The sequence below is a fragment of the Ruditapes philippinarum genome, unplaced genomic scaffold (assembly GCF_026571515.1).
Source record: "Ruditapes philippinarum isolate M1 unplaced genomic scaffold, ASM2657151v2 ctg517_1_1_1_1, whole genome shotgun sequence".
Lineage (NCBI taxonomy): Eukaryota > Metazoa > Mollusca > Bivalvia > Venerida > Veneridae > Ruditapes > Ruditapes philippinarum.
The window spans coordinates 78,174-131,927 of NW_026862442.1; the positions used below are offsets into that span (position 1 = coordinate 78,174).

General features: G+C 32.5%; 2 protein-coding genes across 2 annotated transcripts; one reads left to right on the forward strand and one right to left on the reverse strand.

Annotated features, from left to right (window-relative positions):
• Positions 1 to 4,418: 4,418 nt before the first annotated feature.
• Positions 4,419 to 30,211, forward strand: LOC132719098 (uncharacterized). The gene is made up of 5 exons (XM_060702842.1): positions 4,419 to 4,781; positions 4,984 to 5,598; positions 11,834 to 11,972; positions 23,216 to 23,388; positions 30,038 to 30,211. Exons 1-5 carry the CDS (start codon positions 4,574 to 4,576, stop codon positions 30,175 to 30,177), a joined length of 1,275 nt encoding a protein of 424 aa, XP_060558825.1. The 5' UTR covers positions 4,419 to 4,573; the 3' UTR covers positions 30,178 to 30,211.
• On the reverse strand, positions 24,953 to 26,498 carry LOC132719099 (uncharacterized). The gene is made up of 3 exons (XM_060702843.1): positions 26,405 to 26,498; positions 25,972 to 26,127; positions 24,953 to 25,678 (listed from the first exon to the last, which is right to left on the reverse strand). Exons 1-3 carry the CDS (start codon positions 26,425 to 26,427, stop codon positions 25,375 to 25,377), a joined length of 483 nt encoding a protein of 160 aa, XP_060558826.1. The 5' UTR covers positions 26,428 to 26,498; the 3' UTR covers positions 24,953 to 25,374.
• Positions 30,212 to 53,754: the final 23,543 nt, after the last annotated feature.

Below are 53,754 nucleotides of genomic sequence, written 5' to 3' on the forward strand. Positions count from 1 at the left end.
AAAAATGTAAAATATTGACAAAATAAAATAAACGATTCATAGATTAAAAAATAGTCAAATATGTAAACGTTATTGGCAAATTATGCCATAAAAATGCTTTTATTTCTCAAAGTTTTTCCGCAGAAAGCCGGTCTGTTTTCAGCTTGATTTACTGTAAATTTACAATTTGAAGGGTTTTCACTGGTCATTTTAAAAATACAAAATGAAATCTGGGAATCTCACTTGCCATTCCCAAACAAAATGTTAGGGATAGTTCTTGTCATTCTTATCTATGTATGTGTGTTTAGACTGACCAACAGAATTATGCCGCAGAAATCAATGGTACTTGATCCTTATGAAATGTTAGATATTTGTTTAAATAAATGATATTTTGATAAATGGATTTAAAGCATCTTAAATGCCAAAAGATGGAAGAAAGTAGCAATAAATGTACTGTAATGCAGTGTGAAGGTAGTAAAATGTAAACAAAGTAATAATATGATTAATATTTCAAAAAGTACAAAACATAATAACATTTCAGGGGCTCATGGGCCTTTAAAGATTTTTGTTTGAACAATAGCACTTAGATGAAGTCTACGCATTGACTACGTTAACACTTTGATAACATACTGCCGTCGTTAATTTAAAAATAAATTACGTTTCTAATTTCCATATTCAGATCAAATGAACGCGCTAAAACGAGTTTTAATTGGGACAGTGGACTTATATTCTTATATGATGTCATTTTATTTTGGTATAGTCCTTACGTGACAACATAACACACAGTGAAGGATAAAAACTATTGCAGTCGTGCAGAGGGTTTTGACAGCATTTTTACTAAGATCATGAAAATATAAATATAGTTATAAACCTATACAGGAATGATCCTCGGAAAATCCCCGTGTAAAAACGTTCATTTGTTAATGTCCGCTGTACAAAGACGGCTGGCATAGCTAAAAGTAGAAAACATTTTAAACGATATCTTCTCATGAATCATTAAGTAGATTTTGATGAAGCTATAGAAATGATCAATAGGAAACCTTGAACAAACAGTTCTCAAATTGTTTTGGTCTATTGATGAATATTGCCGCCAGAGCTGAAAATTGAAAAAGGTGTGTCAAACATCCAACATATTTTGATGAAACTATTTGACAAAATCATTTGACTATAAACGTAGGAGTCTATAAGTCCTACAAAGGACTTCATAGGTCCTACATAGGAGTTAAAAAAAACCTAATTAGGAGTTTATAACTCCTACGTAGAACTTTAAGAAAAGCTTGCTCGACAACAAGCATTGAAGTGTCTAAAATATATATATTATCATAATTTTAAAAAGCTTTAAATATTACATTTTCCATACGAACTAGCTAAACAAAACGAGCATTTATCCATTTTTGCCTATTTTGAATGATTAAGTCCTTAAAGGGGGCAGGGGGAGGAGGTTGAAGTGTCTTGTTCAAGCTCTGGCAAAGTGCGATTTGTGAAGTATTATGCATGCATCAGTTTAAAAATGAGTAACATCCTAATTTGAAAAAAGTTTAACCCGTACATTTTTGTAAAATCAATATAACTAAAAGTACATAATACAGAATCATCGTTTAATATATATAGAGAATGACATCTTTGGTGAGTTCAATTTTCGGAACTAGTTGTATGGCTCACAATAATTCAGATTATTGAATTCTGGTTATTTTGCTCAAATCATCTCTGGCTTAAGAATAAGGGTATTCAATAAAGCGGTTGCAAAAAATAAAATGTGGCACATATAATTCATTTGCCTACATAATATGCTATCCTATTAAGTTATACTCTAGCATACATGTCCGTCGCACTCTGTGCTTTCAGCACTTTGATATGTATCCTACGAAGAAGTTCTAAAGTCCTAATAAGGCTTTTTTATTTCCTACGTAGGAGTTATAGAGCCCTAATTAGGCTTTTTTTTATCTCCTACGTAGGAGTCATATAGTCCTACGTAGGACTTATAAACTCCTTATTAGGTTTTTTATCTCCTATGTAGGAGTTATGAAGTCCTACGTAGGAGTTATAAAGTCATACATAGGAGTTAGGCTTTTATATCTCCTACGAGGGAGTTATAAAGTCATACTTAGGAGTTAGAAAGTCCTATGTAGGAGATACAAAGTCCTTCTTTGGACTTATTAAGCCCTAAGTAGAAATTATAAAGTCCTACGTAGGAGTTATAAACTCCTAATTAGGCTTTTATATCTCCTACATAGGAGTTATCTTTATTTCATAGAACATGTTAAATTGGCACTAGGATGTTCCGTATTTGAAGTCTTTTATTCCAGTTGCTGGAATTGTTTTTCTTGCTATTTGCTAAACTACCGTTTGCACCAGATTACCCCCATGAAAGACAAGTCTCGTGCTTTAAATGATGTCATCCCCGTGCGCCTTTTATGAATGAATTGCATTCTTAGACTGACGTCATTTTATTGTTATAATTGAAGTTGTAAATTCATACGCTACTATAAGAAAAAAGTGCTAAATGAAATTATCAGTTTCGTAATTTCTTGCTCAAATCTCTCTTTTAGCCAGAAAAGGATTTTTATAAGAACTTTGGTGATATTGCAGAACAATTTATATTGCAACCTGTCCACTCTACAAACTCTTTAAATTAGTTAAGTATTTGAATTACTTTAAGCTCATTATTTAAGGGATTTTAATTAATCAATATACAAGAAACAAGTTGCTGTTTGATACAGACTGTACAGGATATTTACTAGTGTGACAAAGGCTAATCGCACCCAGTTTGACCAGTTTTATGATGAGTGTCAAGGTGATAAAATGCAAATTACATTAAAAGTACAGCGGAAAAATACATTATTTTTTCTTCAGAATACTTGTTCCAAATAGTTACCATCTTTAAATTTGCATTCCCCCAGATGAGCCAAGAAATTTCAAGAAAATAAACGTTGTGATAAATGTACTACATATTTAAGAAAAGTACAATTATTGAGTAAATAAGTAACATGTTATATGCAATTAATTACTAGTTTTGCAGTATTTATCAAAATATTCCTGTTGTGTCACTAAATGCTTTTTTTATATGCTGACCTTTTTTTGGTAATTTTCGTAGAATTTAAGTGAAGTTTGCATTGTGTAAATAACATTCTTAGTTCACTTGGCAATATTTACTTTTTAAAAAATCCGTGAAGTATAACATGAATCTGGAGAAATTCTGCTTTTATAAACATATAAACATGCATTATTATTCTTTTTCTTCTTCTTTTCCTCTCCTTTTTTCTTTTATTTCCTTTTTGTTGTTGCTTTATACTTATACATCCCATATTAATGCTATCAAACAATTTTTGTTTTACAATTGAAATACATTTCAAGTCACATCAAATTATACATAGCCGACGAAAAAACTTACACATGTATTAAGATAAAATATGGAATACTTGCTTTTCAATTAGACAATTAAAAAAACATCTTTTATACGAAAACTTTCTTCCGTCTACGCTACATAAGTTCAAAACCATTGACCTTCTTCCAAGGATGGTCAATAAGGTCGGATCTCCATCTGCCAATCATTGACAAATATTGTTCTTCCTGTTTCTAAATCCACTTATCCACTTATAATTGATATGTATTCGTTAATCTTCCTGTTTGAGCAATGAGATCAGATGGATTGAGCAATCAGCTTGTCAGGTTATTTTAATATCATCAAGGAACCGTGTTGAAAACAATGTCTAGCGTGTCCGATTTCTTGTCACATTTCTTCTTAAAGTCTGTTTTACTTATGCTTCTTTAAAACTGGTAAAATATTTAGTCTGATGTACTTACTAGTAATAGACGTTATAACTATATGTAGTACTTACTAGTGAAACGCGAGCAAAGGAACTACTTGTTTGATTTAACGATACATCTTTTCTTCCAAATAGTAACCGTTTTCATGACCAGTGCTGAAATGTTGATCACATTTCATTATTTGGTTTAACCAACAAAACATTTTGAGGAACAAAAGATATTGTCCTTTGACAGTTGTTGTCATGTCAATCATAACTTCTCTGCTGTTTCCGCCAAAATTCGGATAAGACCCTCGAACACAATAGTACCAATACACGGATACGGTATTTTCGGCTTATTCACGCTAAAAAAAACTAAATATGTAAACTAGTAGTAATTTAATGCTGGAAAAATTATCAGATGTGATCATGCCTCTCTTAAAACACTCCTTTCTCTTTATTTTAAAACAAATAATAAATATAAAATCATTTAGGGTATAATTTTATGTACTACTCATAATCAAACTTAAATATCATTAATTCTATCAAAATAGAACGTATAATTATAACCACTTCATTCTAAGTGATACACTTAACTTTTCTTCTTTATTCCCACTCTATCTAAACAATAACAAGTTAAGTGGAATGCGCATAAAGAAATTTAGAAGACAAAGTGACCACGATAATAAAAAATCAGAAACATAAATTTGAGATCCTTTCTTTTTGCAGGAGCGTTTAATTTTTGTCAGATGATAATAAATCTAATAAATACATTACGGGAAAAAGTTGTTTAAAGGATATTGGTGACGTTTGCATGTACTTTTTCTGGATTGGAATAGTGAAACAAAATGGCTATATTTTTGTTCATTTGTATTCTGTCTGTTACCATCGCAGTTGTTAACGGTGAAGGGGATATAATGTGTGACTGTCAAGAAGTTGGCATGTTAAAGGAAATAGTTCAAGAAGTTCTAGTAGAACAGAGATTAGAGTCTGCTAGAATTAGAAAATTAGAGGCGAGACTGAGAGTTTATGAGACAACTTGGCCAGCTCCTAGCGGTAAAATTCTTCTTCTATGTAATGTTAATATGCTAATTACGATAAGTTTTTATATCAATACAATGTCAAATTAATCCATGAATATGTGATTGAACTTTAAAACAAAACTGCATGCTTTTATAAAATGCAAACAATTCAAACAACACGAATGAAATCAAATTAATATTAACTTCATGTACTATTGTGACACTTTATATTGTAGATCGTCTGGAAAAATTAGAGCAAAACGTGAAAAATATCAATATGAAATTAAATACAACAGTCACAGGCGTCATTAATAAACAAACAGGAATTTATCGGGATATCGGTGCAATTGTGAAGAAGACGTTGATTTCAGAGAAAAATGAAAGGAACAATTTTGTTTCATACATGAATGAAAAAATAATGGAACATAAGGACATCATTGAAAATTTTAAAGATGCAATTAACAATACTATAGACAAACGCTTCCAATATATTACTGCTAAGCAAGTTGAATATAAGGACACCATAGAATCGTTCCAAATTGCAATAAACAATACTGTAGATGAACAGTTCCAGTATATTACAGCTACGCAAGTCAAATACAGGAATGAAATCAAAGATTTTTTGGATGACACAGAAAACGACACTGCTAGTTTTATCAGTACCGTATTTAGTAACATCTCTACATTTAAAAAGGAACTCATGAAGGAGATAAATGAACGATTAGATAGCATCACAGAAGTGAATGAAACTGTTCAACATTTTTCATCAGATTTAGGAAGAGTTAACAAAAGTGAAAGGGTGACCAGAGATATGGTAAATGCACTTGGTAAAGTAGTGGAAGAAGGCCAAAGTAAGCTTTATTTAATTTATTGCTTATCATCCAACTATCACAACAATTAGTATATATGTATAAAACTTTTCACATAAACGAATAAACATATAATAACGCTGAAAATCACTATATACGTCAGAAATATATAGACTAGATCTCTGTACAACCCATTTAAAAATTCATATTATCATGAGTCTTAGAAATAGAATTGTCTTTTCATGTGTCCTTGAGTTTCAACGTCATGAATGAAGATATTGTCAAGGTAGAGAGCTGGGTGACTTAAAACGGTCATAACGATTACGTATTCAATACGACCATCGTTAGACACTAATAACGTGAATTTTGTTTGACTTAGATACGACCATCCTTGTAAATTAAGTCGTAACATACAATAAAAATATTGAGCTCAAACGAAAGTTGCTATTTCTCAAGATTCATTGCATTTACGCCGAAGTACAAGAAAAATTGATAAAGAACATTGTTTCTTGCTTGAAACAATGCATCTTATAAAGGATGCTCTTTTCTGCGATAAGTTATTTTTAGATGAATAATTTATATTGCTTTGAGAATATCGTTTAAACGGATGATAAACGACAATGCGTTTTCATTAGGGACTTCCATCGCTTAGTTTAATGGTGTTTTGTAAAGTTAATATTAAATCATATTGAAGTCTGGTGCAACGTACGCTATCGATTTATACAAATTGCTAAATAATAATACTACGGTAACAAGTCGGTGGCTTTGATTTAAAAAAAAATCTAACAAAAATAAGAAAGAACTGATATTCGCAATTATTATGTCATTTTCGTCAAATATCAAGATTTTTACCTTTATCATTAAATTGCATATCAAAAACTAATATTACTTTAGTTATATAAGCAATTTTCCGCCGGCCACCGGTTCCAACTGAACTATCTAACTCGTGGGTAATTGCTTCAGGCGGTAACGAAACTAAGCTGACTGTACCGGAACTAGTGGTTGCTACTTTTTCTTGTATTATAAATGTATGTTAAAATAAGAATATTATATATCAAATATTTAGCACTTTTTCATATAGTTACGTGTGAACTTTATTCCTGCAATGACTTGCAACACGCAAGAGAAGCATTCGAAAATGCAGTTGAATAATGTCATGTAAAAGCATGCGACTCGGGGCATTGGATTTTTTTCTAGTACTGGTAAAACCACTTGCACTAGAAAATCCAGTATTTAATGTTAGATATATTAGGCAGTATCAAGAGTGTTTTAGTCTTCAATTACTAATAATAACGATGCCAAATCTTATCTTATTTAAGCATTTAAATTATTTTCTGTCTAAGTTAACATCAAAATGGCATAATCCGTAACCGATATTTGAAATTAAGGTTTTTAAAATTAAGTGAATATAACGTTGTCTTACGCCAAAACACAAATGTGCTTGGTTTAGAGGATATGCTACATACTGGCAATAGTTTCCGCATCGCTGTGGCGATGGAGCATTTGCGGTTGATAAATGTGGCTTCCAGTTCATTCTTTGCTTCCATCGGAAAGTGTGTTCATGAGTTTTACTTTAAAATCTTATGTTTACACATATGTACTCTTTCAGCTTACATCTATGTACAGTGTGACAAAGCAAGTGTCCCTACTGTATAGATCTCTTTTTAAGCAATCAACTTAGCACAACGTGGGGCCTACATTTCACACGACCCTTTTTGAATACGAATATTTCTTTACTCTAGTAAATGACATTTTACTCTTATATCATACAATGAAGGTTTTTTATTGTTTTGTTTTGTTTATTATCACATAATTTAGAAACAAGATTTCAAGTTTTTTTTTTCAATTTTTGACGATAAGTGTTTCGCGGTTTAGGGTTTAGGGTTTTGAAGTTTAAGAATTATTTTTTTCTATTTTAGGGCTGTGCGCAATCTGGTTATATAGTAAAAGCTATTGACAGGCGATTCATATTAGGAGTGAGATAATATTTTAAGATTTGAGTAATGACTGTATGTCATTTTAAAATAAGTGCATTAAAATCACGAGACAGATAATGCAATTTATATAGTTACTTTAGCCCCTTAAAATTTGATATTGATGGGACATATAACAACTGTAACGGACGGATATATCCTGTTATGAACTTCACAGCTGATAAGACATTAACATACAACAAACTTACATATAAATGAAATGTTTACTTTTTCACGGACCTTCATATAAGATAAAAATAATAACCATACTAAAATTATAGTATTCATCTTGATTATGAGACATACTGTATAAGAAACAAAGATATAAATAAAACTACAGATATGAGACGGTCTCTTTAAGAACACAAATCAAACTTGTGATTTCATGTAGAATGGCGCATTTAAGGATTGAATTGCATATATGGTTTAAATCATTGTGGTCCTTTGACCTAAAAGCTGTAAACATGCATATCTATAATAATACTAGTTTAATAATGCACATTTGTAACGGCGTTTTTCATTGGACAATATTTACGTTTATATATTCTACATACGCGACTGTTGAAAATTAATAAAGTTATTTTCATTTTTTCTCAAATATAGTACTTCTGCATAAATATTTATGCTGTTCACATACAGAAAACTCAGCTTTAATTTGTATAATCGATGAACACACATAAGTAAAACACTGCAGGAAAATGTAAACGAAATTTCATGCTAAAGTTACGTAATAGAATACACGGATCGATTGCTACATACTTAGGTAATGGAATGTTCGTATATACGCTGTCTGCGATGCAATGATATTTGTCATTTCTTTTATATACATGTACTTAGCAAACCCGAAAATTTGCATGATTGTTTTTTTAAATATCATACATACCATGCGATAATGGTCGTTTTGTACAAAATTATTCTGGTTTAAACCAATATTTGGCAAAAGCGGCGCCCTTCTTTCTTTTTAATTTAGAAAATAACGTCACGGTAAATGTCTTCATACAGCAGTTAACATTACCCATAAATCTTAATGTGTTTTAAACGCAAATCATACACATATATGCGATGACCGCTTAAAGATGAATACCCAAGTTGCAGGTGAACGGTTTCAGCAACATAATTATTATCACGTTTTAGCCGCCATGCAATCTGACTAAAAGAAGTTTTTAAAAATGATGTAAGCGAATAATAGCAAACATACTGATTTGTTGTCATTTATTACTTCTAACAATTGAGTCCTCTATTTAACAAACATTTGGCATTCCCCAGCGGTGTTAAATCAGTAGCAATAATAGGAAACAATGTATTGATATTTCAAACGTATTTTCACTGTCGTTAGAATGTGCGGTTTTGCTTTTTGTGTTGGCACTATGAATTTTATTATAGCGATCATAGCTGTTTATCAAAGTTTGTTTTACTGCATTTAATCTTATTTGAATAGCATCCGTGGATAACTTATTTTTTCAGTGGCACATACATTTTATCTACATGTTTGTCTGTCTATTTATCGGCGACGCCGGTGAGCGGCGTCGTCTCTTATGGAATGCTTTTTATTTTGGCCTATGGAAGGAGCTTTTATTATAAGCAGTTAATGTAATGTTGTGTTAATTAGTTTTATTTTGATTCGTTAAAATCAAGTAAACAAATATGTTGTTATTGGCGACGCCATCTATAAATGAATGAAAAGAATACGGCATTTATGTAGACCACAACGATATTCGAAATCCGGGTTTTAGTATTGCCAAAAAGCTAAGGGACAAGCTGTTTAACTGAGCCTGCAATTTCGTAAAAGTAATATCACAATGTACATGCTTTTTACATAAAGTTATTAAATACAAATACAAGAAAAGCATTGATGCAAAGCATCAAAGGCGACGCCAAAAATAATTAAACAAGTTTTGCACCTATATACTTAACAAAAGATGTGTACTTTGTAGCAGTACCATTACCTGTGACCTGGAGGCTTAGCCCAGTTTAAGTTGAAGAAAAGACTCAGATGCAGACAAGTGATAGTCAATTTACCAATCTTATAAGACTCATGTCACAAGAGAGAATTTCTTCAGATTCATTTTACCAGATACAAGGGTACCTGAGTCATCAGCATATAATAAAAGCTTATTGCTTAGGGTTGCAGACATGTCATTGACATATTTAAGACATGAAAGAGGACATAAAATGAACCTCAGTGGGACACCATAGGTACCCGGAGCAGTCATAGAATGATTACCAGCCACATCCACAAGCTGCTGTCAATCAACCTGGCTTGAACCATGTAAGAATGTCATTACCTATGGCAGATGCTTGAAGTTTCATGAACATATTTCACAACATATTTTCCCACTACATGTGTATATTGATTTGCGTCCTTGAATTTCTGATATTTACAGAGCATAGTGAATTAATTAAACTCAGGGTTATATGCAGTCACAGGATGAGAAAAACTTTCAGCTTGACTAGAACTCGAACCTGTGACCCACAGAATAATGTACTGCGACTTTAGCGATTGAGCTATCTGGCCGCTTACACACTTTCTCCCCTACTCCCCTAGTGTACATTTTAAACCGTGACAGATTCTTCTAACAGGTAGATTAATTCTTTGTTAAAAAATAGGGAAAAAAAACAACTTACATACTCATAATCTTAATAAAAATAATATTGTAATGGAGGGACACCAGTCTCAACCTCCAGGTCTCCAGAGTCATTCCGACCACAGACTTTTCATAGAGTAGATTGTTACTTGCCCATGAATAAAGTTGTGCACTAAATTTTATAATGGGTGATTTGTGCCACATGAAAACCAACAAAGTACACAAAGTAACCGGGCGCCAGATGAAAACAAGAAAATATAATCTACCCCAAAGTGGTTTGTTTCTTGCATTTTCATGTTTTCGCCAGGTGCCCCTGATGCAAAATACAAATCAGCCTTCATTAAATTTCTTATCATAGAAAAAAGGTTTGTTTTTATCTGTACAAAAAAATAAGTATTGTACATGTATAAGTACAGTTATGTTCACTTTCAAATTGACCTGTTATAAATAATGGCACAAACAATAACTGTCTTAAGCCCTTTTTAGTAAAAAATGATTATACAATATATAAATTGTGATTTTGATTAAGACTATGAGTATGTAAGTTGTTTCATTAAGAATTGATATACCTGTTAATTTAAAAAAGAATTAATCTACCTGTTAATTTAAAAATCTAATAGTATCTGTCACGGTTTAGAACTGTTCACTATTTAAGGGAGAAAATATGTAAGGGGCCAGATAGCTCAATTGCTACCGTCGCAGTACATTATTCTGTGGGTCATAGGTTCGAGTTCTGGTCAAGTTGAAAGTTTTTCTCATCCTGTGACTGCATATAACACTGAGTTTAATTCACTTTGCTCTGTAAACATCAGGAAATTTAAGGACACAAATCAATATAGTGGGGAAATATGTTGCGGTTTAGAAATGTTTCATTATAAAAGAGAAAATGTGTTGCAGGTCGGATAGCTAAGTTGGTCTTCTGACAGTCATTGGTTCGAGTCATGGTCAGGCAGTTTCAGTCAGGGTTTAGAAGTGGTGTTTCAACTGACACATGTTTGATTCATTTAACAGATTGTATTAAATTTGAAATGGACAAAGGCGGTATTGCATGATACTCTTAGATCTACAAAAGGCATTTGATACAGTTGATCACACTATATTGCACATGAAGAAGATCTTCTTCTTCTTTTTCTTCTTCGTGAAACTTCAAAAATCTGCCATAGGAAATGACATTCTTACATGGTTCAAGTCTTATCTCTGATAGACAGCAGCTGGTGGATGTAACTGGTAATAATTCTACTACTGCTTCAAGTACCTATGGTGTCCCCCTGAGGTTCATTTTAGATCCTCTTTTATGTATCATATATGTCAATGACATGTCTGCAACCCTAATTAATTCTCTCTTATGGCATGAGTCTTATAAGATTGGTTAATTGACTATAAATTGTCTTTGCATCTTGGCAAGACAGAGTCTATTCTTTTTGGTTTAAGTTTCAACTTAAACTGGGCCTATCCTCCAGCTCACATCTATTGGTACTGCTATAAAGTACACATCTTTTGTTAAGCATTTAGGTGCGACACTTGATCAAATTTTTTTGGCGTCGCCTTTGATGCTTTGCATCAATGCTTTTCTTGTTATAAACTTGAATAATTTAGCAGTTTTCGGTTTTTTGTAATATAAAAAGTGTTTGTAAAAAGAAAGAAAAATGGAAGTTCATCCCCTATGTAATGATACATAAAATCAAAAACATGGGCATAAAAATATTTATGTTATTGTAGTAGTTCGATTGGTTGGAGGGTCAAATCCATATGAAGGGAGACTGGAAATATGGCATGATTGGTCTTGGGGAACAGTATGCGATAATTCGTTTACTACGCTGTCAGCAAGTGTTGTTTGTAGGATGCTTGATTATCCACAGTAAGTAACGATTTAATGCATTTTTAATAACTAAAGCCAGCCAAGTGTTAAACCTTTGATTTAACTTGTTTAATGTAAGAAATCACGATTGATGCAGAAATTGACGCCCCTTGTGATTTCAAATAAAACTTATACATTTTCTACAAATGAACGGTGCCAATACGATCCAGCTATCGCACCATCTTTAGCGATTATTGCTATGGGTCACAAGGTAATATCTCCGAAAATATAGCAACCGACTCGCTCGATAATACTCTGCTAAACATATCAATATTTTCTGCCAAGCTTTTAGTGTCAGGCTTATATGTGCTGGCGGCGTAGACGGTAACTTGCAAATATCAGTACCGTTCATGAACAAGCTCAATTAATTTAGGGATATTCTATGAGGATTCTTTACACCCGAAGCAATACAATGTACATGCCAATAAGAACACAAAATCGATCCTATCAAAATGACCTGTGTCACAGTCACAACATACAGTAGATGTACATGTTGCGACCATAGATCGGACTTATTGCACTTGTAGAATTGAGCATATGTTTTCTGAAAAGTTATTTTTGAAAATGTATAAACACTTTTCAAAATTTATAAAGAAACAATTTATTCATTTAAAGCAAAGAAAACGTAGATCTAATGTACTGTTTGCCGGTGAACTGCAGTATGCATTTATAAATGCGAATTGTGAAACAGATCAGATGACATACCTATCATTTAATGGCATTGAAATGAAAGGAGCTAGATTTTTCTAAGAGTTTTTTGACACTAAGATAAACTAATGAAAACCGATTGCACTAAAGACACAATTTATAAGATTAACATGATGTTACCTCTACATACATTGAAAAAAACCCATAATTTATCTGGTCGCGCCTAAAGTCACCCTGTAACACCTCATTTTAAACTGTTATATCATTTAGTAAATAAATGTAGAAACCGATAAAATTAATGATTTATCTCTTTACAGCAACTATATAGAAGACATGTACATTAAGGACAGGTCCACATAGACAACATTCCATGTCAAATAGCTGTACTTTAGCTTTCTCCGTTTCAGTTCACATTCATTTTATGTTAAATGTATATAACGAATACTCATGGCCCCAGGGGGCGGGGCTTAATTTGACCATAAGACAATAAATTGAACTATTTCTAAAGAGATGTTCTAGCCATTGAAATTTCAGGGGATAATTTTCCTATAAGATTTTACAATGTGTACATAATGAAAATCTTTGACCTCCACTGCAGGGCCAGTTTTGACCCAGTGGTTATAGTTTAAATACTTTGCGGAGATTCACCACACAATGTTTCATGCCAAATATTTAACTACTAGCCGCATTTGTCACTTCAGAGGGGGAAAATTTGTTACGTTTTAATTATATGAAACCCGGGCAAGTGTCATTTTGTCCACAGGGCTATAATTTGGTCAAACATAAAATATGTCTACTGTACAATGTTTCATGCCAAATATCTCACCTCTAGCTTTTGCCATTTTAACAGAAGATTTTGTAACCTTTCACTTAAAACATATAAACAAAACATGACGCCCAAGGCCGGGACAAATTTTGACACTAGAGGTCCACTGAACAATATGTCATGCCAAATAGATAAGATATACGTTTCTCCGTTTCAGAAAACATTTTCTAGTTTTTTATGCTACATTCCTCCAGATGAGCCAACATGTTTGAAAACATCAAATTTGAGAAAAATGTACTAAGACTTTAAAAACGTAAAACGGTTCAAGATTCTAGTAACATTTTACATGCTATGTGTACCATATTTCTAATGCGTGACTTACGCAGTAAGCTTTCCTTGACCCCATTTTCTTGGTAATTTATGTAGATTAAAAGTGCCGTGGTAATGTGTCAATTACTTTATTTGTTCATATCACAATATTGCACAAAATTCATTTTAAATACTTTCATGACAATTAGCATAAATGTTGAAGTATGCTGCCTAATTGTATAGAAACAGTTCTCATGACCCTAGAGCCATACTTGGCCATACTTTGAGCAAATTGTGTAGAGGTCCAAAATGTTCCATGCTTAAGCACTTGTCTCTGGAGATTATGATTATAATTTTCCTTTAAGATTAAACTACATGTACATAATGACAATCTTTGACTACTGGAGCAAGGTCAAGTTTAACATCAGGACTATAATTTGAACAAGCTTGTTGAAGGTTTCATGCCAATTTTCTTATTACTAGCCTTTGTCATTTCAGAGAAGAAATTTTATTTAGCCGTTACTATATGTGTATAAGGAAAATCTATGACCACCGCAGGGACATTGCCAATTTAACCCCAGATTTATAATAAGAACACATTTGATAGAGGTCTACTAAGAATATTTTGCCAAATATCGCACAGCTAGCCCTTTGTATTTTCAAAGTCTTGTAAGGTTAACTTTACGCATATAAACAAAACATATGAACCCCGGGGATGACAAATTCTGCGATCGAGTCATAATTTGAACAATTTTGAGCTAAGCTAGACATGTTTTCAAGCCTAATACCGAACCTCTCGCCTTTGTCCTTTTTGAGAAGAAGGTTTTTATTTTTTACTAAACTATTTTATAAGAAAAAAACCATGAGGCGGATCAGATTTTGATCCTAGGTCTATGATTTGAGCAAACATGATGGAAGACTACTCCACGATGTTCATGACAAATTTCTAACCTCTAGCCTTTGTCGTTTCATAAGAGGAGGCTTTTTTAAGTTTTTACTTTATACATATGAAATATACATAAAGAAAACCTTTGATCTCCCCCGGGTGGGTCCAATTTGACACTAGAGGAAACAAAACTTTGGTAAAAGACCTATAGATGGTAACATATACTAAATATGAAAGTTCTGGGCCTTGTACTTTTACACAAGAAGGTGTTTTAAATTTGCATTTATGAAATTTCCTTACTGATCATTTCATCCACTTATGCAACAGACTGGAACAATTGAACAACTGTGAAAGGGGGTCACCCGAGGACCACTACTGTAAGGTTTGGTTAATGCTATTGGCTTCAAAGGAGTTATTGTCTTACAAAATGTTGACGAAGCACGACGCATGACGACTATCTGACGATTATCTGACTGATATAGTTTTTAAAATATCATGAAATCGCAAAGAGAGTTTCCTTACCATAATATGATCCGACTTTCGATTTTTAATCGATAATAACACGGAGAGTGAACCAAAACAAAATATTACCATGATTATGCTGTGAAATGTATGACAATTATTGAGATTATTGGATTTTGCATCTCATTAATCATAGATCCATCATCAGGTTCTCTTAGTGCAGATATACATTTTTTTCAAAAACGGCTGTACCTACTTTGCAGCAATTCTTTCAACCGTTTATGTAAATTTCTATACAATCTGTATGGTCATTTTTTAATTTTGAAAAAGAAAAGAGGAGAATTTGATGACATTTTTAAACTTGACAAACTTAATCAAATGTTATCATCTGGCCATGTGTAAGTTAAAAGAGGAATATTTTCCTCGGTATTTTGAAGAATATATTTTGGGTCTATTTTAAGGTTGTCAAAATTAGAATTAAAAGACCTTATGTTAAATTTCTTTTGGTTGTTCAAAAATGTCTTGCTACAATTTTGTTTCCTAGTTGGATTTTTACCGTTTGATGATACTCTCTCTGCATATTTAAGAGACATCTTTTATCTTGCTTAGCATATAAACTTTCTGCTGGAGATTTTTGAAATACGTCTATTGCTAAACAAAATCCTTGATGTTTGATAGTATCGAGCATTTGTAGATATGATTTGCCGAATTGTGAACGATTTTCAATCTGATGGGACTTCTTTATAATTTCAATACAACAGAAGAATTTGTTTCGCAGACGATATTATACAAAATCTTAACTACGTTTAATCCCTTTAAACATTTAGTTTTTAACCTTTTTATTTCTGGAATACACGAAACTTTATTTTTAACAATATTACTCGTTGTAATTTTGCTTCATCAACAACTTTTGGAATTTTGTAACCGGGTATGTAAACCTCAGGATCATTATAATGATGTTTCTTAATTGGCAGAAATAAAGACACTGCGTTTTTTGATTGATTTTTCAAAATTTAAAATCATTTTTTGTAACCCGTTTTTAATCTATGGTAATTTTTGTTGAAACTGACACAAACCTTTTGGACAAATTGTCTACAGATAAAGAGCAATCTCCAAAATAATTATCTTGAAGACATTTGGCAATATCGTTAATTTTTCAGGCCAGAAACTGTAACAGAAAGTTTACTTCTCTGAAGCAGACCTTGTCCTTATTGTTACTTACTTTTAGAAAAGGTTTCACCACGTCGTACTTTAAAGTTTCTGTCAGCAAGAGAGGCAGAAATAAAAACAGGATTTGTTTATTAAATCTTGAATCCTTTAAATATTTAGGTAGGATACCATATTTCCATGTTGTGTCGGATGCTTTTTCGAAATAAAAAAAATTAAAAAAACCGATACCAAGTGTTAATAATTTTCCAAAATATTCTTTAATAGCATTTTCAAGGCCAATAAGTTGATTGTACTACTTTGTTTACTGAAACATAACTTTTATATTTAATTAATAATTATTCCATGGTATTCTAAATACCAAACCAGATGATCATTTATCATTTTTTCAATTCGTTTGCATATGCAGCTATTAAAAGAACTTCAAAAGATTGATGTGACAGGTGTTTAAGAAATTGAAAGTAAATTTTATCTGGGCCTGTTGTCGTGTCTATTGTTTTTTTTTATAGAATCAACAAAATCTGCAATAGAAAAAAAAAGAATTAAACAGTTCATCATAAGCTGAAGTAAAATATAGTTTTCTACTGTCAGATTTATGCTGCAAAATGTCATACGAATAACTATTAGTAGATTTCTTTTTTAACAGATATTTTCCAAAGTGTCACAAATATCCTGTTTAAATTACTAGTGCATACTGGCCATTATTAGATTTTAGGTTTAACAGTTGGTGGGTTTGTTTTAAATTTACCGCTTATTTTTCTTACTGCATTTTACGAATTGATCTTCTAGCTTTTGCCCTGAATATTCTATAATCATCGTGATTTTGTGATGTTGGACAATGCTTAGTTCTTTTAAGAAAAGCTTGGGTTTCGAAACATGTTTCTTCTTACATTCATCGTTAAACCATATTGTTTTCTAATTCCAAGTTTTGACCCAACTAGATGACCTATATTCAAACTTGAGTTAGCAATCTTTACACAACATAGGATTTATTCGATATTTGGGTGAAAATGTTAATTCTAAAGTGGTATTTACAAGGTATTTGTCCCAAAATGACCCATATTCAAATTTGAGGTAGAAAATATTTATTGTGTTTGGAATAAATACATATCCCCTAATTTGTTAACAAAGATTTATGGGATGTGTGACCCCATTGTTGACCCCAGATGAATCATATTCTATCTTGATCATAAAATCATCTAAGCAACCTTTTTGAACAATGTAAAAGGGTTTGGGTTGAAAATTTAACAAAGTTTATTTCTATATTTGGGCATTGTTATCTTCTTTTTCACCCCAGACAAGCTACACTGGATCTTCAGCTAGAAATCATCACACTTACCAATTTCCATCATAAAAATTAACCTGTAGAGTGTAAACAAAGATTTGCAATGTTTGGACTGTGTGACCTGATTTTGACCCAAGATAACATATATATTTTTTATTTCCATTTTGGGCTACGTTTCAACCCTATATGACCCATATCTGAACTTCTGCAAGAAATAAACTAAAATTCTTTCAAATTTCAGAAATAGACTGAATATATTACCTTAAGAGTGATAACAGGGTTTTACCACATTTGGGCGTGCTTAATCCCAGGTGACCCATTGTAATACAAGACAAGAGTCAAACAATCAGCAAAACTAAGAAAGTTTAAAGGGTCATTCTGGTCATGAATGTCTTTAATCTCGCAATATTACAGGCTATAAATGCAAGAAAATTGGTAATTATGGAAAGAAATGGAGGAAAAAGTAAAGTGCGCTTTGTACGTGATAGTCAATATTTCATAAATGATAATAAGAAAGAAGAGGAATATGTGTTCAGCATAATTCAAACTTTGTACAACCATACATGCATTATAAAATAGGTAGAACATTTTACTGCTGAAGTGATCTGCAGCTAGTTGTTTTTTTTTTTTGAATCAAAACAAAACTCGAGATCGGCCAATATCCCTAAAAATGAATTACTTTTTCATGTTCATTAAACCGCATAAAATAATATGAAAACTAGAAGGGTTTTTGTCACAAAATCGTATGTCTCCCAAAACTATTTAAGGTCGCTTATGTGAAGTTTCATTGAAATCCCACCAGAAGCTTGATTTTTGAAAGCACAACAAGATGTTTTTTTATTTTTATTTCTTGCTGACATTTTATGCAGCACTGCAGAAAATGCCGGAGATAGTTGTAACACAACTGCGGATGTTAATGATCACTCTTGTGAAGTTTCGTTGAAATCCCACCAGTAGCTTTACCTGTCTATGCCGGACAAGATTTTTTCATTTTAAGCTCTGGTGGCCATTTTGTGCAGCGAAGCGGAACGTGCAAGTACTGTTCACAACAAGGGATGGTTGTGATTGATCCTGTTAAGTTTAGTTGAAATACCACCAGTAGTTTGACTTGTAAAGGCTTGACAAGATTTCATGTGTGCAGCGAAGCGGAACGTGCCGGTATTGTGCACAACTAAATATGGTACTGATCACTCCTGTAAAGTTTGGTTGAATCCAACCAGTAGTTTGACCAATGTAGGCCGGACAAAAAATTTTCTATTTTTAGCTCAGGCGGCCATTTTGTGTATCGTAGTGTAACGTGCCAGTGATGTTTACAACGAGGGATGGTAGTGATTACTCCTGTAAAGTTTGGTTGAAATCGCACCAGTAGTTTGACTTGTAAAGCCTGGACAAGATTTTTCTATTTTTAGCACTGGTGGCCATTTTTTGTAGCGAAGCGGAACGTACCATTGATGTGAACAACTAGGAATAGTAGTGATCACTCCTGTAAAATTTGGTTGAAATCCTACCAGTAGAAGTTTGACCATTGACGGCCTGACAAGATTTTTCTATTTTTAGCACTGGCGGCAATTTTTTGCAGCGAAGCGGAACGTGCCAGTGATGTGAACAACTAGGAATAGTACTGATCACTCCTGTAAATTTTGGTTGAAATCCTACCAGTGACGACCGAACAAGATTTTTCTATTTAAAGCTCTGGCAGCCATTTTGTGCAGCGAAGCGGGACATGCCGGCGATGAGCACAACTAGGGATGGTACCGATCACTCTGATTAAGTTTAGTTGAAATCCCACCGGTAGTTTAACTTGTAAAGCCCGGACAAGATTGTTCTATTTATAGCTCTGGTTGCAATTGTGTGCAGCGAAGCAAAACATGCCATTGACGTGCACAATTAGGGATACTACTGATCACTCTTGTAAAATCTGGCTGAAATCCCTTTAGTAGTTAGACATCGACAAACTTAATGCAGACATAATAAATATATAAAAACTAAAATTCTCATCCTTGATTTATACTGTACACCACTTTCAACTGCAATTGGTATAGGATAACTATAAGATAATGTAGTGTAAATAAGGTTATTACAACATAGAAAAATATTTTGTCATAGTTTGTGATTTGGAAACCTTAGAGAATTACAGCTACACATTGCCCTGCCATTTAAAATATAACAGAAAGTCAGATGTCAATTCTGGAATAATTGAAAAGTTAAACATGCGTCACTAGTGGTTTCATCCCTTGATTTTATATTAAGATAAGTTTCATACTTATTTTTGTTTGGACTTACTTTTTAAGAAGTTTCAGATCATAAACCGATAGTCCACACACACACAAACTTTCGTCGAAACTAGAACAGATGCTACTTTGGCTTACACTCAAATCATTTTAATTAGGAACATTAAACTAAGAAGACATATTTCGGTCAATAACTAGTCAACAAATATATGAGATGTGAAATACCAAAAATGGTTACATGGATCATGTATATGGAAATGAAGGAAATGACTCTGATCTTAGATCGTATTCATTAAGAGTTATATCAGAACAAAGTCATTCAAGAACTTATAAAGTGCATTTAGAAGACAACATAATTTGAATATTTTCTGCAGGACTATATACATAAGATGAATCCCCGCCAATCTATACTCTGATAGTTATTAAGGTCACAAGATGAAATAAGCAAAACACATAAATGTTTGTGTAGATACAAATACAAAGTAAGTCCAATAATCAAAGCAAAAGTAATAAATGTCTTAATGGAACACAGAGCTGCAACTACAAAGGTCTGACGAAGCAAGACAAAAGACAGAAATTGAAATGATTCAGTCCCGATCAGTTTAAAGAACTATCCATTATAGAATCGCACAGTTCGTCCTTTAGATGTAATCAAAAGAAGAAAGAATATTTTTCAACTGTAAAATGGTTTAATAAATAAGACAGAAATAGAATCTCTAAAGAAAGTTCAAAACGGCAATATTGAAAATGTTTCAGGCGTGATTTGATTAAGCATTTTCATGCACGGTACTGGAAAGTGCAAATTACCGTCTATGCCATCTAGCACCCTCTTAAGCAGATTCCATACAAAGTGCCTGCTACATATTCAAATTTGTCTTTTTTGTGTCCACCGCCCGTTTAAGCACAAATAGCAGTTTACTCTGTCGGGTACAGACCTGTCACCATTCATGCCTTTAATAAATAAAGTTTGAAGTGTCACAGATTGAAATTATATGGTAATGGCAGCCGTGGATTTCCATAGTTTTGTTTAAGCGGAAACATTGTGCACGCGCGTTTTTATTCGGTTTTGTTTAGTTTTTATCGGATAAATTTAACTTCCGGTATTGAATCGGTGAAAATCGACAATTTCCGTCGATGATGTACATTGTCGATCTCATCCGTGCAATATCGTGAACACTGGTCATTCGTTCTTTGTTGTACTTACCCAATTGTTGTGTTTGTTATATATGATTCTATGTGAGAGAGATATCCATTGGTTCTTTTAAATATTTTTTTACTTCTGCGCACTGTTTACTTTTCCTGTCCCGCTCACTCTTTACAGTCATCTCTTACGAGTCAGACATAGTAAAACTAAAGTTAATTTATATAACATTAGATCTACATTTACTTTACTTATTTCAATTTATATTGAAATAGTTTAATTCTTATAAGTAAATATAAATTACAGACGCTGTGGTTAGAAATAGTATTAAGATTAAGATATTGATTGTATATCGTATTTATGTATTTACTTATTCCGCGTCGATTATGTATATATTGTTTTTATATGTATTGTACTTGTAAGATGTATAATTTTTTTATTATATTTTTAGACCATTTTTACATGGATTCATTAAAAACATCGAACCAACGCCCAGAGTTTGTTTCTGTTCCACCAGAAATATTTTACCCTGTGACAGAAGCATAAAGTTCCGTGTAATTTCCACATAGTATACGCCAAATAAATGAATTTTGAGCCGAAATTGGTATCTTTTCCACGGTCACTGAGCTCCTTAACAAGTAATCGGTGTCAATAATGAAAGATATTATCCATGAAAAAGGCTATTTGTGCTAGCAAAGGGCTCCGCCGTTCAAGTCGTTTCTTGGTCCTGAGTGCTCGCGCACCCTAGTACCCTTTTTAGTTGTTTCTGTCACATTTAAGTGTCATGGAGGCCTGAACATTACAAACTGGTTTAATGTGAAACTGACTATTTCAGGTTACCCTGGGACACATATATATTTAGTTTGAACTTTGTGTAAGAATGTAAATAAATGTATTTTTCATATGTTTGGGGTGTCTGATTATTATACAAATTTGAAAAAGAAACCGCTTTTTGGCTAAATTTCATTTCAAATTAGTTTGTGAAAAAACTGGAAAGAATGCTCTTGCATGCGGGCCATGCATACGAGGTACCAGTCCGAATTGAATAATCTTATAAGTCAGTCAAGTCCGTTCTTGTAAGGTAGCTGATATTTCCAGAGAATAAAGATTTGGCATATTGCATTGCAAAGCATACCTTACGGAACTTACATTAAATTATGTCCCTAGTCCAGAATGGTCTCCTCTAAGGTTCACTAAGTTTACAAAGACTTGTGTCTTTAATGTTTTGTGTAAAACTACAATGTCCATAGTTTAAATATGTTACATGTTGCATTTACTTCTTATGTCCTTTAAGTGTCCTACAAAACTCATTTAAATAATGCCAGTGGGGTCAAAAAAGGACACCATCTTAGGGGTCACTTAGTTTTTGTAAACTTATATATATATTTAACATGTCTAAAAGGCTTCTCCTAAGACATTGCATTGCTCAGAACATACATATTGGCAAGCAATATTATTTATGGTCCTTGAGAAAGTGATTAAATTAATTCCAACTTTGGAAACAACTTTGGTTTAGCCACATTTATAAACACTTTATGACATACAAGGAAGCACTCTTTCTAAAAAATAATTTCGGGCAGAATACTTAAAAACATAAAATTCAATCTTATTGTTTTAAAACTTTAATTTTCATAGTTAGATATTTGCATGCATGTAGCGTTGCCCAAATGATATCTACAAAAACTTCATAGTATGTAATGCAGCTTGAATAAATAAGCACATCCAATGTGATATTTTAGCATTTTTATCAAACAAGGAAAAGAGGCATTTACTTTCATATTTTGACGTAAATGTGTATACAAAAATATCTCACCTGTGATACAGTTGTAAGGAGACCAATAATTGCAAAACATCACATTAAGTGTGTATAAAAATACTAGTATTCGACATTGTTTATCAGTGAATTTTGTCTAACTTTTTTGTTACTGGAAAAATACTTAAACATTTTTAATACTTAAAATCTAAGATTTCTGAACTTTTGATTCTCAAAAGATATGTTTTTATTTTCCGTGACAAGCACGTTGAGATATAAGAGATAGAGTGATTCCATGTATATCATGATGGAAAAAAAAGATAATTATATGTTGAAGTACTGACCCTTTGGTATTTTGTTCCGCACACTTTAGCACCGGAACATTACCAATAGACTTAGGCGCTGTTAAATGTATTGGAACTGAAACAAGCTTATCTCAATGTTCACACAGAAGTTGGGGAACAAATAATAATGGTCATGGGGAAGATGTTGGCATCATGCACACCAGGTAATCTTTATGAAGATATAAAAAGAAAACGTCACCATTTAGCGTAAACAGATACACGTTTTGTTGAAAAGATAATGTTCATTTCAGGACTGATGCTCGGGTAACCGGATCTGCACAATTTGGCACCGGAACATTACCAATACACTTAGACGATGTTAAATGTATTGGAACTGAAATAAGCCTACCTCAATGTCCACATGGAAGTTGCGGAGTAAATAATTGTGGTCTTGGTGAAGATGTTGGGATATCATGCACACCAGGTAATCTTTCTAATAATTATAAATAAAAAGTAAACAAAGACGACCTTAACCTACTTTAATCGCCTTTATTAAAATAGTCTTCGTGGTTTAAACGCATAAATAGTGTCGCTCTACCCAGGAATCTCTAATTGCATACTTTAACCACATGGTCGTTAGTTTTCATTTGCCTGTTTTTCGTTCGTTTCTTAAGTAATTAAACTTAAATTTTCTGGGATGACACCATCATAGAGGAAGTCAATCTGATTATTTTCATACACATAAACAGTTATATGAAATATACGGAATTTATTTAATCATATTCATAAAAATGCAGAAAGCTTGACGAGCACCGGGAGCTCAGACCTATGTCGTTTATATTTAGAAATATCAAGTGACTAGAGTATTTGTAAACAATTTCATGTTATGTAAAACTATAAATCTACCGGTTATATATATTTGAATTATTATGTACTTGTGTAAAAATGAACTGTCTATAATATGTGTCACGGACCTTTGGGATGCAAAAAATTGAATAAACACAATAGTCTAGATTGAAAAAAAAAAACATTTCAAAAGTTTGATATTCGAAACTGGGTAAAATTTTTTAACACGTTTAGCTCACTTAACCATATTTAGTGGTCTGGTGGCGAGTTTTTGTGAGTGTCTGTCAGTCATCGTTATCCTATTTGTTTTCAATACATGTCCTTTAAAACCACATGATGGCAATTTCACAACTCTTCAATTTCTTTAGAAATTAGTTTCGGTCTGAAGAACGAGTAAGTCACGAGAACTTTTTATGGCCTTAACAATGATATTTTCAAATATGTACGCCTTTTAAAAAATGTCTACAGCTTAAATGCTTAACTATAATACTAATGTAGTATCAACATGTATACTTATTAACTTACTAGAAAGTATTCAGAAATTCTTGATTATAAACACTGTTTTATGCTCTTCTAATAGAAATGCATCGTAATATTTTCTTTTTTTTACTTTTTAATTAATTTCAAGTTAAGGTTAACAAATAAGTAAGGAGCTATATCCTTTTCTATATCTGATTTTATCTACACATTTCTATCCTTAAGTCATGTTACTTTCATGTATTTTCATGTATTTCATGTATTCAAAATAAATTCAGCTTTACACTGTTAGTGTCATGTACTATTGTGTAAATAAGAATATTCTTCTTTTATAACATGTGACATCATTTTGACGTCGTGACGTCATCAACCGGTACTCCCTTAGTAACGTCTTGAGTATTGTATTTGTTTGAATGCATATTGTGAGGTCATACATGTAATAAAGTGTCAATAATTATCATGTGGTGTTTACGTGTAATAACTGGTGTTGGGTGTTAACACACACTTCAATAGCTGTACTATAGAATACCAGTTGTCTTGTTCCAGGATATGTCGATATATGCCAACGTAAACTGAAATTTAAAATAAATTTAAATCACTTACATGAGCTTATAACATCTGACCGCCGCCACGAGATAAGGGCACTCGGGCATTTTTTATCGATTTTTAGTTTTATGGCTAATATTTTAGGACATGCATTATTGTGCACGATGCACTTTATTTCACATTGATATTGCAAATACTTTTTGAGATATAGAGGTTTAAAAGAGGACATTAATGAAACGTCAATGACAGATTTACGTAACGTCATAATAATTATGACGACGTCAAATGTAGTTTAGCAGATAACAAATGAAGTCAAGTGTTTCAAAAGTTTTAATTTTGCACTTACTAGAATAATACTAAAATATATAAAAGTAAGATATTAAAATATAATTTAAAAACTATTTTATAACACTATTTTCAAAATTATCGTATTCTTGAATAAAACATGTAAAACAATTACATTTTATAATTATAAGACTTGGCCCCTGGTGTCATAACCTTAGAATGTTAAAAGCAAAACTTTAATTATAAAAAATGGTAACAACTGAACTTGAAAACATTTACACTATTCATCACTTAGTCTTTACGCATGCAGCGTGAATCACTCTTCAGTGTATGCCGGGCACGCGGCATCTTGGTATGCAGGACGCACATATTTTCTAACGTTACGGTATAAATATTCGCGCCGTGTACGACTTAATCCTGCGGGCTGTATGACCTCGGGAAAGGTTGTTGTTAGAACTTCAGTATTACGTCTTATCAGCGCAACTCTAATCTCCTCGCTATCTGTTCTTTCCTTTACAAACACAACCGACTTGTCTGCAGCAGAAAATCTGAAGCTGTGATATTTCTGTATGCCTTTCACTTGTAGGAAATATCGCGTCAAATACGACTTCCAGTCATACCTGTGTTAAAATAATGTTATTTTATTAAATGCAGTTAATAATATAACGTATATTCTTATTGAAAAATATACCATCTTTGTGAAAAAAGATTTTAGGTATTGCATTTCTTTTCTTCTGTTGCATTTAAAATAAATAGCGTTTTTGTTTGTTGCTACTATGTATGTGTATTGCTAGCGATCGGCGTGGCTGTGATAATGATAATCTTTATTATGCATGCTTGTTATAATGTTTAAGCCTACATTATATTATTAACTAGTTATCGAAAATCTGTTTAAACTGTTAAAATTAATTACCATTTCCATGTTTGATCATTGTTTTCATTTCGATATAAAACAAGGAAATTGTGCCTTGCCGATTTATCCACAATGTCTGCAAATTGACTCAGACTCTCGCAATCAGACCTCTTGAATAGCTTTTTAATTCGCCCGAAGCCACCATCGACAAGACACCTTAGATAAAAATAAAGTACAAGAATTAAAGAATGACAGTACAAACAAATTAGTCATCACATAACCATAAAAACACTGTAGTAGTAAAATCCACTTCGTCACATATTTTTGAGTAGGCTGTTACTTAACTATGTGTTCACTTATATCTGAATAAAATATGAGGATTTTATTTAATTTTGTGACGAAACATAAGGATTTTTATTACTTTAGTAACATAACCAACGCTTACGAATAATTGCCGCAACGATGCTATGTATAAATATATCAAGGTACTTACTTTGTATGCCCGGGAATAGCCATATTCAATTGAATGTGTTCATGTAACCCTCTGTTTATTCTCCAACAAAGATACGCCAGTGTGTATCTATTCTTATTTTTGACCTGTTAACAAGAAAAAAGGAACGAAATAACTTTATATTACTTTTGAGTATTATTAATCAATGAATATGCTGAATATTTTTATTCATAAGTTAATGTGAAAACAAGATTTACCTCCGCAATTATCTGCATGAAGATAAAGTCCTTTCTCGCCAAATCCGTAATTCTGTAAGCAATGATGGAGCATGCTTAATACTGAATTTGGTCCATGTGTCCCAGTTCCATCTTAACCTGTAAGGTGACAATAATTTATATGAAATACAGTTTTATATCAATTAATAAAAATGGCAATAATATAGCGTAGTGTAAAACTCATTAATGCAAGGATCATAATTATATTTCGGGAGGACGACAATATGCCTGCACGTGCATGAGATAACCCACATCTGTCATGATATACGTTTCAAAGTAAATTTGGTTAATAGTTAACATACCTATAGACTGATCTTCATCTATTAAGTAGTTGAACTGCTCACTTGTAGAGTCAATGCGGATACCGAACATATTTATTTTCCTGCCTGTTACAAAGTACATGGGTCCCATCTGTCGACTGTGATGAGGGATTGTCACACTCTGACTGTAGTCAAAAGTGATATGAACCTGATCAATTGACCAAAATATTAATCAATAAAATACTAAGCATTTTTTATATTATACATGTATGTTGACTATTCTAATGATGACTTTATTTACTAATATTCTGACTAATCTAAGTTTACCAATATGAATCACATATGCTTTTTCTAAATTGTTAATTTAAAAACCATGCAGTTTTGTATGTTAAATCCATTTTTTTTTAATTATCAAATATAAAGACAGGAGCCTTCAGACTATTGCACTCTCAATATGTTATTTGCACAAATAATTATAATATTGCACGTTTATAACGTCATTTTTTCAACGGATAATCGTTACATTAATATAATCTGTATGCACTGCTGCAATCGATTTATATATTTATTTCATTTTACTTCTAATAATAAAGAAAGTTTGCATTATTATAAATTCGTAATAAAAATTAATTCTCAATGAATGTAAACGGTAATATGCAATTGCCTTACGGCTCGGTTATATATACAACAACCTTTTATATATATGGTCATATAACCTGTAAAAGATCTTTAAAGCTTATACCATAACTGTCATATGCATACCTTACTGAACTCTGTTGAAATTGGTGCAACGGGTATTGTCGGTCGGGTGTAACCTACCATCACTTCTCTCGCTTGAATAACCGCTGTCATGTACGCCTGACGTTCTGTTTGAGCATCCTAAAACATTAAGGTTAAACATATATTGTGGTTTGTCCAAGATGTACATGTATATAAAATATCTATGATTTTTATGCCTACGGTATTACTTAAATGAGATGTAACAAAGGGAAAATAAAAAGCTACTTTGAAAAATACAAGATAACAATTAGCAATATAGAATACCTGCACATGCTCCCGGAGACAATGTGCTGCATCAAGTTTTGCTTGCTCCGTCACAGCATCCATAACACTATGTCGCAACTGCTCACACTTATGACACACGTCATCTTTTGTTGACATTATCTTTATGTGTGGAATGCAATTTTTCCATACATTTTTGAATGATGACACTCCGAGCTTCCGTACATCTGTCTCCTCACATGCCTGACAATATTGACTGTGTAGTGAAGCTTTTGTAAGGTTCGACGGGAGAAGAATAGGGGCTTCCCCGTCACGGCCCCTGGGTGCTGCAGGCATAGGTAAACCATTGATATCAGCATACCATAAAATCAGTCTACACAAAACCGTATCTCATTGTAACCGAGGGCATGTGTGGTGTTTCTTCCACTGTTACGTGGGTACGTGGTATTGCGCATTGGTAGTAAAGTGATCAAGTAGGTTTCGGAGAGCTTTTGATCCGATATCATTTACATACATGAATGCCTTCTTACAGATAGGTTTACCATGAAAAGCGTATCTAAAACGAGTCCGTTTTCCGGCGTTTCCCTTTAAGAGTTTCGTCAGTAGCAATTTGATGTACACTCCCAGTAATGAACATCTCTGCTTCATTTCTGTCAATCTCTCTCATAGAAAGTATGTGACTGTCAACACTAGTTTTGTCAAACTGGAGAAGGCAATCAACTTTACACGTACAAACATTACTGGCTCTGTTACATGATGCGTTATCAGTGTCTCTGTCTGAGTCTGATTCTCTGGAATTTACAGTGTCATAATTTCTAATCACTTCTTCAATCCTTTCATTCATGATCACTACCTGTTCTGTGTCAGATTGTTCTTGGTCACTGTCACTGATTTCAAACTCCTGGCTCAGATCTTCAGGAATATCAACCTCTGTTGATGTAGGACTCTGCTCGGCAGGTACTCAAAATGATTCAAATAATCCATTTAATTCCTAAAAAAATCGAAAAAAGTATTTGAAAGAACATTTAAAGATTAAATGTAAAAAAAAAATAAGATTGAACGAGGTTTCGAACCACGATCGATTTGAATTCACTCCAGTGAGTTAACTTTTTCTTTTGTAACTTAAAAAGCAAATAATAAAAATAAGTTCGGTTAGTAATAAAAATGTTTGTTGCTTCATGATAACGACATTGGAATATTCCAAAGTCTAAAGTTAGTTCTACAGGCTTCATCCATTTCCTGAATGTTTACAGTACATTTCTTCCTTTAGTATCATGGAGGGACATTACACAGTCATTTCTGACACGTAAACATCTTGAAACAATTAAATATTTACTTTTTTATTGAAAGACAAGAATGTGTGGGTATACCGAATATACATATTTTCGATATGCCAATGATATGAGTGTAAGAGCTAATGGCATTTTCAAGAAGTATGTAAATGTGTAAGTGTCTGCCAAGGAAAACATAAAGATTATTTCATGAATTAGACTGAAGTTATCAATGTCTTGGTTCCGCCGGATTGGTACTATAGGCTGACCCTCCGCTCGTAGTTTGTCCGGACGTTTTTCCGCGTAAGAAGTCTTGACTAATAATTTAAAACAAAATGTTCAAAAGCTAGCTAGGTTGTTAATACTAGGTACGTAAACAGAGGCCCGTATGATGATAATAAGTCCATTGCTGGTTCCATGGTTATGAAAATGATGAAAAAAATGAACAATTGTACCATAATGCAAAGATTGCAATGTAGATAAAGGGCTATATGGATAAATTAAAATTTCATGTTATTTTCATTTTTAGATTCATCCATCCGTCCGTCTATCTGTCATTCCGTCTGTCCAAATAATCTTGATCCTGTCAAAAATGTACAAGTTCATGTTCATATTTATATTGTCTAAGGATAAGAATCAGAAAACATGCATTGTCCGTGACGAATGCATGAAATACATCAGTAGATTAAGAATAATTTCTAATAGTAAGTGTTGTATTTTGTTTGTTTTTATTTTTTGTATTTTTGTTTGTTATTAGCCCGGTGGCTACAAGAAATCTGTTCAATAAGCATGGTCAACATTCCACATGTGCAAAATATCAAATATATAATCATTATTGTTTTAAAATATTAATTCTATTCTCGATAGTTCGATTGGTTGACGGGTCAAATAAGTATGAAGGGAGACTTGAAGTATGGCATGATAACACTTGGGGGACAGTATGCGATGATCGTTTTACTGAGCTGTCAGCAAAGGTGGTTTGCAAGATGCTGAATTATCCACAGTAAGTAAACATCATAATTAGCATACATAATGTTGCGTGTGTTGACAAACATGTCTTTAAAAAACATATTATAGAGAAAATGACTTTATGTTTTTGTTTTTTTTGTTTTTTTTTTCATTTTATAAGACATTCTTTAAAGATATTCTCTGAGAAACATAACATCCTCATCCATTTCTATTTCTCAAGTTTGATGTTATTGCGTCGGTCTATCGAAATGGGCAGGGGAAAATCTCTCAATATTTTGTAGAAACGGTAGCAGAACTACTTAAACCATGGCTCATATTTTATTTTTCTCTCAGGTGTTGATATTGATATCTCTTGTAATGATAGTAGACTGATAAAGGTCAGACGAAGATGCATGGCTTGTCTTTGTTAAGATGATAAATTACTAAATAACTAATTAATAATTAATAGATGATAAAAATATTTCACCAACTGAGCAGTCGAAGTTAAATACACATGATTACACAATAAGCAGCAGTTAGATAATTTATTTGTCTAACAAATAATAGAGTTTAAACGTGCATCAATGTAGCACGAGTAGATAAAATTTCTACATAACAGACCGTCAGACCTTTCAATAAAAACTCTTAGGATGTAGTATACAAGTTTAATATTTTGATCAATGTCCCAAAAGGCTGAAAATTTACTTGAAGATTAATAATGCGTGATGAGTAGTTTTAAATGAAGGGGAACAACGAATTCTTTCTATGAATCTACTTGTCTGCAGATTGGGTGATGTGTATGTACAAAAATCAATCGTAAACAATTCCATTCAAATAGCTTTTAACTGAGTGTTATAAAAATGTAGGCCTATACTATAAACATGAATCCTCAGAGTCACAATTATAACTTTTACAAACTCTCGCTCAGGTTTGGCTGATTTAAACTAGTTGATCATGTCAAGTTCAGAGAAAATAAGATTTATTATACACAAATAATGATGTGTATTATGCTTATATGAAATTTTAAAAACAGAAACATCGAGGAATACAAATTACAGTATTTGACTATCCAAGTGTTTGTGCTTTTACATCAATGTGTGGCTAGAATTGTAGTTTACAATTTTCCTATGCTTTGAAACTGTTTATATCATAAATGGATTCTAACAAAACATAGGGGTGAAAAACATAAAATTGTGTCTTTTCTTCGTGGATTTAACTTTCTTTCTTAAAAGCGTTTTCAATGTTTCTAAAAATGTTAAAATTCCTCGCAAATGTCTGATGGATCTGTTTAGATGATGTTTAGATGATGTTTTTATTATAATTCTTTTATTTATCTATTTATTTCTTTATTTAAATCAATTATTTTTTTGGGGAAGGGGTGTTTCTTGGGGGGTTTTTATTTAATTTTTGGACATGATTTTATCTTTAGTTATGAGCTAATGCTAGATATTTGTACGTCCACGGAGGAATATCTTATTTGACAGTTTGAAGAAAAAGTTTGGTCTGTTTTAAGTATTTTCTTAACTATTACTTAATCGAAGGTTTCCTTTGTGTTGTTAAAATATGTCTCTATGATATTGTTAAGATACTTTTCCAACGGGTTTATACTATTTGATGATACTCTAGCTGCAAACGGAAGAGAAGTTTTTTTCGACGTAAATTAATGAAGGTTTCTCCTGCTTCAGCACTAAGACTTACAACTGTAAATGATCAAAATGCGCCTTATGCTAAACGTAGGCTTTGATGATGCGATTTCCTTGCCGAACGTAAACTATCGAACCAATATTTAATTTCAATATGATCAGGCCTTTTGTAGAGTTCAGGGTCATTGTGGTGTTAATTTAAAACAACCCTTTTTCTGTTGCCCATTTTTCAATTGTATCTTAATTTTGTTGAAGCTGACGTACGATTGTCCGCATAACTTTTGATTGTAAACATATGAGAAAATCGACAAGCTTCTCTCAATAATTAAGAGCTTTGGTAATATTGTTAATTAAACAGAAAGTATACTACCCAGAGGAACACGGTGTTCTTGTTTTAGGTTCTAAGATAAAATTGAACCAAGTCGTATTTTAAAGTTTTTATGGGCAAGAAAGACGTAAATTAAGATAGGAAGTATTTCATTAATTGATTCTGCATCATTGAGATCTCAAAGGAAACATTGTTTTCATTTTGTACCATAAGCTTCTTTGAGATTGGAAACATTGATACCAAGTGTTGTTCATTGCTACGCGCCCACTGGCGCAGAGCTTTTTGTGTTGAATATGTTTGTCCATGGACCCGATTTTTATCATTTACAGCTATAAATAAATTCGGATCCAATAATTCCTATCGATTTCTATTATGTAAAGTCATATATTGGTTTCCCATTCGGTGATTCGCAGTATGTCATATTAATTGAATGAGAACGGTAACAAATTTCATATATAAAAGCAGTATTAAAGAAAAAATAAACTTTAAATTTGGTCATTTATTTCTTACATTTGTATCTTCTACAAGAAATTACTTATTATGTTGTAGTACACAGTGGGTTATGTATATTTATTGCTGTACATGAAAGCTATAAATAGATATGACCTTCACATTGTGAAATAACGATCATTTGTTTCGCGTTATGGTTATAAATAACGACCTGGAGAGTTTTGCAGGAAATGAAATGCAAACATTTAAACCATAAATTGCACTTTTCATAAAGCTTTATATCTTTGACTCGCATAACATGATGTTAGTGAATTTCCTCACATCTGTATGAAATTCAAGTAACAGTCTTCAATTGATAAATAATGTTTCACTATATCAACATGCCATGCAAATTTATTTATGATTTTAATGTTGTCAACGCGTATAACAAAAAAAATCCTGAATTTGGTCTTTTTGAAATTCATTACAATTTTTCATTCCAGTGTGTGGACTTCTTCCAGTATTTATCTGGGACTTAGAATATTGCTATTGTATTTTAACTCTCAGACATTAAAAAATGCATGATGCCTACTAGGTCATCGTCACTTGCTGCATTTCTTGCTTGGATGTCCTTTGATAATGTACACTAGTACTTAATCTAAATAGAAAATAACTTGTGCACAGGAATGCTTTAGCAAGGTATCTGTAATGAGCGCATTCTTTTGCGCGGAGCTTCTCAATTGCTGCATTGCAGCAACATTTGTACTTGTCTAAGCAGACAAGATGGATAATGATTTGTAAACCGCTGTTCATGGCAACCTGTCCGAAAGCTAGTATTTCGTTCTATTCTAAATACCAAAGGATGCGATCACTTCCATTGAATAATATTAAATTGATGCTGTTGCCATATATTTGGTTATAATTTCAATATATTTGGTTGATATTGGTTGAGTAATATATGGGAAATTTGTTTCGTGATGATTTTCATAGTTGATGCTTTGTTTGTGAAGATACGTGCATATATTGATTGTTTTGGTTTTAAGTTGTTTTGCGATGTTGATAAGATGCTGTGAAATTGATATGTGTGGTAAAATGTTTGTGATTTGTAAAATAATACATTATGTGTGCTTCATTTTGTATTGTTTAACAATTACTGCTAGTAATCCAACTGAGAATACTATAATTGTTAAAAACAACGATGATAGTCTGTCTTCATGTCTCGGGCTAGTTTATAATTAAATTCTTCCTAAAAAATAGCATTTAGGCAACAATAAACGACACTGGTCAATTGTGTATAAAGACATTAATGAAAATGTAGGCTAAACTAAAGTGTATTCTCGCGGGGGGGGGGGGTTAAGAACTTAACTTGGTTGGATAATATTTATAAAACATTTTGTTACAGTATTTTTAGCCTGATACACAAAGAAATACCTTATTCACACAATATAAAGGAAAAAAGATCGTAACTGTAAGCAAAACAAAAGATATTTCTGCTTGTTTAAACTGACCTACACCCTTTATGTGAAGCAGGTGCTTTCTCGTATTCTCGTGAATTTAATTGGTTGTTAAGGCTGGTCTCTTTGTGATGATTTTATTTAACACACCAGTTCAAATCATTAGTTCCACTCCTATTTAAGTGTTAAATGGCTTAAATCGGTAAATTTTATAGAGTTTTGATAGCAGCTTGGTAGGCCATAATCAAGCTTTTAGGATCATATTGCTCTTTGGTACCAAATGATTATGTTTGAACTAAAATTAGTGTTCTTATTTACATAATCCCTCTTATATTTTTTAATTAAGTTTACGTTTATTTATTTGTTACTTATAACTAATATGAGCATTAAACAATGAATACTACAGTTGTCCATTGCAATTGTCAAAAATGACATGTGTTTAGGATGAACAATGTTTCATTATTGATTTTTAATTGGAGTTCATATCTTTCTTATTGGGGAGGTCATCAGACCTCTCCATAGTGTTCAGTCTGATTGCTGGCGGCATCCATTTTTTGCGTATCTGATTGCAGTGAACGAATCTCATTTTAAGCGTAAAATCATTAGGAGCAGTCTACAAAAATTGTTTTGCGCATGCCCCGTTTCAAAACACGGCTTAACTTAAACGAAAAATTAACATCGAAGTGAACAAATCGGTACATAGAAAAATCGGAAAATATCATTTACGTTACTTAACACTACGTGCATGGACGCTTCATTCCGTAACTGTATAAATCGATTACCGTATTGTTTTCTGAATAACGTTTTACTATTTCATGTTCTGATAAATAGTAACAGTGAACATTATAGCTACGATATCACCATGCACAATATATACCGCCTCCGTGTTCGAGGGGTTAGAGTCGATGACTTTTAATCTAGTAAACTCTCTGGCGTGGGTTCGTTCCCCGGGAGATGCTTTTTTGTTAGTTTAGCGCGGAGGAAGGTTGTCTAGTTCTGGTGTAACTCCAGGAACGATGGTGCCTATATGACTAAAATGCTGTTGGGAAAAGGCGTACAATGTTCAAAACAAACAAACATATTATATGACCGATTGAACCGGTATATCTAAATAACGCAAAGGGAGATTTTTTTGGCACAAATGGCACAAATTTCTCAAGTTTGATTTTCTTCTAATATTGTGGTTGGAGGCATGCTGCTTTATATACTGTTTATTCCAATAAACAGTATATAACAGTATATAACAGTATTTACTGTTTATTCCAATCAAATGATATCAACATTTTTTATGTAAACTTGTTTGATTAACATACTTTATACTCGTTTTGGAAAATGTAGAGGAAATGCTTCTTTATATTTAACAAAACAGTGGCTTATTGAACTTTACAAGAAACTTTTATTTTGAAAATACTTTTAATATATATATATATAATTTTTCTACAAAGGGAACTGAATTTAAAATACAAATGTAAATGATATATAATTTGTAATATATGTAATATATATGTAATTTTACAATTTTTTTTTGTAGAAAAAGTATCCCTAATGCGCCAAGAAAAAAGTCCATTTCTCCGGCATATAATCTTTTAAAACATTAAAAAAGATGAAATGTAAAACAAACTTTCATTGCAATATATATAATAAATTCTATTTTGTTAAATAATTGTAATTTATAAACATTCATTGTGTCTTTTATGCAAAAATATCCCCAAATATTTTCGAATTAAACAAATTTTCCACAGCAGCAAAAAGACCTCTCGCAGGCTTCTTTTTAAAGAAGCAAACTTGTACTATCTATTCGTGGAACAAATTTTTTGAGCTGTATTGTATATATAGTATTGTAAGACCGTCATTTGAAGTGTTTTGCGTCAGATACCTGCTACCGATTTCTGCAACATGAACAAAACAAGAAAATTGATGATTTTGGGGGGAAAATTGATAAAGTTAATGCTTATTTTCATGATTTAATATTCTTTCCACAGTTATTTTGGTTTTTATCTGCTTTTGTGGCAATTCTTTCGGGTTTCTTTTACCGGAGATAAAAATGCTCTGCAAAATAGACAAGTTTTCGGATATCGACGGAAGTCAAGAGCGTCGCTTCCATCCATTTAAATTATTCCACATAATTATGAAAAACCCAGAGAATACAAAAAAAACATGGATATATCTGTCACGTTGATTCATTCCACAAATGTGTTTGTCAACAATATGTCAAGATTTTTTTTCTTTTCTTTTCTTTTTACTACACACATATTTCTGATATTAGTCTACCATGTGATGAAAATTTGCAAAATAAGCTTGTTTGCAAATTTCTGATCATTCCCTTATCCGTTTTTTATATAATTTCCTTTCTATTTGCGAAAAAATGTTATGCACCTGGTCGTCCGTCTGTCTGTAAGCAGCTTTCGTGTCTTGTCTGTTTCTTTTGAACGGATGGATTGTTTTTTCGCAGAAATGTTAATAATAATATGAATCTGTGGAAAGCGCAGCTTTGACCTTTTCTCAGGTCAAGGTCACGCTTAGTCATTTTGTATGGATTTCAAAATTTCGCGTCCTTTCTGTATTTTGAGAATCGATAGAAAAAATGAAACTTTTTACATAACACAGCTTATGGCTCTCTTGGTTCAATATTGGTCTCGCCCTGTTGATTACTTGATTAATATGGACTTATATCGGAGCTTCGTATCTGGTCTGTATCTTTTGAACCGGTGGACGAAAATTAAAACTACTTGGCAGAAATGGTAACCAGAATCAAAACGCAGATTTGACCATCCACATATCAATTTCACACTAAGACATTTTGTATTAATTTCAAAATGTTGTGTTTTGAACTGATAGAAAGAAATTAAAACTTTTTGGTAGAAACATAACTTATAATAAGAAGATGAGCAGAACACAGACTTAGGTTTCTTGAGATCAAAATTGGCCCGCCCTGAGAATTACTTGACTTTACGCGGCAAATCAGAGCGGAGATGTAGACCAAGTAAGGGCTGTAGCCCTTACATAACACGTATGATGTGAATTAATTAATTTGAAGTCAGATAAAAACAATAAAAGAATACATATCTAACGTGTTTGAGAAAAATTTGAAGTAAATAGGGCGCTGCCATTTTGGATTTCTTTACCTAAATATAGATATCAGGGCGCTTTTGAGGGTCTACATAATTCAGACTATTGCTTGAAAATGCGCCAGTGTTCTGTGATAAATAGCACTTCCAGTAGAAGAATGATGTACAAAATCAGAAAAAAAACATACTGATCATTGATAAGAACTAAAGAAACGATGATAAATATAAAAAAATTATTTTTACATATCCATTTTAATAAAGTTACACATTAAAAGGTGTTAGATTAGAGGTTATCAAAAATCGCAGACGGTTTCCAGAAACTCCAACGCATTGGTCCTCCTTTGCTTCGCTACACAGAGCGTAACCAATCAAATCACTGTGAGGAGTTTGGAGATTTTCGGAAATTTTCGGAGTGCTCAAATGATAGTTTGAACACCACTAATTTATTTGTTTGTGTTTACTGCACAATATACCTGAATTCATTTATTTACGAAGTGTGAGAAAGATCTGGTTTACATGTTATGCTTGGTATTAAATGAAAAGAGCTTTCCGCGCCGTAGGTAGCACCTAAAAATTACAAAGTCTACAAGGCTTCCCACTTTAAGGTAAGTTACGTTCTAGTTATAAAATGATAAAATACAATTTCTCATCAAATGCAAAGTCTATCTTTAAATTCACCCAAATAAATATTTGAATAATTATTACTTATCTAAAGTTCAATGTCCAAAAATATATATTGAGTTAGAAAAAGAAAATGCAAAAAATCAATGCTTACCAAAAGCCAAAGAAAATCGAAGTGCACGAAAATCCGAGTGGGAACCGATATATACTCGCCAAATATCCGGCAATCCAGCACAAAAAGATCCGGAAAACTGTCAAATAAATATACATGATTCCCATACAAATAAGAGAAATCTGTCAGAAAATATTGCGGGTTCAAGAAAAACCGGCATAGAATTATGGCAGACAAAACTTTAAGTGACAATTTTTAGACAGATATTGCATTAATAACTTCAATAAAATTCTGTTAATTATCACATTAATACATGCACAAAAGATTGAAAGTTATTATACATACATTTTTTTATCCAATAAAATCTGCACTGAACCCTTGTAATATGCGATGCCAGTTGATAAAACAACAATTTACTGAATAAAATGTCAGACAGTAAACTTGATATTGTGACGTCATCACCCATAATTCCTGGCGAGTAATGGGTTGACAGATCAAATGTTTGCAAAAGCTTATCAAAAAATGCACCATACATATGTAAATACATGTATATGTAAGGAATTTTAATGCATGATAACAGAATCTGAATTATATGTGGTACTTAAATGAGTTGTTTAAATATTTTACAGGAGAGAGTCTCTACTCAATCCTGATTGTAATTTATGTATTGAAATTGTGATTTGAAAATATTGACGAAAAATCACGACAATTTTTTAGAATAAACCGATTCTAACAAATATTTTGCCTTTATTCCTCAGGATTAATCATTTAAAAGTTCTGATATACTTATCTTGATATTGATAAGACAGTAATTATGAAATGTTTCATTATTGATTTTATTAAATATCTTGGTTCAAGTTATTTTTTTAAGTGAAACGACTGAATTTTGAATAAATAATAAATTGTCGAAAGACCTTTTTACGACGCGGTCCGTTGCTATGAACAATTATTCTCTATGAAGAGTGAGGCGATTAATGAATATGAAGATGATGAAAAATCGACCGGAAGTAAAAATGTGGTCTTGTGTTATTGCGTTTTTACCCTACGCTATGGTGGCTGATTTGTGCCATTCGTATTTTCGCCCCGCGACCTCGCCAAGCCAAAAGTCGAAAATGAACAAGTTAAAATGTTGGGGTGCGGAGCGAAAAGTCGCTATTTACTGAGGGCGCGGGGCGGAGTTTAATCAATAAAACTTTGCCCCGCGGAAGCACGGAACAAGATTTAAGAAATAAAACGGCGGGCGCAGAGCCAAAACAAGCTTATAAGCGGGGGCGCTCAGCGAAGTTTAATTTATTAGCAAGTTAGCTTTTTTTTCTCCCGCGAGCGAAAATAAAACTTCGCCCCGCTAGCTATTAGCTAGTTAGAAACTTCTTGCATATTTTAAATGAACATGTTGCGGAAAAATATGTGTTATGTGTTAGTAATTTAAATTATCGTACTACTATATGTAAATTTAGATGTTCTGCTCACAAATTACTGATAGAGGAAGGATGACACAGGAAAATTCCAAGATCTGAACGAATTTGTTTACGTTGTAACATGAATGTTGTTGAAAATGAGAACCATTTTCTATTAGTGTGTCCCTATTATAGAGAAATAAGATATCGTTAGCGGTTAGCGTGTTTTCGCTCAGCACCCCCGCCATTTTAACTTGATTATTCTCGACTTTTCGCATAGCGGAGTCGCCGGGCGAAAACACGAATGGCACCAATCAGCCACCATACTAAGCAGAATGCGCATGGTCGAATTGCAACTTCCGTTACTATGAAAGAAATCGTATTGATAAAAAACTATATTTACTTGTCAAACATAAACATACTACTTACATCAAAAGGGGCGTCTTTGGCCTAATTGTTAAGATTGTTGGCCTCAAATCATTTGCCTCTCATCGCTGTAGATTCGAGCCGCGTAAAAGTCTCCAGATTATTTCATTCGAGAAAGCGTTCCAGCTAGTTTAAGGAACATCTGTGGTTCAACTCAGGTGCGCGTATGTGTCTCTATTTACGTAAAACCCAACAAAATAAAAACATATACTCAATGCCCCGACTAATAATGTCGTATTTGATCAATATCTCACGTGTATAGAGTGGGACCAAAAATATGTTCATATAAACTCTTCAATCGCAGAAGACAATTTTTCATGTTTTTTTTTTAACAAAAAAAAATCAAGATTAACTGACAAGAGCATATGATTTCATGTTTGATTCTCATATTATTATTATTATTATCATTATTATTATCATTATTATTATTATTATTATTATCTGCGACAAGCAGTTAAATTTAAGCTTCTTTACAAATTAACAAATGGCATGATAAAATCGACCATAATATTATTTTGATGTAATCATTTTAGTACTAGCCCTGTGGTACACGACGAGGCACACTTCGGCTATGAAACAGGACCAATATTTTTAGATGAGGTTCAGTGTACGGGAAGTGAAACAAGCTTATTTCAATGTTCGCATCGTGGTTGGAGAATACATGATTGTTCCCACAATGAAGATGTTGGCATATCGTGTAAATAAGGTAATATTTTTAAATACAAAACTATATAACTATATATATAACTTGGAACATATGACACATTATTAAAAAAGAAACATCTCTATTGTAAAGTGTTTTACATTAAATAGTGTTGATAATCACGATCGGGCCAGTATAAATGGCAGTAAGCTTTACTAAACGAGATTTATACATGTATAACATGTCATAGAAAATAATATGGTATTTATTAGGTAGCAAAAGTCCTTTATTTCCATGTAGATATATTATAATAGACTGACATCATGATTAACTAATAAAAATGACTTTCCACGGTGAAATGAGTACATTATACGCGTATGTAATAAGTTAATACCGGTAACTTTGTATTTTCTTTACAGCTAAATATGAAATATGACACCAATGCAGTTGAAGTGTTGACTGTAAAAATTTTGCAAATATATATATCATTATTAAACATTTTTTATATTCATATTTATTCTTCGACAGGTTTATGGAGTTATGTTTTCCGGGGGAGAATGAAATACGAAACATTCGAACATTCAACAATGTGCATCCATTCATATCATTTTTTTGTTTTTGAAGCACTTGATGAAAACTTACTTTCGTGATATGATTGTTGTTAACAACCAAATGAATACATACAAATAGATGTTACTAAATTGTTTAAGACACATATGACAAACATAAAGTCGAGTCGAATTAACATTCCGATATTTAATATAGAATAATATTCACATATATAATTTATTGCATGAATAATGTTTATTGTTCACAAACAGTTGTGAAATTTTGAGAATTGTTCTTGTCAACATGCTCATAATTAAGCTCAAGAAGTTGAGAACCATCATATTAAGTCATATCTTTGCTAAAGGTCGTTGCATAGATTTGACGTTTGATAGCGGCGGTCCGGTGGTTAATACGTCTGCCACTCAACCTAGAAATAATGGGTTCGAGCCCTTCTCTGGTCACGATCATGTTTCCTAATATGACACCAGTACTGGTTAGTTCCAGTGAGCGGACTCGCAAGTGATCAATATAAGATGCAAGATTTTGTTTCGCAATCGAGCTAAAATAAAAATGTTTAAACTAATTTAACATTAAGTCATTATATTGCACATGGTCAGACTCTTCTTATTTGAATATTAAAGTAGCGTTTCTCTTTACAGAATTATATAGCTTACAAATAAAAACCATATTTGGATATAAAGACACGATTTTTCAAATCTTCCGTAAAATGTCTACTAACATTACTTTCCAAATTAAATGTGGTACGATTGAGTTTGAGACACCCTGAACTAAATAAAATCACTTTCGTTTTCTATTTTAATTACATGTCCTTTTCAGGTAAAGGTTAGTGTTTGTTAATCAACAATAAAGAAATTAAATCTGTCTGATAAGTTGGCTGATTTAGTTCGCTTTTGTGCGTCTCGTTGGCGCTATTGACATCACGAGAAAGTGCCAAACGGCGCATTGTCGTGCTGTCGTCTTGTCGTCCTATCTCTAGCACGGCACGCCAAACGGCGTGTTGTAATGCGGCGTGTCATCGCAATGTCATATTGTCGCTCGGTTTAAATTGAAGGATTGGCTTATAGGCCAAGCGACAGGGCGACATCGCGACAACGCGTCAAACGACAATGCGCCGTTTGGCGTGCTCGCTAGAGACAGGGCGACTGTGTAACAATGCGCCGTTTGGTGCTTTGACGTGTTGTCCATAGCGACAGGACGACAAGACGAGTGTGCGACAACGCGCCCTTTTGGCTCTTTGTCGTGTTGTCGCTACCACCAACTAGAGGCACAAAAGCGAACCAAATCAGCCACCATAGTCTGTTGCGAAAACGTCTCATGCTATACAATGTGCAAGTATGTTACGCAAATTTAAAGGGATCATATTGAATGACATTTTGGGGTCACTCAATGAAGTAAATGTAACCAAAAGATGGAAAATATATAATTATTATCTTATTAGAAAATATATAATTTTAACCATTAGAAAGGTAACACAAACTAGAAAGGCGTAATCAGTTTAGCGCATTGAAGACAGGCTGTCTGATTTTAAATATTCATGAGAGTTTATGAATAGTACCACATCGGCTAATATGGTAATTTATCTTTAAAATGGTGTTTGACAATATATGTTTGGTTGTTGATCTTGTTACTTACATTTTAGCTCATCTAGCACAAAGTGACATGGTTTTTTGATTGCTGTTCGTCTGGCCTCCGTCCGCAAACTTTAACTTTAAAGACATCCTCTCATAAACCACTTAGCCAATGTCATCCAAACTTTACAGAAATGTTCCTTGGTGGTCACCTTTGAAAATTGTTCAAAGAAAATTGAATTCCATGCAGAACTCTGGTTGCCATGCAACAGAAAGAAAACGCAAAAACAATCTTCTTTTAAAATACCCAAAGGGCTAGATCTTCGATATTTAGCATGTAACATCTTCTGATGGGTCTCTACCAAGATTGTTCAAATACAAGCACAGGAGTTAAAATTGGTCCTGCCACAGGGGGTCATTGATTTTCTTCTTATGTATTAAGTGATAAAACTCTTCTTTAAGAAAACACCCAAAAAGCTTGAGCTTGATATTTCACATGAAACATCTTCTAGTAGTTGTCTACAAAGTTTGTTCACATAAAAGCTCTGGGTTTACAATTGGCCCTGTCCCGGAGGGGGGGTACTTGATTTCCCTTATATGTATATAGGAAATAAATTCTTCTATTATACTATAAAGGCTTTAGGTTAGATTTTCGGTATAAAATATTGTCCTCTTAGCTAAAGCTTAGTTTCAATAGCAACCAGTGACTTTATTGCAGTAATTGACGTTTCATAGCAAACTGTATTTTTTAATTTTCAGAGCAACCAGCAAACATTTAATTCAATAGCAACGAAAGAATCTACCACTGAATTGCATCGCAGGTACTGACTTTGATGAAAACCATTTATTTTGCATAGCAAACAGTGTCATCTTGTACAAACAACCAGTAAAGTTTTTACACATGCACTATTTCAGATTCAAATATGAACTTTGTGATATCAATTTAAGATTTTGAATTTATATCTGCTTTCATATAAAGTTTACAATATTATTTCTTCCTTGTCATGAATAATATTTATATTCAAGTGAGCGATATTAGGGCTATCATGCCCCCCCCCCCTCTTATTTCATTTATTTTATATAATTTGTGTATATTTGTTAAATTTTAACATTAGAAATCTTTAATTTTCATTATTGCTAAGCTCGCTCCCTTGTTTACAAAGAATTTCTAAGGGTCAGGGAATTGATACTGATTTTATTAGTTCCCTGCCGGTTTAACCTTAGGGGACTCTAGGTTAACGCTTCCTTACTCCGTTTATCCGTACGGACACGAGTGATATTATGGAATGAATATCCAAGTTCATTCCGTACAGGCCTGTCTGGGGGGAAAGGGTTGCTTATTGGTTGAAATACGTTGATATGGTTTTTTCAGATCAAAGAAGATCAAGGAAATAAGCTCGTAACGTCATCTCAGGGAGAACGTCCCCCGTCCGTCTGTCCGGACTTCTAGGATAATATTTCTGTCACTACGGGAATCTGTACTTTCTCTTTAGATAACGAAAACATTTGTTTTTGCTGTCATTCTTTTTATATCGATTTAATAGCTTATATAAGTGCATTTTCTTTTCATATTTTGTATAAAACATATTATTATATACGCATAATTTAATATTTCATTATTTCATTTCTGTGAAAAAGAAATTAATTGTATGTGGTCATTGTGTTTGCTTGACATGCGATATTTTTAGCCTTTTTATGCATTCGGGCATAAAGTAATTGAATCGTGCGTCCGTCTGTCCATCTGTTCGTTTGTCTTTACGAGGTTGACCTTAAACGGCAACTTCTATATGTACCAATGGCTTCATAATTTACGCACTTACTAATAAATACAAAGTACATAATCTTGGCATGTGCCATAACTATGGCTTCATTTTTTTAAAATCATTTCCCATTTCAGCACTTTAAAAATGGATATGGTTAACCTAAGTCGATAAGTTGGATATGTCTTAAGTTCCAACTATACTAATGACTTCATATTTCCTTACTTACTTATCAGTACAAAGTACATGATATTGCCAAATTATGTAGCTGTGCCATTCATTTTTCAAGTTATTGTCCTTTTTATCGATTTGAAAATAGAGCCTTGCTTAATTAACCTATTTCAGTAAGTTAAATTAATCTTGAAGTTAGCCTTATTTCTTTAATTATATAATAATATCTTTCATATTTGGAAGGTGGCCATTGATGTAAAAAAAACACTTTTGGTCTCATACAGCCTTTATTTTTAAATTGATGTCATTTGTGGTTAAAACCGAAGTGCCTAGAGAGGTCCTCTTCCCAGAGAAGTACAGTTACAGGTCAAGGTCAATGTCACCAATGTCAAACATAGGTTTTGACACTTGTACAGGTGTAAAGTTATTCAAATGACTGATGTTTTATATTTGGTAGTGACATAGAGTCCTTCGGATAGAGTTAGGAGTCAGTTGGGATAGGTCACCAGTGCTAAAAAAATTACCCAAACAACCTTTATTTATGGACAGATGTCTATATGTCTGATGTCTGATGATTTTCATATTTGAAAAGATAATTACCTGCATGGAATCCTTATTAAGATTAAGTTAAGTGTGAGTTGGATCAAGTTCAGCTGTGCTAAAAATAGAATTTTTACATTTTTTGCCCATACAGCCTTTATTCAAAGACAAATGTCTTTCATAGGAAGATATCAAGCATGATATTCTGCCTTTGGATTGAGCAAGGGGTCAGTGGGTCAAGATCAGGTGTGCTACAAATATACTTATACAGCCTTTATTTATAGACTGATGTTTTTCATATTTGAAAGGAACATACGTTGGATGGTCCAGTGTTGGGAGTCATAAGGTCACTTGTGCTAACAATAGATTTGTTGCACTTTTTATACAACATTTGTAAACAAAATACCGATGTCATAAGGAACATACCTAAGGTGGTCCTGTGAGCTTGGAATAAGTTTATGTACACTTGGCTTAAGGTCAATGTTTTTTTATTTATATATATTTGATAAAGTTTTAAGGGAAAGTTGAATATTTTTCAACTTCTTCACAAGTCAAAGCAATGACTTGCCAACTCACATTTTCACAATCACAACGCCATGACTGTCAAGTTATATAATTGTGTTTACTAATATAGTAGCAATTTTTCTTTCCATATCAGAGTAAATGTGTAAACTTTCAAAAAAATGTTACCGACAAGAATCTGAGCCGGGGGCATTTGTGTTTAACAAACACGTTCTTATTTAAATCTAGAAATTTGATTGATACATTCTGGGCTTTGATTTGTCCTCGAACTTGATAAGGGACGTCATATAATTTTCATTCTTTAGTTTCAGTTAACTTGCCATTATATTGCTATAATGTTGTCTTTACTAAACAGAAGTGTATGTTGTTATTGTATTTTTAGCTTACCTGAGCACAAAGTTCTCACAGGTGAGCTTTTGTGATCGCAGTTTGATCGTCGTTGGTCAGTTGTCGCCTGCCGTAATCCACAGTCCCTTGAAACAACATCTCCTAAACCAGTCAGTGATTTTGACCAAATTCCACAGGAGTTATCTTTAGGTGGTCTTCTCAAAAGTTACATTAATGATTCAAATCCAATTTTAAGTAGGTCATAACCACAATGCCCTGAGGTCAAATATTTGGTCTTCTAAAAAAGTTATATAAATAATGTACCTGAGGTTCAAGATTGACCCGGCCTCTGTGGTCACTTAATTATTGAGACTTATGCAGAAAATACATTAAAGTCTTCTTATGTGTAACATCAATGTCGAAAGCAAAGACATTTTGCACGAAGCATTACCTAGTTGAACGCTACAAAAGTAATGTCAGTCATTCTCTTTGGGTTAAAAAGGCCCCGTCCTGGGGTATACTAAATTAACATAAAATTTCTTTTAAAATCTATTTCCCAGAACTGCTTTGTCCAAAGCTTCGATAATTGACATAAAACAAAAGTAAAATAAATCGTGCCCTATGCTCAAAATTTGTCCTGTTTTGGAGTTTACTTAATTTGTAAAGACATATATTGGACAATACATTTAAGGGCGTTTTTGGGAGTTTTCATATAGACAAAAAGGCAGAATTAATACTGTTTGGTAGAATTTCTTTAAACTTGGCATGTTGTTAGAATAAAATGACAGAAATAATTTGAGTGAAATAGGTTATTCTAACCGATCTCACTTTGTGTAATCTGCCCTTAAATCAGAATAATTTACTTATTTGAGGTAATTCCAAGGGCATTCAGGAAAATAATTTCGATTTGCTGTTGATCACATACATAATTATTACATATATTTTTTCTTCTACAATTTCACAGTTTGAATAAAGGGACTTAAAGGCACTTTATGCCTCAGGATGAGTTAATTTTTCATCCTTTAGAAAAGTCAAACGTTAGTTTTATAGCGTTAAATTAATGGTTATAGAACGTTTTAAATGCTTATCTCTTGAAGAAAGTAGCTCTGGAATGTAAAATTATCTGTCATAAAAATAGCCGCATGTAAAAGGTTTTTGACTTCCATTCAAAACTAAATCACTATATGATTAAATAAATTGTCGAATGCAATATTTGCAAAAGACTGTTCAGGTATTTGGTCAATGAGTAACTTTTTTGAAATTATTACAGGACACACAGAAATAAAAAGATTTTTAGAAATGAAAAATAAAGCCATTTCCGGGGGAAAAATGGTCCTTTAAAGTTGGATTTTTTAAGGGACGTAAAAAACCAATCCGCTCCTTATTAGTTATTGAAATTTTGCACATTGGCCAATCTGAAGTAATCTACATGAGAAAAAAACAGGTATTGTTTTCCTATATTGTGAATTATCTGTCCTTGCATTCAGCATGAAAAGTCCATTTTCAAGAGCAGATAACTCAAAAGCGAGAACGGTGACCCCATTTTTTAATGTTTCAGTTATCATATTCTAAAATTGAAAGATATTCTATTGAAAAGTTTAAGCTATGTCTCCCGAAAACGACCTTAAGTCTTTCGCGCTGAAACTGCAATACCCGGAGCTGGCTTGTTTTTCTAAGCATTGCCAAGTAGACGTCTGCAAAAACAACGGCCCTGAGGTTGAAAAATGGTCCGGCCCTGGAGCTTCTTGGTTTACTTAGACTTGTATTTTAAGATATCTTGCTAAACTTATTCTTGAATACTCAAATAATCAGGTATTTGGTATGTAGCTTTACTGTATGGTCCACTTCACCATTTCAAAATCATGACAATTGTTCAAAATTTTGTCTGTCACTTGGCTCATTTTTATATAAACTTATACAGGTAAAATTATTTAAATCTTTCTTGTGGATAATTACTAGTAAAGTCCAACGAAAAGCTGTATTGCATAAAGCATTTTTAGTGACCCTGAACAAAAGTTAGCTCCATCATGCCACATAAACGCATCCTTTTCTCCGATATATTTGGAATGTAGTATAACTTTGATGTTCCCTATAATCATATAAGTCAGTTTCTCTGGAAGGTCAAAATTGGTTCTGTTCCGGGAGGTCCAGAGAGCTGTTGTAACAAATAATTTAAAAATTAATACAACTTGAGTAAATTACAACCTAAAGTGAACTAATTACTGACTTTTTCAAGAGTGATTTTGCTATTGTTTAGTAATAATGTATCTCGGATGAGCGAATCAGGGTAATCAATCTCTTTTGTTGAATTTTTAAGTATGTATATTAGATTATACGCTAGTTATATGCCTAAAGCGTTCAATTCTTTATCGCTTGTTCCACTTTTCATGTATATATAATAAAATATATTATTCATATTTAAAACGCTGTTATCTTTTGTTATAACCCAAACTCTGAATTTATTTACATATTTAGAAAATCCCATTCAAACTGGCTTTTCTTCTACAAACAGTTAAGTTTGATACGAATAAATAGTCAGAATATCCAGAGATGACATTATTCTCCTACATGGAATATAACTTTATAAAATGTTGTTGAAATAAATCATGAGTAGAACTTTTACCTTCTTTCTTCAATCTTCTGACTGAAAATGTGAAAAGCAAACATCGTTGATGAAAGCTCGTTTTACTTTGTCATGTTGAATTTAGTTACCATTCCTACAATTACATTCATAAACAGATTTAACTGACAAAACCGTAAAGTCGACCATGTACCGTCCGATTAAAATAATTAAACGTTAAACGTACAGAGAATTCATTAAAATATCATATCCGACTATGTGAGTATTCACTTATAACGTAGGCTACAACAATATTTCATACAATTTACAAATACAGTATTAGTGTCGTTAAATAAACTCATTGCCATTATTCCCTTTCCGTTACCTAGACGTTACATTGTGCATCTGACTATAATTTACATCCTTATACGTACATTGAATTATATCTAATGAAATAAAGCTCAGTATAGCAAATTTTACTGACAGATAATTAAAATATTATACAACTGCTTTTTAGGTCTGCTAAATTATTTTGTTTACTTACTTAGGGCGTTTTATGTGCATTTCATTTTAATATTTGAAGTAGTGTGCGGTTATAATTATAATAAAAACTGAGGCAGAAACCTACTTTGTAACATCAATACCTGTGTAACACATTGCACCATGATAAACACATGGAACAGAAAATGACTTATAATTTTAACATTTTATTTATCAAGCACAAGAATAAGTGAACATTTAGCAAACCTTTCAAGGTTCGACTGGCTTGTCTATTTTGTTTTGAACAAAAATTAAATACTGTTCAATAAAGAGCTTAAATATGAAAATGACAGAAAATGTTGTGTGAAGAACAAGAATTTTTAAGTTAAAACTAATACGACTTGAAAGCTTTGTTAGTAAATGTAGCCTAATGAGAAACAAAAGTGATACACTCGTTCTATGTTTATCTTGCCAAATATACAAGACAATAACAAGAGAACACTAGACAAAGAGGGACTGAACAAGAGAAATATACAAAGTAGATTGCCAGATGAATAACCAAGAAGTCATGTGACCATGACTTAACTTGACTACATGTATAATTCAGCAAGTAAGGTGGTTTGCTATAGTGATTACTTTTATTGTGCTCATGTCAAATTATTTCTGGATGAAAGCGGGAAAAGAAAGGGTTGCCAAACAATAAAATGTGATTGCTTCCTGCTGATGACTAACGTCTGTTATTCAACCTTTGAGAAGACGGTATGGCATAAACTAACGAAAATCAATGTGGTCAAGATGCAAAATTTTAGCTAGTTTTAATTGTAATAAAATAATTATAATGAAAATGATCATTTTTATGAAAACATGAAAACACATTGAAGTTTTTTTACAAAAAAAAACTAGACTAAAATTCAGGTTGCTAATTATATAACATATCTGATTTTCATGATAAGAATGCAATCATTGAGTATAAAATAAATGATAAATTTTAATCTGTTGATTATGAAATTTATATTTTCATCATATACAGATATTCATTGAGTTACAAAAAAATCATTTCTATAACTGATCGGTTAAAAGGTTCAAAATGAAAACGACAACACAGCTGGAGAGATTTGTATATATCGTGAACATTTGAGCACATCAGTTATATTGCATCGTACGGCAATCTAGAAATATGTCAGCTAGTCTGAGACTATTAAAACAAGCGATCATTCTTTTCTTGTATAAAATAGATCATATCATCATCATTTAACGTTGATTTTTGTTTGGACAAAGATTTCATGTATTTATTACAAATATGTCTGAAATTGACGGCTCGAAGTGGGGAAAACAAATTTGATATTCACGTATATATCAAGAAAATTTCATTAAAACTTGTACTTAAGCATAAAATGAAAAGAAAGTGTTTTTTGTTGTTGTTGTTTCCTTTGTGTGTGTGTGTGTGTGTGTGTGTGCGTGTGTGCGTTTGCGTGCGTGTGCGCGTGCGCGTGTGCGTGTGCGTGCGTGTACGATGTTATTTTTGTTCATCTCGCTACTCGTGAGAACACTGTTTCTAAAGGTCACTCAATAAAATAAAATTTCATCTTGCACAAAATAAACAAAGATTATCTATAATTATATTGATAAAACTATTCTTAAATAAATAGCTCTCAAATTATTTTAAGGCATAATGAGAGAACTACGTTATTAAATACATTTTTGTTTGCATCAGTAATAAAGTTTTAATATAATATCACAAAACTACACATTGTTAAGACAAACTCATTGTAGATACCTTTTATTATTTATTATGTTATCATCTTATCACATTTACCTTGATAATGAGACCATATCAATATAATGACTAGTTTTTTTTATCCTAAATGTCAGCTCTCAGTGCTTAAAAGGGAAATAAGCTTTAAATAACTGTTCTTACCTACTTGATAGATCATTGGTTGAGGAAAGAGGAATGATTATTAGTGTAATGGTTTAGTTCTTATAGAGTCTTATATGATTTTGAATTAGACGCATGATTTACTGCGGGATAACACGATTTATTTTGAGAACATTTAAAAGTATTGCAAAGTAAATAAAAACATTCACATACATATGCAAAACATTTATGTACTTTTTTTTTTGTTTTTCAATTTATTGCATAACATTGTTGTTCCCCGTCGTTTAAGAAATATTATTCAATTAAAAGACGAAAACAAGTTCAAAATCGAATTGAGTGTGAAAAGGAAAGGGACAACTAAACAGTGTGCTTATGGTTCTTCTGGTAGTGACTCGAGATACCTAACAGGCCGTGAATGGAACATTTTTATAAGTTCTCAACAAATAGCTACAGCATAAAAGACCAGTCATTTTAAGTGCCTATTAATGAAATGGTAAAAACTAGTATTTTGAATGGAAGACAAAATACTATTATCATTAAAGAGAAATCATTTCACACTCATCACAACTTTCTTCAGGTTACATTTTACTTATCCCTTTTCATTTAACCAATTCCTTCGCAGCCATTTCACGCTTGCGTCAAACCCCGCTTGAGTTATTTGGCATGTAGTTAATGCATAGCTAATATCTCTCTATGTTTTACAAGTTTTTCCCCTTCGTGTAAGAATTGTTTAGCGTATTTGTTAAATTATGGAAGGGAAAGAACTCATTATGGAATGTTTAGCATACATGCAATACACATTGGCGAAACAATTGTTCTTGAACTTGAAGTCATGACCTGTAACAAGAGTGTCGTTTTCTTTCTTATTTTAGGGACATTATGATTACACAATGTACATCATTTTCTTCTGCGAATGGAGAAGTTATAAATTGATTGAAATTTTATATATACATTGTCTTTCATGATTGTTTAAGAATTAAGATATGTTTATGCTTTTTGACATAGGTAATGCTTACTTAATATATAAGACAGAAAGTCACTATCAGTGTAATTCAAAGTTTAAACAAAATAATAGATCTGTGAAAATATCTCAATATTTATGCTGTGATAATTATAGAATATAATTTGTATCAGCTCTAAGACATGTCCAGTAGTCTTAAGTAAACATTTTCAATTGGCATATTTAAAGTTCTAAATGAGTTGAAGTGCTTGATTAATATCTTATTTCTGTAATGGAAGGCAGTTATTATTTCCTGAAATTATGCAGGGGCCTGGGCATTTGTAATTTTCTACAGTCAAGCGAAATTTTTCTTGAAATTTGCGAAGTTTTAGCATTATTTTTCTTAAGATTGTGAGAAAGGAAGCACGAAACTGAGTTGCAAAATTTGTGAAAATTTTTCCTCACTTAGGCGAAATCAAGAAATACAGGTTGTATAATTGACTTTCCTTTATTATGTTTAACGTGAACCAAACTGCTTAACATGTAAAAGTATGAAAGAGCCTTAAATAAACATCTCATATGCAAAGTAAATTTTAAATTAATACATCAATAAATATTCTATGGTTGTACTTATCAAACAAATGCCGAAATTATTATACTCTGGTAAACAACATTGCTGCTTGCATGCTAAAAATATTCATAACAGCTTAATCACAACACCCTCTCGTCTGTCCACCTATTTTACTGGATCGGCCTTTTAGCCTTTTTACACCATTTATTAAATAATTCGTTTTTGCCGGTGGTCCTGTGTTGCTGGTCGTGTGGGGGTTGCGTTCATTGAACGCCACCCTTTCTTATTGATCTTGTTTCTCATTTTGTTCATGTGTACCATATACTCAAGTGAGCGGTTAAGGGGTCATCATGACCCTCTTTTGCGTGCGTGTGTATATTTGTGTACGTGTGTGAGTGTTTTGGGGTTTTGTTCGTGTTTGATCCAAATCTTTTTTAGTCAGTTAACTAATGTCAATGACACAAGTGCAATTTGCAAATTTTCAGAACACGCAAGCAATCTGCCAACTCAATGTTAAGGTCACATCTTGAAGTCGCTGCATATCTTGTACATACTCTTTAAAGAATTTAATGTGAATAAAAGTTCATCGTTTTAGGGATTTAAATATCAAACTACAAGAAATAAGATTCCTGGTACAGACTTTACTGGCTATATACCAGTGACAAAGGCTTATCCTGTTTCACCGGCTTTATGATCAATGTCAAGGTGGTAAAATGCAAATTAAATTTTAAGTCTAGTGACAGCGATGGGGATAATTCATGAATTCTCTTGAGAACTTTCAGACTGCCGTTCCAAAATAATATTAAATTATAACATTTTTCAAGCTGCACGCCTCCAAAGGAGCTAATGAATTTTAAGAAAATCAAGCTTGAGGAAAATGTACAAAGATTTAAATAGGTAAATAAAAATATTCTCAATACAATAAATAATAATTAACACCATGTAGTAATATGCAATTAATGACAGATTTTGCAGTATTCATCACCATACTTTTAATACATATAATCAATTTTTGTAGAAATTCAGGAGGCATGATGATAAATATGCATAATTATATATTTTGTATACTATATCTATTACATTTTAAGACCGAAGTTTATCTCAAGTCACTCAATCTACTAAAACGTTATACATAAAATATGAATTACTGGCTTTTCAATATAATCTAAAAAAAACACCATGTTTGATTCGAACGTTTGTTTCCGTCTATGCTGCATCTAATGTCGAAACTAACGATCTTCTTAAATAGGATATTGGTTACAGAGAAATTAGTCAATTAAGTCGAATCTCCATCGGCCAATCATTGACAATTATCGTTCTTCCTGTTTCTTAATTCACTTAAAATATATGTGTTTTTTTCCTTCTTCCTGGTCAAGCATTGATCATTGACAATTATTGTTCTTCCTGTTTCTCAAACCACTTATAGTATATGTGTTTTATTTTCCTTCTTCCTGGTCAAGCATTGATCATTGACAATTATTGTTCTTCCTGTTTTCTCAAACCACTTATAGTATATGTGTTTTTATTTTCCTTCTCCTGGTCAAGCATTGATCATTGACAATTATTGTTCTTCCTGTTTCTCAAACCACTTATAGTATAATGTGTTTTATTTTCCTTCTTCCTGGTCAAG

Bases quoted from the DNA above. Each gene is read 5' to 3' on its own strand.
- LOC132719098 (XM_060702842.1), top strand. From the start codon at position 4,574: ATGGCTATATTTTTGTTCATTTGTATTCTGTCTGTTACCATCGCAGTT. The intron at 5,599-11,833 runs GTAAGCTTTATT...ATGTTATTGTAG, and splicing joins AGTAGTGGAAGAAGGCCAAA to TAGTTCGATTGGTTGGAGGG. The intron at 11,973-23,215 runs GTAAGTAACGAT...TGTTCATTTCAG, and splicing joins AGGATGCTTGATTATCCACA to GACTGATGCTCGGGTAACCG.
- LOC132719099 (XM_060702843.1), bottom strand. From the start codon at position 26,427: ATGGCTATTCCCGGGCATACAAA. The intron at 26,128-26,404 runs GTAAGTACCTTG...TTTTTATCTAAG, and splicing joins GCTATTCCCGGGCATACAAA to GTGTCTTGTCGATGGTGGCT. The intron at 25,679-25,971 runs GTAATTAATTTT...ATTTTAACACAG, and splicing joins AATGATCAAACATGGAAATG to GTATGACTGGAAGTCGTATT.